Source organism: Budorcas taxicolor, chromosome 15 (assembly GCF_023091745.1).
Source record: "Budorcas taxicolor isolate Tak-1 chromosome 15, Takin1.1, whole genome shotgun sequence".
NCBI lineage: Eukaryota > Metazoa > Chordata > Mammalia > Artiodactyla > Bovidae > Budorcas > Budorcas taxicolor.
Window position 1 is genome coordinate 61,557,893 of NC_068924.1, and position 72,089 is coordinate 61,629,981.

Sequence of the window (72,089 nt, forward strand, 5' to 3'; positions counted from 1 at the left end):
TCAGTATTTTCTAGTACATTTTTCTACTCACAAATGTCTATAAAATTGAGAATATTTTACATATTCTTCTTTGTATTTGCTAGACTTCGATTCATATGTAGAGAACACTTTAAATTTAATGCAAAACTTAAACATCCTAAATATACAGGACAATTCATTGATTAAAATATGAAGCCTTCAGTAGCAGTTAGATTAAGGAAATCTGTGTTCTTGTGTGCAAGTAACTGAAATCAACTATGACTAACATAAGAAGAAGAGGAGTTAATGTTAGAAGAGTATTGGGCAGCTCACAAAACTATTGAGAACCCTGGTGGAGAAGATTCAGAAAATGGGCTGAAGCCAAGGAAGCTTGATCATCAGGAGCCACAACCCAGACAATATCAGAGGAATGGTCTGGCTTGGAGGCTGGCTGAGGTCACACCACAGGATATGATTGACATCAGATATGCAACACCATTGTAGATTCTGGCTGTCTTTGCTAGTCTGCACAAGCAATTCCTAAATTGTTTCTGCATCTGTATGTTACTCCCTCAAGATTCAAGGGCCTGACCAAAAAGCATATGAAAAGATGCTCAAGATTGCTAATTATTCAATTCAGTTCAGTCGCTCAGTCATGTCTGACTCTTTGCAACTCCACAGACTGCAGCACACCAGGCTTCCCTGTCCATCACCAACTCCTGGAGCTTGCTCAGACTCGTGTCTGTTGAGTCAGCGATGCCATCCAACCATCTCATCCCCTGTCATCCCCTTTTCCTCCCACCTTCAATCTTTCCCAGCATCAGGGTCTTTTCCAATAAGTCGGTTCTTCGCATCAAGTAGCCAAAGTATTGGACTTTCAGTTTCAGTATCAGTCCTTCCAATGAATATTCAGGATTGATTTCCTTTAGGATGGACTGGTTTGATCTCCTTGCAGCCCAAATGATTCTCAAGGGTCTTCTCCAACACCACAGTTCAAAAGTATCAATTCTTTGGTGCTCAGCTTTCTTTATGGTCCAACTCTCACATCCATACCTGATTACTGGAAAAACCATAGCTAATGCAAATTAAAACTACAATGGGGTATCACTTCATGTGAGTCAGAATGACCATCATCAAAAGTGGTTAAGACTTTGCCTTCCAATGCAGGGTGTGTGGGTTTGATCCCTAACCCGGGAGCAAAGATCCCTTCTACCTGGAGGTCAAAAAAACAAAACAGAAACATTATTGTAACAAATTCAGTAAAAGACTTTAAAAGTGATCCACATCAAAAAAAACTTTAAAAAATAGTCTACAAGCAATATTTGCTGGAGAGGGTGGGGAGAAAAGGAAATGCTTCTACACTGTTGGTGGGACTGTAAATTGGTATAGCCACTGCAGAAACCAGTGTGAAGTTTCCTTAAAAAAGTAAAAGCAGATCTACCCTATGATCCTGCAATCACACTCCTGGGCGTATATCTGGAGAAAACCATAATTTGAAAAGATGCAAGTACTCCAGTGTTCACTGCAGCACCATTTACAATAGACACAACACGGGAGCAACCTAAATGTCCTTCAACAGATGAATGGATAATGAAGGTATGGTATGGGCTTCCCTGGTGGCTCAGGGGTAAAGAATCGGCCTGCCAATGCAGGAGACACAGGTTCATTCCCTGGCCTAGTAAGATCGCACTTGCCTCAGAGCAAATAAGCCCAAGTGCCACAACTGTTGAGCCTGTGCTGTAGAGCCCAGGAAGGGCAACTATTGAGACCACATGCTGGAATGAACAGAAGTTTGAGCACTCTAGAGCCCATGCTCCACAACAAGAGAACCCACCACAAGGAGAAGCCTGTGCACAGCAACAAAGAATACCCTCCACTCTCTGCAGCTAGAGAAAAGCCTGTGCAGCAGCAAAAACTCAGCACAACCAAAAATAATTAAAAAATAAAAGCAAAAGAACAGCTGAATACTACTCAATCACAAAAAAGAAAGAAATTAGAAATTCCCTGGCAGTCCAGTGGTTAGGATTCTGCACTTCCACTGCAGGAGGCAGGGGTTCAATTCCTGGTTGGGGAACTAAGTTCCTGCATGCCTGTGGTGCAGTCAGTACAAAGAAAGAATCAATACCACTTGCAGCAACCCGGATGGACCTAGAGATGGTCATACTAACTGAAGTAAGCCAGAAAGAGAAAGGCAAATGTCATATGGTGTCACTTATATGCAGAATCTAAAAATTTGATACAAATTAACTTATTTACATGGAGAAGGCAATGGCAACCCACTCAAGTCCTCTTGCCTAGAAAATCCCATGGATGGAGGAGGCTGGTGGGCTGCAGTCCATGGGGTCACAAGGAGTCGGTTACAACTGAGCGACTTCACTTTCAATTTTCACTTTCATGCACTGGAGAAGGAAATGGCAACCCACTCCAGTGTTCTTGCCTGGAGAATCCCAGGGATGGGGGAGCCTGGCGGGCTGCCGTCCATGGGGTCGTACAGAGTCGGACACGACTGAAGTGACTTAGCAGTGAATCACAATTTGCTATACACCTGAAAAGAGCACATTGTTCAATCAACTATTTGTTGTTGTTGTCATTCAGTCGCTAAGTTGTGTCTGACTCTTTGTGACCCCATGGACTACAGCACACCAGGCTCCTCTGTCCTTCACTACCTCCCAGAGTTTGCTCAAATTTATATCCATTGAGCCGGTGATGCTATCTATCTAACTCATCCTCTGTTGTCTCCTTTTCCTATTGCCAGTAGTAAATGCCTGCCAATGCAAAAGTCACAAGAGACACAAATTCAATCCCAGTGTCGGAAGATCCCCTGGAGTAGGAAATGGCAACCCACTCCAGTATACTTGCCTGGAAAATTCCATGGACACAGGAGTCTGGCGGGCTACAGTCTACAGGATCACACAAGAGTCGGACACAACTGAGCACTGAGAAAGATCTGTACCACAAAATCAACTGTACTCCAATATTTAAAAAAAAAAAAAAAAAGATTCTAGGCCCTGAGCTGGAGTCCCCAAATCCTGGATCTTAGAAAAGATGCCCTTACTCACTAGAGAGAGGGAATATCACTGGTCTTTGGTTTCTTTTGCTGCTGCTGCTAAGTCACTTCAGTCGTGTCCAACTCTGTGCGACCTCATTCATAGATGACAGCCTACCAGGCTCCCCCATCCCTGGGATTCTCCAGGCAAAAACACTGGAGTGGGTTGCCATTTCCTTTTCCAATGCATGAAAGTGAAAAGTGAAAGGGAAGTTGCTCAGTCATGTCCGACTCTTGGCAACCCCATGAACTGCAGCCCACCAGGCTCCTCTGTCCATGTGATTTTCCAGGCAAGAGTGCCGGAGTTCTTTTCCTAGTGGAAGGCAGATCCCTGCATCCAACTAGGATGGACGTGATAGGGAATTCCCCCTAAATACTAAGTGGATGGGGGAGGAAAATACATAGAGAGAGAAAGAGAGAGATCTAATCTTAATATTCATGACAGAAATTACTATGTGATTATGACCTATGATTATTGGCTTTTAATACTCTCCTAAAAATTATGAGAACAGTCCTTCTCCTATTAGCTTCACTGATACGTTGGAAAGATAAATGATTTAATATATGCTAACTACATTGAACACCTTAGGAAAGCAAGGCATTATAGATACAAGTTACTTTAATTAGGAAAATTATAATCAGTAAAGATCATAATATCTGCTGTGCTTTAGACACATAAAATGCTCAATAAATGTTCCAAGATCAAAGATACCAGAAACTGTCTGCAGGTCACTACAATACCATGTATAAACTTAAGTTTTAAAATAGCATTCATTTTTAGTTAACTTTTTCAACTTTGTTAATATAAAATACAGTTTCTGGGCTCAGAACTGGAGAGGGGAAAAAAGATGCATGGGCTGTTCAGTTGGTTGGATCTGTTACATTAATTTACACTCTGTGAAGGAGTGGATTGCCCCTTGAATAGTAATGGAAAATTAGTTTCTTTATTTCTTCATTAAGACTGTGGGAGGAAAATTAATACTCTCTTCTGCTTTTCCAAATTAATAGAATATATCTTTATTAAAATGATGAATATACATGCCTACTTTCTTTTTGGTTGAGAGGCTCTCTAACTTGCAGAACAACTGAACTTAAAGCTAAACCTTAGAAGTAATCTTGTTAAGGAAACAGATGCAGTGAGACTAAATTAGTTACCCAAGCTCACACAATTAACTAAGGACAGAGCAAAACTAGAAACTTGGGTTTCTGACTCTTAATCCAGTGCTCTTTTAAATTTATTATGCTATTTAAAGGAGGGGGAAGGGAAATTCTTTTATTGTATGTTTCATAGTTAGTGTTTTTCATGTTTGCAGTTCCTATACCCTGAGGGGTAGTCATCTCTTATGCAAAATAATAAACAAAATACCTACATTTCCCCAATTTTTTTGACATTAAGATGTAAAGAAATAGAACCCCTATCTTGAGGATGGCCAAGATGATACTAACAATAATCAGCCTAAAATTTATTTTAATATATTGTATGTATGAAGAGCAAACTCTTTTCCCATATGGATTACAAATGGTTTCAGTACCCTTTATTGCAGAGTCCTTTCATCCTTTTGATTTGTAATGCCACACTTCTTCTAAGTCATGTGGAAATCTGGTAGAATAACTTTCCCATCACCATGTTCTTCTCAGGAGTGTCTTGGTTTTTCTTGGCCTTTTGCTTTTCTAAATCAACTTTTCTTTCAGTAAAGTTTTATAATCTTCCCTATAAAGTTTATGCACCTTCTTAATTAGATTTGTTTCAAAATCCATTTCTATGTGAAGAACATTATACTTTGCTCTGCGAGTCAATATTCACAATGAACTTATGCCAAATGGCTTTAACCAGGACTTGAAAACTCAATTATCTGTGGAGCCAAGTAAGAACAATGTGAAAAGCAGCCCAAGTATAAGACAGGAGAAGATGATGAAGGTTGGAGGGGCTCTACTGAGCTCCAGTCAATCGATACCAAATGTTACTATAACTTCTAAATATTCTAGACTTTCTGGAAATTTCCTGATTTTTTTAAACACTGTGTAGGCTGCCAATTTTGATCATCCTCAGATGATTTAAAATGAAGAATAATAAGTGAAATGTCAGCTTTCAGCCCACAAGTGAAATAAGACGTCAAAGAGAGAAAACATACATCCACAAAAAGCCTTGTAAACAGAGGGTTAGTGGACTTGAAAAGGAGCAAAGACAGCGGAGTGAGGTGTGTTGAGACTCGCTGGCCTTTCAGCCAGCAGGCCGCCTGGCCCAGATGCTGGAGTCCTGGACCATGTGAAGGTTTGAATCACAACTGTCTTGTTTTCAACCAGAAGAGGTTATTTAAGTTCAGTTTGGAATTGAGATTCAACACAGAGAAGCTCCTGGGTTGCAGTCATCCCTGGCAGTTTCTGTAGGAAGTAAGAAGCAACTTACATGCATCTTCTGCTGCTATTTGCTGAATCACAATGAAATTATTTTACAAGCTGAAGGCTGATATCTGATTTGAAACAGGTGTTTGGATGGTGGTATTTGTGAATTCTTTACCTTTTGTTCCAAACAAGAACACTAAACATAAATAGCAACTATGGGGGCTTCCCTGGTGGCTCATGGTAAACAATCCACCTGCCAATGGTAAACATGGCCAACAATCTCCTGCCAATGCAGGAGAATCAGATTTGATTTCTGGATCAGGAACATCCTCTAGAGAAGGAAAATGGCAACCCATACCAGTATTCTTGCCTGGGAAATCCTACGGACAGAGGAGCCTGGCAGGCTATAGTCCATGGGGTAACAAACAGTCAGACACAACTTAGAGATTAAACAACAACAACAAATGAGTGACATCACGGTTTTGTTTTTTTTTAATGCCTTCAGTTTTAGCCAGTATCATGACGAGCACAGCTGAGACTTGAAGCAGTAAGTTCCAAATATATGTTCTAAGTTGAAATGAGAGATGCTTAAAGAATTACATATATATCTAAATTCTGACTCATCCTTTACCATAGATTTACTGGATAAGAAAAAAGGTCCAATTTTGCAATAAAACTGTCGATGTGATAAAAAAGCCTAAAGATAAGATATCACAAAGTTACTTTCATATGTGAATAAATCATCACAACTCTATAAATATATATTTTCCCATATTTGAGTTCACAGTATGGGATGGTAAGAGGGATTTTTCTCCTGGAGAAGGAAGCTGTGGTTGACTTCTTTCTCAGAAGCCTTTGGATATTCGAGTTTTTTTTTTTTTTTTTAAATGTTTTTCATTCATCTAAGGAATGACTACACCATGCACGTGATTACCCTATGAATGCATTCTTGGGTTTAGTGAAAGGTTGGTAAAAGGAAACAAAACAGTTTTTGAGTCCAGTGATGAAACCTCTCTTCACCTCTCTAGGGTGGGATATTGCATGAGTGCGTGCTAAGTTGCTTCAGTCTGGTCTGTCCCTTTGTGACCCCACGGACTGTAGCCCTCCAGGCTTTTCTGTCCATGGGATTCTCCAGGCAAGAATACTGGAGTAGGTTGCATGCCCTCCTGCAGGGCATCTTCCTGACCCAGGGATCAAACAGGACTCTCTCTGTCTCCTGCACTGCAGACAGGTTCTTTACAACTAGCGCCACCTGGGAAGCCCAGGATGGGAGACTACTGCAGTACAAAGTACACATTCTTTTTTGTGGAGTCATATAGCTCTTGGGGCTTCCCTGGTAGTTCTCCTGGTAAAAAAATCCACCTGTAATGCAGGAGACCCCAGTTCAATTCCTGGGTCAGGAAGATCCCCTGGAGCAGAGCATGGCCATCCATTCCAGTATTCTTGCCTGGAAAATCCCCATGAACAGAGGAGCCTGATGGGCTACAGTTCATGGGGTTGCAAAGAATCGGACACGACGGAGCACAAGCACGTGTAGCGCTTGAGACTTGGTTTTACTTGCTGCTAGGGCTGGAAGAAAAGTGGCATACATGGTTTTTCATTCAGAAGATGTGATGGACACTACAGTGTCAACTGCCTTCCATTTTGGACATAGAGGAGTGAAGAAAAAAATGAAGAAAGTTTCCACATTTCTCCTTTCTCCTAAAAAAAAGTGAAAACGCTTTATGCAGCTCATTTGACTTTACGGCATTTCACATCATATGAAAAACAATATAAAAACATAAATAACTTTTTTGTTATAAGCATAAATAACTTTTTTCCTTTGACCCAAGATGAGTTCTTGGGTATTTGACTTATTTTTCTAGGCAATAGGTATAATGTTCAGCTGAAAAGGCAGAGACTCAGGTAACTTTCCCCAGTTGGAACTGATCTTTTTCATCAGAGAATGGACCTCAGAAGAAATGTTCTGAAACATGTGGTTTGATCAATGTAGATTTCAAAGAAATTCTGGGGGAAAAAACCCTCATTGTGAAAAACAGTTCCAGTAAGAAAAAAAAATCATAAACAAATGTTCATTGCAACATTATTCATAATAGTCGAAAAGTGGAAATACCCCAAATGCCCGTCAAGTGATGAATGGATATATAAAATGTGGTATATCCACACAATGAAATATTATTTGGCCATATAAAGGGATGAAGTACTGATTCATGCTGCAACATGGATGAACTTTGAAAGCATTATGCTAAGTGAAAAGAACCTAGTCACAGAAGGGCTGTATATGGTATGATTTCATGTATATGAACTATCTTGAATAGGACTATCCATAGGGATAGAAAGCAGATTCTCAAGGAGTATAAAGAGAGAATCAGAAGTCAGTGCTAATGGATGTAGGGTTTATTTTGGAGGTGATAAAATGTTCAGGAATTTGATCATTGTGATCATTTCACAACTTTGTGAAAATACTAAAAACATTGAATTGTACAAGTTAAAAAGGTGAATTTTACTGTATATTTCAAATTTTTAACATAGAGAGAGAAGAAAACAAGTATATGTATTGGATATACATATAAAAACCTGCCAGTGCAAAACTAGTTCTGACTTTGAGATTAAATCCATTCACTCATGACTCAGAAGGAATATTTATGCTTATATTATTTTTACTTTTCAAATAACTGCTTTTAATAGTAATTCCTTTGATATTGTACATTTAGAAATATCTACCCTTCCAGATGAAACGGAAACAGTTCTGTAACATCTGTTTATTAAAAATACTGTGGCTTATGTTGCCTTGTTCAGGTATGATTTTTTTTTTTTTTCTTTACTAGTATTTCTAAAAAGAGGTGACCTGAGTATTTATTCCAGTTCCCTGCTGAGGTCCTCATGCAAACCTGCCTGCTGCCTTTGCTGTGAATCCCATCCTCTCCTGCTTCCCCAGGGACCTCCTTTCCAGCCTCATCTCCTTAAAACCACATGGACTTACCAGCCTGATGCACTTGTGGTTTCCTCAGATAATCCAGTCCTCCTAGGTCTCTGTGCCTTTACACATCATGTGCTCTCTGCTTGGAAACTTCTGGTGTGGGGGTAGCAATCATCAAAAAGCTGTTGATGCCAGGACTTCCCTTGTGGTCCAGTAGTTGAGTCCGCATTCCTGGTGCAGGAAGCCTGGGTTTGATTCCCAGTCAGGGAACTAGATCCTGTATACCGCAACTGAAGTGCAGTCGCTCAGTCGTGTCCGACTCTTTGCGACCCCATGGAATGTATAGCCTACCAGGCTCCTCTGTCCATGGGATTGTCCAGGCAATAGTCCTGGAGTGGATTGCCATTTCCTTCTCCAGGGGATCTTCCCAACCCAGGGATCAAACCCGGGTCTCCCTCATTGTAGACAGACGCTTTACCATCTGAGCCACTGCAACTGAGACCTGGGGCAAATAAAAAGAGAGAGAGATTGATAGGGTAGGAAAGAATCAGGAACTAAGATTGCCTGACTTAAGTCAGAATTTAAGTTTCTGACCTAAATAACTTTTCAGGTGGTACTACCACTTTCCATGTTTACAAAGACCAGGATCAGGGAGCACCAGGTTTAACATGGTAACTCTAAGCTGTCCATGAGACATCAAGTAGAGATACAAAAGATAGATATATTAGTTTGGAGTGAGATAATATGTGTTTGGAATAACAAAGGGAATATTTGTGCTAGAGGTATAAATCTGGGAGTTGTCAGCACAAAAGTAATGTTTAAAACCATAAAAATAAATACAGTCACCTAGGGAGAAAATGTTTCCAAAGAGTGCTCAATAAGTGGTTTTTTGTGTTTTTTCTTTTTCTTTTTGCTCAGTCATGTCGGACTCTTTGCGACCCTATGGACTGTAGCCCGCCAGGCTCCTCTGTCCATGGGATTTTCCAGGCAAGAATACTGGAGTGGGTTGCCATTTCCTTCTCCTGAATTTACAGAGTATATACTTGTAAAAACTGTGAAACAGCCACCCAAAACAGAAAACTATGTAACAACTCTGCCTTCAAAAGAATGAAAAGGAATCAACCCAAACCCCTGTAAACACTAACACAATGAAAATCTATAATCCATCACTTTCCAAATATACTCTTAGCTATAAACTTCTGTAAAAGGATAGCGGAGAGAAAATTTTGTATTTTGTTAAGTAGTAACAAATTGTGCCATAATTTATTCAGCAAGTCCCTTTTATTTTTTAAACATTTATTTCCCCAAAGTTTTGTGTAATCCATAATAAATTTTTATATCCTCCACAAATATTCAACACTTTTTTCTTCTCTTTTTTTAAAGTTTTAATTTTACATTGGAGCATAGCCAATTAACAATTTGTGATAATTTCAGGTGGACAACAAAGGGACTCAGCCATACATGTACATGCATTCATTCTCCTCCACACTGCCCTCCCATCCAGGCTGTCACATAGCATTGAGCAGAGTTCCCTGTGCTATACAGTAGGACCTTGTTGGTTATCCATTTTAAATATAGCAGTGTATTCCAGGGAAGAATGGAGGGAAGAAATAGTTAGGGACACTTTTTTTTCTAATAGAAACCAGCTTTCCAGAGAAGAGGCCTGCTCAGAATAGACTTTGATTCCCAAAGTCAAACAGAAAAAGTAACTCAGAACAGTAAAAGTGAGAAGAAGAGAAGCAGCTGGTCTAAGTGCTAGGGGGGGAAGGGGCAGAGACATGAGGACCCCTGCTCAGCACTGTGCAGAAAGCTAAGGAGCATTTATCAAGTTTACTGGATGTTTGTCAATCTATTTTTAGTCTTTTTTCCATCTCCCCTACATAACCTTTGTGGGTAAAGCGTCTGCCTACAATGCGGGAGACCCGGGTTCGATCCCTGGGTCGGGAAGATCCCCTGGAGAAGGAAATGGCAACCCACTCCAGTACTCTTGCCTGGAAAATCCCATGGACTGAGAAGCCTGGTAGGCTTCACAGTCCATGGGGCTGCAAAGAGTCGGACACGACTGAGCGACTTTCCCTTCCCTTCCCTTCCTACATAATCTTTAGCAAACTCACCATTACTAACTAAATGATTTTCATGCAGGGAGCTCTCCACAGTAAATTAAATGCCAAGTCATGACTCAGGTGGGCTGGTGACATGAAGAGAAACTACACAGCCAGTTTCTGGGCTACATTTTTTTTTTTAATGGCGATGCAATGAACACTTTTGGAGTTACATCTCTGCCTATGTTCAGAATTACTTCCTTGGCACAAATTTCTAGATACTGCATTAAAAAGAATAAACCATTTTTAAGGTTTTTTATACACACTGCCAAAATGTCCTCCAGAAAAACTGAACTAATGTATCACTAGCAGAATATTAGAGTGTTCGTTTCCTCACAGCTACATTCTAATCTTCAAGGAGTTAGTGAGAAAGGATGGTAATTCCCTGTTTTAACATGACTTTGTCACCATCTACTAAATGTTTTTAACATCACCCTAACTTGTCTCCTTGTTTCTGATCTTTCTCTGTGTCAGTTCCTTCTGTATGTCACTGTATGATTAATCTTTTTATAGTAGGATTCCTATGCCAGTATTCCCCTGTTCAAAAATCTTCAATGACTCCTCACTATCTACTTAATTAAGAACAAACTCATCAGTCTGTCATCTAAAATGCTGCTCAATCTGGCCTCATCACAAATTTCCAATCTTATTTCAGCCTCAACTTTCCCACACATACCTTATGATCTCGTCAAAATCATATAGTCATTGCTTTTCAGAACATGACCCATAATTTCTCACCTCCAGAGTGTAATAGTCCAGCGATGAAAATTCGTATCACAAGGTCTTCAAATCTCCCCTCCCCTGCCCGTGGCAGAGTTTGCTAATTACTCATCATTCTCTTTCCCACTGAGCTGGCATATAGTATCTCCACACAGTGCTACAGATGGTCACTACCAATGAACAGGAATTGGCACTTGATATAAAACTAGCTTGCCATCCCTGTAATAGTCCTTTCACCTAGTTGGCTTTCACCCCAGCTCCTCTCTTGAACTTGTTCCCATATATTAAGTCTCATTTCTAATGAGCCTTTCCCAAATCTACTCTCCACCTCCAATCCTCTTACCCCATTATATGGCACTTAGACTTCTTACTTCATTTCATCTTGTTGTATTACTTGTGAGCTATCTTCTGCCCTTTTTGAATCATATGTGTCAAGGCAATAGTAGTAAAGAGTTCAGAGTCTATAACCAGACTGCCATGATTCAGATCCTGGATCTGTCTCAACTAGCTCTGGATATCTGAGCAAACTTTTTAGCGTCTTTGGGTTGTAGTGCCCTCATCTGTAAAATGGACATAATAACTGGACCAACCACAGATAGTTGTGAGGATTCAATGAGAAAATGCAAGTCAACTGCTTAGCTAAGTGCCACACACATATTAAGCCTTCAGTAATGTTATATATTTTTCAAAAATTGAAATGTAGGGTTACCATATGACTCAGCAATTCCGTTTCTAGGCGTAAATCCAAGAGAAATTTGTTCACATATGTTCATACAAAAACTTATACAGTAAATGAATGTTTCTAGTAGCATTATTTTTTGAGTCAAAATTGGAAGTAGCCCAAATTCCATCAATTGATGGATAAATAGTATGTGGTATATTCACACAATGGAATATTCAGCCATAAAAGTGAATGCAGCATTGACGCAAACTACAACATAGATGAACCTTGCAAACATGCTAAATGAAAGAAGTCAGTCACAAACGGCCACATAATATTGTATGGTTCCATTTATATGAAATATCCAGAATAAGCAAACCCATAGAGACAGAAGTAGATTAGTGGATGCCAGCAGAGGATAAGGGGGAAAGGAGAGGGATTGACTAAGTTGAGGTATGAGGCTTCTTTTTTGAGTGATGAAAATGTTCTAGAATTAGATGGTGGTGATGGCTGCACAGTATTGTAAAATATACTAAAACCCAAGGAATTGTGCATTTTAACATGGTTAAATGATAAATGTTATGTTATGTGAATATCTCATTATTGAAAAATGTTGTTTATATTACTATTCATCTTTGTATCCCCTCGAGTGTCTCAGTTAAGTTCAGTTGTTCAGTCGTGTCCAACTCTTTGTGACCCCATGAACCACAGCACGCCAGGCCTCTCTGTCCATCACCAACTCCTGGAGTCCACCCAAACCCACGTCCATCAAATCAGTGATGCCATCCAACCATCTCATCCTCTGTCGCCCCTTCTCCTCCTGCCCTCAATCTTTCCCAGCGTCAGGGTCTTTTCCAATGAGTCAGCTCCTCGCATGAGGTGGCCAAAGTATTGGAGTTGCAGCTTCAACATCAGTCCTTCCAATGAACACCCAGGACTGATCTCCTTTAGGATGGACTGGTTGGATCTCCTTGCAGTCCAAAGGACTCTTAAGAGTCTTTTCCAACACCACAGTTCAAAAGCATCAATTTTTCGGCTCTCAGCTTTCTTTATAGTCCAACTCTCACATCCATACTTGAGTGTCTAAAGAGATATTATTAAGGAAGTATGTTTTTTTAAGGGAAAGATATTTAATATGACCTTAAATGCTAAGATGAAATGATTTGAGCAACTTCTATAAATTATATTATTATAATTTGCATGCATAAAAAATCATAGATAAATGATCATTTATTGCTTTGTAGAAATTCCAAGAATAGACTAGGCCCAACTAAAACAAGACAGTTCCAACAATCCTGGGATTACACTCAGCTAAAATACAAGCCAGCAAAAAATATTAATGGGGAACTAAAGAAGATCTATAAATATTCACTGATTATTTTTTAAAAACCTAATTAAAACAAAAAGGCTATTTTTTAAACCACTTACAATCATTTTTTACATATTAATATACACATTGACAAGGGGAAATGATGATCCTATTTGTCATTTCCCACTATATGTAGGTGGGCATACACATTTATAAGTTTTCCAAAGGTTAACCTGACAATATGTTATACCATATACATGGGCCTCCCTGGTGGCTCAGTGTAAAAGAATCCTGCAAGGCAAGAGAAGCAGGTTTGAAGAAGATCCCCTGGGTTGTGAAGATACCCCGGAGAAGGAAATGGCAACCCACTCCAATATTCTTGCCTTGGAAATCTCATAGACAGTGGAGTCTGGCGGGCTGCAGTCCATGGGGTCAAAAGAGTTGGAGATGACTTGGCAACTAAACCACCACCATCATACTACATACATATATTTATGGCTAGAAAAAAGTCTAGAATGATATCCTCCAAGTGGTACACTTGGATGTATAATGAGGCAACTTTGTCCCCTGTCCTCATCAACTAAAATTTTCTACCATAAACATAAAAGTTGCTTTTGTAATAGAAAATAGTAAAAGTTTTTGAACTTTTACTTAAGTTTTTTGAAAAGTGGAGGCAGGAGGAACCAGTTCACTTTGTTGCAGTCAACTTGTTGATTTTTTTACTTTTATGAGTAAACCAGGACACTATTAAGCTTGTTAGTGGTATATCTAGAAAATGATAAATAGATAAAATATAGAAGTAATTGAGGAGATATTAGATCTACAATTAGATGGATGATCCATGAGATATTACCTTTACAAACCAGTAATGCAAACGTGCAATGGTTAGGTTCATAAAAATAGCCAAGGCAATAATCTCTCATGATGTTTAAGAATAGAATCTCCATGATGTTTAAGAGTAGAAATAAGATGGAATTAAGAATTCAATCTTAATGAAGCAGATAACTAAATTGCTGTCTAAAATGATTATTCCAATAGTGAACAGAGACTGCCTTTTTATACCCTTCTCAGTACTGAATGTAACTAACAAAAATTTACTTTTCATCTCTTACATTATTAGTAAAACTGAACATTTTCTAAGATTCATTTATTGCGATTTAGATTTCTTCTTTTAACTTTAATGGTGTCTTATAAGGTCTAAAAATGTTAACTTTTATGAGGTCAAATGTATCAATCTTGTTCTTTATCATTTTCCCTTTGCTTTTATTATTAGAGAGTTCTTCACTCTAGGAGAAGATATTCTCCACCTGCCTTGTCTTCTAACTCTTTTGTGGGGTCATTTTTTTTTTATTCTTAAAGCCATCTGGAGTTTATTTTGGAAATAGATGTGAGAGAAACAACTCTTAAACACATTTTTAAGACATTACACATTATAACAGAGTCTATACAAAGAAAATAATTGCAATATTAAATGTGTCCAAGGAGTCATCACAAAATTTCCTATGACATAAGCTTTTAAACAGTTTCTTCAGAGTTCACTCAAAAAGGATTGGGCTATGTGGAAACTAACTTTTAACAGTTTTCTTTCGGAACAGTTGTCTTTTTACTAATTGTCTTTTATATTGTTCAGATGTTTTACAAAGAGGGCTTCCCAGGTGGTGCTAGTGGTAAAGAACCCACTTGCCAATGCAGGAGACATAAGAGACACAGGTTTGATCCCTGGGTCGGGAAGATGCCCTGGAGGAGAGCATGGCAACCCACTCCAGTATTCTTGCCTGGAGAATCCTATGGACAGAAGAGCCTAGAGGGCTATGATCCATGGGGTCACAAAGAGTCAAATATGACAAGCAACTCAGCAGCAGCACATATTGCTTTGCTATTAAATGGAAATTTATTTTAAAAGAAAAAAGAAAGAAAAACTATGTTCTGCATTGAATGAGACGCTGATATCACATGTCAGAGACATCTTGAATTTCACCTTTTCATGACTAAAAGAAAATAAAAGAAACTTCATGATTCATAGGGTGTGAATCATAAACAAATTACTGAATGATGAAGTGAATTCTAATGACAATGGAGTGAAGTGGAAATCCTATTGGGTAAAAACCAGAAATCCTAGTTTCAGTGCTCCCCCTGATTCACTTGGTAAATTTCCTTAGATAAATTTCTTAAAATATCTGCACCTGTTTGCCAGTGCATGAAACAAGGATCTTAGAAAAGATGGGCTTACGAGTTAACATGTTAAATATTAAAAGCATCTTGAACTAAAAATCTTCATGAACAAGGTCAGCCATTCTAGTCATCACAGCTTTAGCTTAGGAAACCTAAAATATTTCCTTATTTAAAGTCTACTCTTCAAGCCTCAGCAGTTATTTCAGTGTGCATAAATTCTCAAAGGCTCACTGAGGGTTGTAGAACATCAGAGGTGAATGTTTTGGGAATAACAGACATTTCATGTTACTGCTAACGAGACTGAAACAGTATTTTAAGAAATCTAAGACTTCCCTGATCAGAGAAGGCAATGGCACCCCACTCCAGTACTCTTGCCTGGAGAATCCCATGGACGGAGGAGCCTGGAAGGCTGCAGTCCATGGGGTCGCAAAGAGTCAGACACAACTGAGCGACTTCACTTTCACTTTTCACTTTCATGCACTGGAGAAGGAAATGGCAACCCACTCCAGTGTTCTTGCCTGGAGAATCCCAGGGACAGGGGAGCCTGGTGGGCTGCCGTCTCTGGGGTCGCACAGAGTCGGACACGGCTGAAGTGACTTAGCAGCAGCAGCAGCAAGACTTCCCTGATAGCTCACTGGTAAAGAATCCACCGGCCAGTGTAGGAGACATGGGTACAATCTCTGGTCTGGGAAGATTCCACATGCTATGGAGCAACTAAACCCGTGGGCCACAACAAGTGAGCCTGTGCTTTAGAACCTGTGAGCCATAATTACTGAGCCCACATGCCACAACTATTGAAGGCCACTCTCCCTGGAGCCTGAGCTCACAACAAAAGAAGCTACTACAATAAGAAGCCCTAGAGAGTAGCTCCCATTTACTGCCACCAGAGAAAAACCCTCATAGCAATGAAGACCCAGCACAACCAAAATAAATAAGTAAATAAAATCACATATATGTATAAAAGAAATCTAACCTTCCTCTCAATTTCTGCTACTTCTCTTTTAAGATATTTCAGCTCTTTGAGTTGCTAATCACATTGTCGTTGTTCAGTTGCCAAGTCATGTCCAACTCTTCGTGACCCCATGGACGGCAGCACCCCAGGCTTCCCTGTCCTTCACTCTCTCCCAGAGTTTACCTAAGTTCATATTCATTGCATCAGTGATGCCATCCTACCATTTCATCCTCTGTTGCCCTCTTCTCCTTCTGCCTTAAATCTTTCCCATCATCGGGGTCTTTTCCAAGACCCTAATCACATAGATGTCCAAAAAAGCTCACAAAAAGACATGCTCCAGAAATTTATGTTTACTAACACTCATGCAAATATGTGTATAATAACATTATGTATGTAACCACATGCTTGCTCACAAGCATGTCCTCAGATTTATCTTTCATACATTAATGAAAAGAACTAATAAAACCAGGTAGTGAGCAAATCAGTAAGATAATTGACGACTAAAAACTTCTGAATCCACACTCGTAAAACATTCTCTGCTTAATGTTATCCAGGCCCCCAGAAAAACCAGTGAAAAGGAAAATGTATTTCTTAATTAATTCAGCAGATTAATGAATTAATTATGAATTATTAATTAATAATGAATTAATTATGAATAATTAATGAATTAATGAATTAATTCAGATGAATTGGGCATCTGCCAACCAGTGTGCTAGACACGGAGGAAAACTATTAGGTTCAACCACATGAAATGTATGATGGTCAAACTTTTTTTTTTTTTTTTACAACAGTGGCAATTTCATGTAGTTCAACCCAAGAAAATCACAGAGATTCCTTAGGTAGGGAAAGATGATAAGAGAGTTGAAAATCATAAGAAAAACAAAAATTTACAAAATAACAGAAGAAATAAGAGGGAATGAAAGGAAAGGGAAAAAACATTGAATCAGGAAATGGGAAAAAGGGAATATATAAACAAAAACAGAACAATAAAACCATATGGCAATAAAAACTTAAAAATTATTTAAAAAAATTTTTTAAATTGAAGTATAATTGACATGCAACATTATATTAGTTTCCTAGCGCCACCTAGGAAGCACATAATTGACATGCAATATTATATTAGTTTCACATATACAACATAATGATTCAATATTTGTATATACTATAGTGAAATGATTACCATTATAAATTTCGTTAGCATCCATCACCATACATATTTACAAAAAAATTTTCTTATGATGAGGAATTTTAAGATCTACTCAGCAACTTTCAAATATGCAATACAGTATTATTAACTATAGTCACCATGCTGTACATTACATCCCCGTTACTTATTTATTTTAGAACTGGAACTTTGCACCTTTTGACCCCCTTCACCCACTTCACCCACTCCACATCCCCCACTTCTAGCAACCTACTCTGTTCCCTGCGTCTATGAACTTGAGTTTCTGTTTGTCTGTTGAAAAACTAATAAATTCTTAATAATTTAATTCACTCAATAAATATTGAGTGTCTAACACTATATAGATAATTTCAGAGTAGGTACAAAAGAAAGAGAAAACATTATTCTCCTTAGAGAAGAAAGATCAATGTGCCCTCCTGCTTTTAAATTCTAAATTCAGAGGACAAAAGAGAAAACGAAAAAAAAAATATATTGAGGCACTGGGAGAGCTAAAACAGGGAAAACGTAGTAGAATTAAAAAAAAAAAAGGAATAAATTCAATCAATACAAATCCAAGAAAAAGACAGCAAAGTTGGAAAGAAATAAAATAGGAGTCCTGATAATAGGGAAAAGATTCTGTATCAGTGTCACCTGTTGGCACAAGAATGAAAAGTATAAATCAAATTATCAGAGAAGCCAAAGAAAGTAAATTTTAAAACATTTTAAAATCTCTTTCGCCACATAGAAAGTTATATTTACTTCCAATTTTGTATAATTAAAGGCAAACAAATAATAAAATAGATAATTTGTGTATATAGGTAAATTCCAAATATATATAAATATTATTATTTTTGGCTCCACTACAAGGCATGGGGGAATCTTATTTCCCCAACCAAAGATGGAACCTGTACCTCCTGCATTGGAAATGCAGAGTCTTAACCACTGGACCGCCAGTGAGTTCCTCTCAAATTTTATATTTTGATGTAATGATTTCCTTTTAATAAATTACATGAAAACAAATAATCCAAGACTATCCAGATAGAAAATAAAATTAGAAAATTACTTAAATAGAGCCCTCTATAGGTGACTTAGATGGTAAAGAATCTGCCCGCAATGCAGGAGACACAAGAAACGCAGGTTCGATCCCTGGCGCAGGAAGATCCCCTGGAGTAGGAAATGACAACTCACTCCCATATCCTTGCCTGGAGAATCCCCATGGGCAGAGGAGCCTGGCAGGCTACAGTCCATGGGGTCACAGAGTCAGACACAACTGAGCGACCAAAACTTTCACTTTACAGTTTTACCATTAAGAAAAACCAAAGACACATAAAATGTTAGCACAGAAAGGAGTCAGAATTCATTCAGACTAAACCCTCAATGTCTCAGGGCTTCCTTGGTGGCTCACTTGGTAAAGAATACATGTGCGACGCAGGAGACCACCTGCCACGCAGGAGACCACCTGCCACGCAGGAGACCTGGGTTCGATCCCAGGACTGAGTCGGTCCCCTGGAGAAGTAAATGACAATCCACTCCAGTATGTTTGCCTGGTAAATCCCATGGACAAAGGAGCCTGGCAGGTTATAGTCCATGGAGTTGCAAGAGTCGGACATGACTTAGCAACTAAGCCACCACCACCTCAGTGTCTCAAGAGGTAGAGAGAGTGATGAGAAGTGATCTGTTCAAAGCTAGAGAAAAACAGACCTAGGAATAGAACTTACCCTTCTTTTATGCACTTCACAGTCAGGAGATCCTGCCATGTGCCTTACAAAGTACAAAAACTGGTAAACTTTGCTTCTGGCTCTCAAGCTGATATCAGAATTGCAATGTCAAGGGTGGGTAAAGGAGAACTATTTTTGTTATTGTTATTGTTTAGTAACCAAGTTGTGTCCAACTCTTTGCGATCCCATGGACTGTAGCCTGTCAGGCCCTTCTGTCCATGGGATTTCCCAGGCAAGAATACTGGAGTAGGTTGCCATCTCCTCTACCAGGAGGTCTTCCCAACTCAGGGACCGAACCTGCACCTCCTGCATTAGCAGGTGGATTCTTTACTGCTAAGCCACCAAGGAAGCAAAGGAGACCCATAAACTCTACTAAAGCTATTAGTGTGCATCAGTAAAATAAACAGTGCTTTAAAACCCCCAATGTATATGTCAAAACTTAGTCATTGAGATCATCTCATTTTGAGAGCTTGAAGCCAGGGTGGTACATAAAATAACAAAGGAGAATTCTACACCAAGGAAGGATAAACAGGATCCTAAGTTGTGGATTTCCTAACAGGTCTTCTGTACAATGTTGTGCCTTTAATCAGTACCAGCAACACCAATACTTCATTATTATCCTTCTTTGATGCAGAATAAATGAATGATTCTTAAACACTGTCAGTTGCATAGCTAAAAGTATGTGATTTGTCTAAACTCTCTCTTCAGACATTGTGCATGAAAGTATGGTTTTGCAACTGATGCCAAATAAACTTGTGTTTGAAAAAAATCTGTTTAGTTAGAACACTATGATTACCTGAACATGGATTTACAAAAAAAAGGTCAAAAAAATTGTGCAGCAATCAGAGAATATGATTATGATGATAAAATGAGTCCAATGAGTGAAAGAAATTGTTATAGCTGTAAAAATGCCAAGGTGTGGCAAAGAGTGAGAGTTTTCTGATCATGTCACAGGCTCCAGAGAGCATCTCAGAACCATACCGATTCAAGTTTCCTATGTGCTCCGTACGGACTCTAAGGATTGCTGGTTTTTCACCATGATGTGGTTCCTGTTACCACCCACAGCATGACACAAAATCAAGTGATCAGGAAGCCAGATAACCTCTCATACTGTTTTTTATCTTGTAATTAACAGTCATTATTCTTAAATGATAAAATTAAATGGGAGCTCTAGTCAAAAGTTCCTTTAGAGAGCTTTAAGTAAATGTTTAAAACAAAATCTTTAACTCTTCTGCTAATCTGTTGAATCTGAAAATATTTGCATACAGATATGTAATCAGCCTTGAAGCATAGGAGTCTTTTATCTTCCACCTACTGATTTTACTGGGATAAATTAAAACGGCAAAAATCCGACGATGAAATACCAAGGCTAAAATGTCACCAACACCAGCAGAAGGTAAAAGTCACATCTTCTACTCCAAATAGTCCAGTGACACAGTTATCATTGTGCCTTTAAGGATGTGGATGTGACCTTAACATTGCAGAGCTTAGAGGCTGCAGCCTTAACCCTTCCTGTCACAGTCTTTGAGTCAATCCTCATGCCCACACAATACAGCGAGTTTCCATTTCATTCTTGAGTTGACACAGGTAAGCGGGTGGGTATGTGCTCAAACTCAGAGATGTATTATCACATTAATCCAAGTCCATTAATCTCATTGCTCTAATTTTTTTTTCTTTCTTTTGAAATTAAACAATTCTTACTTCTTGCCCTTCACTGCTTGATAATAAAAGGCACTGGGAAGAGTCAAGAGCTGAGCTACCACTTGGCCAGTGACTCTCTAAGACCCTTTACACTTTGTGCTTCAGTATTCTTCTCTGTAAAGAGAGAATCATAATATGTAGCCCAGTTCTGCAAATGACCAGAATAAAAACACTTAAAATGTTATGGGAGAAAAAGCATAAGAATACTGTGACTTTACAAAAGCAAGTGGCACAAAATAAATAAATAGAGCAAATAAATAGCAGAAGAAATCAACAATCTTAAACAATGTTGTTACTATTTTCTTTCTTTGCTACCTAATTTCAAAATACCTTGCAGCTCCACAGTGGTTGAAGTCGGTGTTCATACTGCCAAGTGCTGTAATATTCTCCGGAAGCCAATATGATCACAGGGAAATGTGCAGGGCTGTCATTCACCCCTGAGAAACAGAATTTTATTTCTGTATCTGACTCCCCTCTTAGACTATAAACTCTGCTATTTGATGTGAACACAAAGCCACATTTGTTTTGGTCCAGATACCCAGATATGTGGGTGGACAAATTCGACCAAGGAATGTCGTCAAAGTTCATGTCTGTTTATTCCACAACATGAAGCACCTGACTATTCGCATCTCCAAATACAGTGTAACACACTTTTTCTACCTGAAAACAAATTGCTTTCATCCCTCCAAAAAAGTGTATTGAAGGAATTCCCTGGCAGTCCAGTGTTTAGGGCGCCATGCTTTCACAGCTGAGGGCCTGGGTTCGACTCTTGGTCGGAAAACTAAGACCACAAGCCACAGGGCACAGCCAAAACATAAAATAAAATAGAAAATGAAATAGTATTGTAAAAATTCAAAATTCAAAATAAAAATGTACTGAGCATGAACAACATAAAAGAACTCTATCGGGTTCTGGAGGCTAAAGATGAGTAAGTCTGTTCTTTCCTTTGATAAGAACTTTACTCAGCCCACATTCTTAGATATAGCTCTTAGACTAAATTCTCCTCCAGAACAGAGACTGTGGTGGTTCTGTCTGTATCCTCAGGGCTAAATGAATGAGTAAATAGAAGAATGAGTGTTCTAGTAGACATGTTCCCTGTTTAAGATGTAGACTATAAGAAATCATTTCAAGCCTCTTCACAATGTGATTGAAATTGGTTAAGAACAATAAAAGGACTGAGGAGGTATCTATCATAGAAACAGTTTAAAGAACAAGGTGGACAAATGGAAACTGAAGAAAGACTGGGAGAACGAAAAAGAAAAAGCACTGTCTAGAAGGAATCAGTGGAAACAGAGGCTGACTTTATTTAGGGGGTGGGGGACTCCAAAATCACTGCAGATAGTGACTGTAGCCATGAAATAAAAAGACGCTTACTCCTTGGAAGGAAAGTTGTGACCAACCTAGACAGTATATTAAAAAGCAGAGACACTACTTTTCCAACAAAGGTCCATCTAGTCAAAGCTATGGTTTTTCCAGTAGTCATGTGTGGATGTGAGAGTTGGAGTATAAAGAAAGCTGAGTGCTGAAGAACTGATGCTTTGAACTATAATGTTGGAGAAGACTCTTGAGAGTCCCTTGGACTGCAAGAAGATCCAACCAGTCCATTCTAAAGGAGATCAGTCCTGAATGTTCATTTGAAGGACTGATGTTGAAGCTCAAATTCTTTGGCCATCTGATACGAAGAGCTGACTCATTTGAAAAGACTCTGATGCTGGGAAAGATTGAAGGCAGAAGAAGGGGACACCAGAGGATGAGATGACTGAATGGCATCACCGAATCAATGGACATGAGTTTGCGTAAACTCTGGGAGTTGGTGATGGACAGAGAGGCCTGGCGTGCTGCAGTCCATGAGGTCACAAAGAGTCGGACACAACTGAGTGGCTGATCTGAATTGAACTGAGAAGGAATCAGTGAAGACAAAATTTCTGCAGAAAACAGAAAGAATTCAGTTGATTCTAAATATTCAGAATAAAGTAGGCAATTACCTTTGCAGGGAAAAAATAAAATTTGGTGGAAATTGAATTAATCAACATTTAGAAAGGGGGAAAAACATTTCTTCTGGCTTCTACCAAGTGTTGAGCCATTTTGGCCAAAGCATGGGACCGTAAATAATGTTCCAAAGAGTTGTTACCAGTGTTGTTTGGACAAGACCCACTATGTGCTCTGTCCACCTGCTGCCTTCATCACTTGAGGTGGTTATTCTCAAACTCTTTGGTCTCAGGACCTCTTCACATTTTTTAACATTATTAAGGATCTCCAAAGAGCTCTTAATTACATGAATTCTATCTAATGATATATACTATGCTGTGCTGTGCTTAGTCAGTCAGTGGTGTCCCACTCTTTGGGATCCCATGGTCTGTAGCCTGCCAGGCTCCTCTGTCCATGGGATTCTCCAGGCAAGAATACTGGAGTGGGTTGCCATGCCCTCCTCCAGGGGATCTTCCCAACCCAGGGATCGAATCCAGGTCTCCCCCATTGCAGGTGGATTACTTACTGTTTGAGCCACCAGAGAAGCCCAAGAATACTGGAGAGGGTAGCCTATCCCTTCTCCAGGGAATCTTCCTGACCCAGGAATCGAACCGAGGTCTCCTGAATTGTAGGTGGATTCTTTATCAGCTGAGCTACCAGGGAAGCCCTGATATTTATCATATTATCTGTTAAACGGAGAAATTTTCATATTATTTCAAATCAAGACAACAAATTGTACTTACTTTTGGCTATATTTCTGTATAGGCTCAAAGAAAAGCTCAAGATTTCAGACGACTATTTATAAAAAAAAAAAAAAAAAAGAGGTTATAGCTATCCTGCCAAGTATGACTAAAGCTAGCTAACAAAAGTACAGGAAAAAACAAAAAACTACGAACAGGCAAATTTTATTAATCTCTATGAAAAACGTACATGCTGATACTTAAATCTACTACCATAGAAAATAATGTAAAACACAAAACACATACAAGCACGCTATTAGCTGGGTGATGACGTCGTTACACGCCAAATGGCCTCTGGAAATTTCCGCTGTACATTCAGGAGACAATGACAGCGAAAAGGGCAAATTATGTCTTTGTACCATAAAGGAAATAGTTTTGACCGCGGAGACCCCTTGAAAGGATCTTGGAGACGGCCCAGACCTGGCGGACCGCGATTTGAAAACCAATGTAATCAATTGATTTTTAAGGTCACTTCCCATTTCATATGCTCTGATAAAGATTTTGTTCTCCTTCGCGGACCACCCTTTGAGACCTAAGGTCTTAAGATAGAGCTTGTCGCCTGCTGCTACTGCTAAGTCGCTTCAGTCGTGTCCGACTCTGTGCGACCCCAGAGACAGCAGCCCACCAGGCTCCCCCGTCCCTGGGATTCTCCAGGCAAGAACACTGGAGTGGGTTGCCATTTCCTTCTCCAATGCATGAAAGGGAAAAGTGAAAGTGAAGTCGCTCAGTCGTGTCCGACTCTTCATGACCCCATGGACTGCAGCCCACCAGGCTCCTCCGTCCATGGGATTTTCCAGGCACGAGTACTGGAGTGGGATGCCATTGCCTTCTCCAAGGTCTTAAGATAGAGCTCGTCTCCTGGTGAAACCCAAATCGAAAATCCCCAGGCGAGCCAGAGGGAGGGTTCAGCAGGCGGTTTCTGTTTAGCGCTGGGAGGTGAACTCACGCCGCCCTGAGTCGGCAGAGGACGCGGGGTCTAGAAACCAGTCCCAAACCCGCCACCTGCGCGCCAAGGCGGGGCCAGAACTGGCTGCAGGCGGCCGGACTCGCCCAGGGCTTAGCGCAGAAAGAGGTGGTGGCGGCTGCGAGGCGCGGCTCCTGGAGACGCCAGTCAACCGCCAGCCCGCCCGCCACAGGTGCGCCGGCCCCCGCGGGGAGGAGCGCGGCCGGTGCTCCCAGGTAGCTCCCTACTCTGGTTCTCACCGCTCTACTCCGCGGCCTCCCGGGATCCAGGCAGGACTCGCACCGCGCGTCCCGGAGCCGGCCAGGGCGCCCCCTCCGCGGATCCCAAGCTCTTCCTCGGCCTGAGCGAGGGGGCCCTTCCCGCCCTACGAAGAGCAAGGCGCGGATTCGGCGAGGGCCGAGACCGAGGGTCTGGCGGCCGCAGGGGCGACCGAAGTACGGGGCTCCGGCCCGGCTGCTGCTGGAACATGCGCCCGGAGCTGCAGGTGCGGGAGCCCGGAGGCTCGGCCCCGGCAGGGAATGGGTGGCTGGGAGGGGGCCTCCTCGGCGGACCAGGTCCGATTGCAACGCAGAGGGTCGATAGGCGCCCGCTCAGCCGGCCTCAGAGTCCGGAGGGCGGGGGTTAGGGAGGTGGGGACTGGGATAGTGGGCGGGTGGGTGGAGGGGAGGCGGCATTTGTCCCCCGGAGCTTTCGGGGCCGCTTTCCGGGCGCCGGTCGGACCCTGGCGACCGAAACCGCGCGCGGGGCGCAGTCACGCGATGACTTTGAGCACAACAGGTCGGTGACTCGTTCCCATAGGAATTTAACCTGCTAAGCTGGGGGCACTTCTGACCTGTGTTTTTGGTTGGTTGGTTATTTTGTTTGTTTCAGTTTGTTTGACAGTTGCCAGACTATGTTTCTACTCCTGGTGCTACTCAGCCAACTGCCCGTAGTTACATTCGCGTTTCCTCATTGCACAAGAAGTCCCTCGGAGGAGTCTAGGCATGCGAGAGAAGAAGGTGAGCCTGGCTGCAGATCCCAAGAAACCGTTCTGAAAACTCGAGCCTGTATTCCAGGGCTCAAATGAGAAAGTGTAGTCTTTGAGATTAAATGCCCTCATCAAGCGTAGAAGCGCTAAAATGCGCTTTAATTTGTAGTTTATTTGGTAATGTTGTGGTTTGTTATGTTAACTGCAGTTTTTAATTCTGAGAGTTACTTTTGTAAATATGTATTTAAGACCAGGTGGGTAGTTAGTTAACTGAATGGAAAACCTGTTTCAACTTCTGAAAATCAGTGAGTGCCGTTTTTCTAGATGAGGCTGTGTGGTAATTCTGATGGGCATAATTGTTCTTCCTGGAAAGATGGACAAGGAGTCCAGGACCTAGTCTGGATTTGTTAGCAGACTCTGGGCAAGTACTTAACCCCCTTTCAGCTTTTAAAATGATGAGGGAGTGAGGAGTGGAGTGACCTCTGAGGTCCTTTTTTACTTTTAAATGTCTGGTTATGTGGGTAAAGTTAGATGGTGTGAGAAGATTAGGTTTGGGGCTTGCTAACCTAGAATTGCACACCTTGTGGTCTCCAGGTCATAAACAGATTCCTGCCCACATTCTGAAAGCCTAACCTAGAAAACACAGGAAAGAAAAAAACTTGGCTTTCTCCCTGCCAAATCACTGTGCTTCCCTACCTGGTGCCAATGCTTTGGATCCGCCTCCCCACACATATCTGTCCCACATTCATTCTCATCAGGTCCTACTCTCATTCTCTTTGGAGAAGGATCTGTTACACTAAAACTCCTAATCATAACACTAATAATGGTTAAAACAGTTCAGTGTCTCAAGCCTTCTAGGAGACTGTGTGTATGTTAAAATAGGGCAATATCTTAACCTTAAGGAATCAAACACTGACCACAGAATCCTAAGCAACTGGATAAAGTAGTTAGTGGAACAGGATTTGCAAGGAGATCCTTCCTGGTGCCTTCCACGTTGCACCGTATATTTAAGTCCATTCATATATAAGGTTGATGATCCATACTCAGCAGGACCAGATGCTGGGTCCAGAGTGTTTATGAGTACATTCATTCATTCACAAGATATAGGCATAAAAGACATTCTCCAGGACTTCATAAACTGTGGAAGGAATTTAGAGATCACACTTGAATGCAGAAGGCTGGAGATATCTGTGGGAAATGTAAACGAGGAAGTGTGTGTATTTAAAAGGCTTCTCTGATGGTTCAGTTGATAAAGAATTTGCCTGCAGGAACTCAAACAGGGGGTCTGTATCAACCTAGAAAGGTGGGATTGGGAGGAAGCTGGGAGGGAAGTTCAAGACGGAGGGGGCATATGTATAGCCATGGCTGATTTATCTTGAGGTTTGACAGAAACAAAATTCTGTAAAGAAATTATCCTTCAATTAAAAAATAAATAAAAAAATTTTTAATTAAAAAAAAAAGTCTGCCTGCAGTGCAGGAGACCTGAGTTTTTTCTCCAAGTCAGGAAGATCTCCTGGGGAAGGAAATGGCAACCTACTTCAGTATTCTTGCCTGGATATCCGAATAGACTGCTTCACCTAATAGGCGAGGCAGGGTGTAAACTGATAATCCCCATAAACTCTATGACAGAAGTAGAAACAGAGAGTTCAAGAGCAGAGGTATTGGTTAGCAGTAGCTAGTTAGCATTAGTATTAGTTAGGTATTAGTTAGCATAGTAGCTATGTCTCTGGAGAGTTGTATAGCGCAGAAGCCAGTGCTCTCTGCATATGAGATATAACAAATGGAGATATGAAAAGTAACTAGGAAAATAAAAGACCTTCAGTTGTGTTCTGATAAAGCCGAGAGGTGAGATTTAAATGACTCAAAGGGAACATATTTAGAAAGCATGGAGAGACAGGAGAGAGGAGAATAGAATATCTCAGTTGGTAGGTTTAAAACAGGGAAATAGACAGCCTCTTAGGATAGTCTAAATCAGGAGAAATAAAGATGAGAAGATAATCTGAGGCAGCAGATACAAAAGTGCAAAGGCCAGTGTATCCTCTGGCAATGGCCAGAGGGGAAACAGGAAACATTGCTGCAAGTTCAGGATGCTCCAGGGGCATGGAAGTTTGCTTCTTTTAATTAAAAGCAAGTCCAGGCTACTTAGAACCCAGATAACAAAGGACCGTATTTCTCCCGAGATCATAAGGGAGGCAAAAAGTTTGATAAGGCATTGACGGTCTAAGATGAACCATGGACTGAATTAGAACTTTCAACCTCAGGAAGTTGTGGACAGCAGTCCCTCCCAGAAGGCATGTTTTATACAGCAGTCGAGACTTTCATTGGCATAAATATCATTTAAGGAACAATAAAAGTGTTTGTGACTCACTTCTTTATTTTCCTTTTAAGTTGAAGGTCCCATTTAGAAGTCAGGGGTGTTTTGTAACTCAGATAACTGGAGGCCAACAATGAGAAATTTGGCACTGCTTTTCTAGCCAGTAAAATGTAAAGATCTGGGCATATCTGAGAAGCAGCAATACAAAGGCAGATTTCTAATTCTCTGTTCTGAAATCAGATTTTGTAAGTAAGTACAGTACAACTAAGTTAAGCAGACTCAAAGTTACTTCATCCCTGGTTTAGTATTATAAACCTGTGCCAAGATTACAAACAGGCCATACCTCTGTATTGCCTCAACTCCGAGAATTTAGGTCCAAGAGGAAAGTCAAGTTCAGTCATTTATTATTGTAAGTAATTTGGGGGGCACCTCTGTGTGTCAACATCCCTGCTTTAATGGAATTTTCCTTCTAGCCAGGGGAACAGAGTGGTAACAGATAAGTAAATAAAGCATATAGAACACTAGATGGAAAGTGCCATGAAAAAAACACGGTGTGGGATGGGGATTGGCAGAAGTGAGTGGTGATGGGGTTCAAGGTAACACTGAACAAAATGTGGAAGTGAGAATACAGACTGAGAGAGGAAAGTTCTATTCAGTGGAAAGCAAGTTCAAAGGCAGGAGAGATCTGGGCACATTGGAAATGTGCTGTCACTGTTGTGGACAGGGAGATGACTTAGAGGGCCATTATAAGAATCCCAATGAGAAATGATGGCGACTTGGAAAGTTTCTCAGTCTGTTCCGTGGTTGCGTAAAATCCACAAGAATAAAGAAGAGGAAAGAACCAACATTTTGTCACAGGACAGAATGGTCTACCTTTTTAGAATATTTCTCAAAACAACTAGCACTAATGAACTGATTCTGGCTCCCGTCCTTGGTTCAAGTAGCTCATAAATCTTATTTATAACTTAGAAATGAAGATGCTAGAATAGCACTGGCCAGTAGAAATAGAATGTGCACCACATGAATCATTTAAAATTTTCTAGCAGCCACATTTTAAAAAGTAAAAAGAAATAGGTGCAAATTATTTTGATAAAGTATTTAATTGAACCCAATATATTCCAAATATTTAACCTAATATTACAAATATAAGCAAAAGAAAACACTGAGATACTTTACATTTTTCTTAACCATGTCTTTGAAGTCCCTTTCTACACTTAGTGTTCAGTTCAGTCACTCAGTCGTGTCTGACTCTTTGTGACCCCGTGGACCACAGCATGCCTCCCTGTTGACCACCAACTCCCGGAGTCTACTCAAACTCTTCTCCATTGAGTCTGAGATGCCAACCAACCATCTCATCCTCTGTTGTCCCCTTCTCCTCCTGCCTTCAATCTTTCCCAGCATCAGGGTCTTTTCAAGTGAGTCAGCTTTTCACATCAGGTGGCCAAAGTATTGGAGTTTGAGCTTCAACATCAGTCCTTCCAATGAACACCCGGGACTGATCTCCTTTAGGATGGACTGGTTGGATCTCCTTGCAGTCCAAGGGACTCTCAAGAGTCTTCTCCAACACCACAGTTCAAAAGCATCAATTCTTCAGCACTCAGCTTTCTTTATTGTCCAGTTCTCACATCCATACATGACTACAGGAAAAACCATAGCCTTAACTAGACGGACCTTAGTCGGCAAAGTAATGTCTCTGCTTTCTAATATCCTGTCTAGGTTGGTCATAACTTTCCTTCCAGGGAGCAAGCATCTTTTAATTTCATGGCTGCAATCACCATCTGCAGTGATTTTGGAGCCCAAAAAAATAAAGTCTGACACTGTTTCCTCATCTATTTCCCATGAACTGATGGGACCGGATGCTATGATCTTAGTTTTCTGAATGTTGAGCTTTAAGCCAACTTTTTCACTCTCCTCTTTCACTTTCATCAAGAGGCTCTTTAGTTCTTCACTTTCTTCCATAAGGGTGGTATCATCTGCTTATCTGAGGTTATTGATATTTCTCCCGGCAATCTTGATTCCAGCTTGTGCTTCTTCCAGCCGAGTGTTTCTCATGATGTACTCTGCATAGAAGTTAAATAAGCATGGTGACAATATACAGCCTTGACGTACTCCTTTTCCTATTTGCAACCAGTCTGTTGTTCCATGTCCAGTTCTAACTGTTGCTTCCTGACCTGCATACAGATTTTTCAAGAGGTAGGTCAGGTGGTCTGGTATTCCCATCTCTTTCAGAATTGTCCACAGTTTATTGTGATCCACACAGTCAAAGGCTTTGGCATAGTCAGTAAAGCAGAAATAGATGTTTTTCTGGAACTCTGTTGCTTTTTCCATGATCCAGAGGATGTTGGCAATTTGATCCCTGGTTCCTCTGCCTTTTCTAAAACCAGCTTGAACATCTGGAAGTTCACAGTTCACGTGTTGCTGAAGCCTGGCTTGGAGAATTTTAAGCATTAGTTTACTAGTGTGTGAGATGAGTGCAATTGTGCAGTAGTTTGAGCATTTTTTGGCATTGCCTTTCTTTGGGATTGGAATGAAAACTGACCTTTTCCAGTCCTGTGGCCACTGCTGAGTTTTCCAAATTTGCTGGCATATTGAGTGCAGCCCTTTCACAGCATCATCTTTCAGGATTCGAAATAGCTCAACTGGAATTCCATCACCTCCACTAGCTTTGCTCTTAGTGATGCTTTCTAAGGCCCACTTGACTTCACATTCCAGGATGTCTGGCTCTAGGTGAGTGATCACATCATCATGATTATCTGGGTCATGAAGATCCTTTTTGTACAGTTCTTCTGTGTATTCTTGCCACGTCTTCTTAATATTTTTTGCTTCTGTTAGGTCCATACCATTTCTGTCCTTTATTGAGCCCATCTTTGCATGAAATGTTTCCTTGATATCTCTAATTTTCTTGAAGAGATCTCTAGTCTTTCCCATTCTGTTCTTTTCCTCTATTTCTTTGCACTGATCACTGAGGAAGGCTTTCTTACATCTCCTTGCTATTCTTTGGAACTCTGCATTCAGATGGGTATATCTTTCCTTTTCTCCTTTACTTTTCACTTCTCTTCTTTTCACAGCTATTTGTAAGGCCTCCCTAGACAGCCATTTTGCTTTTTTGCATTTCTTTTTTAGGGGGATGGTCTTGATCCCTGTCTCCTATACAATGTTAATGATCCTCTGTCCATCATTCATCAGGCCCTCTGTCTATCAGATCTAGTCCCTTAAATCTATTTCTCACTTCCACTGTATTATCATAAGGGATTTGATTTAGGTCATACCTGAATGGTCTAGTGGTTTTCTCCACTATCTTCAATTTAAGTCTGAATTCTACACTTAGAGCACATTCAAGTCACACTAGCCACGTTTCAGGTTTTCGATACCATATGTGACTAGTGGCTGCTATATTGGACAAAACAGCTCTGTTAAGACTCACACCTGGGACTTCCTTGGTGGTCCAGCATTCTTGGTCAGGACTCTGTGCTACTAATGCAGGGGCATGGGTTCGGTCCTGGTTGGGAACTAAGATCTTGCATGCCACACAGCGCTGCCAAAAAAAAAAGTGATTTAGGAAATGGCAACCCAGAGGTGTAAGTGACTTCCCAGGAGATACAGCTGATAGCTAAGCCAAATCAGTAAAGAAAAATCTGTGTCTTCTGTGTCTAACACTCTGCCACTACACCAGACTAATTTTTCTCAGTCAAAATAATAGGAAACCAGTGCTTTAGAGATAGCGTAGTCTGGCCTGTCATTTATTGGAAAAATAATTGTCTAGAGGAAAAAAATGAAACTCAATTTTTTTTCACTTATGCTGAGAACTTTGGACATAATCTACTCAAGTATGTCCTGGAATTTGATTAATAGCTGTATTTCATCTTTAGCAGGAATTATTTTTACTGATGATATTTCTTTTTGTCAGATTTAAAAACCACAGAAGAAAGTTGGGCATAATTTAACCACATCAAAGGAACTATGTGCTCTTCCCATAATTAAAACAGAAATTTTCTGCCTTATTTTTATCAATGTTTGAAATCTTTCTATTTCTTTGTTAGTATTTACATCAAAAGAAGAAGCAAACCTGTTCATACATAGACACCTCCTATATAATAGATTTGATTTGGAGCTCTTCACTCCCGGTGACCTAGAAAGAGAATGCATAGAAGAACTTTGTAATTATGAGGAAGCCAGAGAGATATTTGTGGATGAAGATAAAACGGTAATTTTGTTGATGATGTTAATTGGCTAGACATTTATTAAATTGTACTTTAAAAAGTGGTACTTTTCAGGCGTTAGAAATTATATGCCTTAAATAAAATTAGGGTTGTATACCTGTTATCTCTTTCTACTTTCTTAAAATGCTAATTAACCCATTTAGATTTTACTTTATACTTTCCTAGGTTTACAGTAATTAGCAAATTATCAATTGTGTTATAATTTTGTGTTTAACATGTATGATATTCAAAGACAGTCTTGAAGCACAGTGAATTAAACTTTAGGATATTGAGTTAGTTCTCTGATTCAGGCTTCAATCAGTCAAAACTCAAGAGAAATTTTTCCTATCAAGACTTAGCTTTTTGATGACTTTATTTATATTTCTAGTACTTATTGACAATCTACTATGTGTCATATGCTCTCCTAGAAACTGAGGATAAAATATATATTCCCTGCATTCAGGAGTTAATTGCTTGGCAATAAACTTTTAGAATGTCTCCCTTAAAATATAATTAACTTCTGTCTGTTAATCCTGAAAAATACAAAACAAATAGCCAGCACTGTCCCTGTTATAATCTGGCATATTCTTTAAGCATATCAAGTGACCCAGATTCTTTGCTTTTGTAAATAACCCCAAGCTTAAATAACCCCAGCTCTTTTTCCCCTTCCTCAAGAATCCCGTTTTACTCTTTAGTCACTAAGAACCTCTCTAGGTATTCTTCAAATGAAGGTGTTACTGAAACTCAGCTCTTTTTCTTCTCAAATTTTCCCCAGCCTCCCATTCCCTGCTATTACCTGCTGCATCTATTAGAGAAAGGAAGCAAAAACTGCTCCGCCTTGTAGTTGTGTCTGTTGAAATTCTATACTGTTTCTTACAAAACCATTTTCTAGTTTTATCACAGTTCCTTAAAAACAGCTTCGAGTCTCTCAAGTAACACTGAACTTAAAAAGTCTCAGGGATGTCTTTCCAAATCAATAAACACCTTTTAATAAAATCTCTGAGCAAGGGCTTCCCTGGTGGTCCAGTGGTTGAAAGCCTGCCTCCAATGCAGAGGACATGGGTTAGATCTCTGACCCCAGAAGATCACACGTGCCTCAGGGCAAGTCAATTGAGTCCATGCCCCACACCAAGAGAAGACACCACAATGGAAAGCCCTTGCCCTCCAACCAGAGAGCAGCTGCCGATTGCCACAACTGGAGAAAACCTGCCCGCAAACAACACAGACCCAGCACAACCAAAAATAAATTGATTGTTTCAAAAACCTATAAAAACCTCCTAGCGAACTGAAGGCTCACCTACTGTAGAAAAAAGTCAGACTCCTTTTCAAACACGATCATGAGTCCTCTGCTTCAACTTCCACCTCTGCTGTTTTCATCAACTCTCTAATTCGGTAGTGTCCCTGGACACCTGAGTGAGGGCCCTGGGCCAATGAAGGAAGAATATCAGGGTCCAGTGGTAAAGAGCTGGCACTAGCAATAAAGCCCCGGCCAATTTCAGTTGGAAGAAACGGTAGTGGGTGGCAATGCTTTAATTATTTAATAGAGTGAGTCACTTGCTCCAGCATGAATGAACTGCTGTCCTATATGTGGCACGTGCCAAGTGTTTACACCCCTAGTCGAGGTCCTGGAGACCAAAGGAAATGATGTTAAAGAAATTAAATAAACTTGGAAAATTTTACCTTTCTCTTAGATGAAATTTTGGCAAGAATATTCAGTTAGAGGACCAACCACAAAATCAGGTAAGGCAAGAATGGATCAATTTTAATGTTTTTTTTTTTCCCATCCTCCATCATAGTACATTTTTAGTTTCATTGTTTGAGTTTGGTTGTTGCACAACGTACATATCTTGTAAATCTGGGAAAGATTTCTCAATTATACACAGGGCTATCTAAGACAGAGAAGGCCGCATTCATCTATTTACACACTGAAAATCAAGTTTGGTGAGATACTAGGGAAATGAGATAATAGGCTTAATTCGCTCTTTTAAACAGCTCAGCTAAGTCAGGACTTGCACAGAATAAAAGTCAGACTGTTACTTTCGAGTAGTAAGCTATTTTAATTTTTTTTTCTTTGTTACCATTACAAGTGAATGGAATACTTGGGCTACTAAGTAAATTAAGATTTTTAGATAGAATTAAGTAACTTCTAGAGAGGGGAGATCCTTTGTCTTATCTGCATTGATCATCTCTAGCTGCTTTTAGTCAGGTTCGTTTTGTTTTTACCAGCGATTTATTCATTCCCCCTAGGCAGGGCTCCAGCTGTAGGGAGACTATATTACATAGCTACTCTAGAGTGGCTTAGTAAATTTCTGTCAGTAGTTAATATCAAAATGTGTATAGTTGAACAAAGAATATGTTTATCCTGCTTAGACTTTTATTCATTTAAGAAGACATTTAAAATAAATCAGGGACTTCCCCTGGTCAGGGATCTAGAACCCACATGCCACGACTAAGACCCAGCACAGCCAAAATGAATAAATAATTTTAATTAAAATAATAAAAATAAATGAAGCCACACCTAGGGCTTTTAGGAAGTATATGTTTCCCCACCCCCCACCCCAGGTCATGTCTCTGGCACAGACTTTTAAAAATAACCAATATTAATTATTAGATGCTTAATAATGTGCTTACACTCAATGTTAAATTTATTGAAATCATAGGTGGTGCTTTTCAGTTGTTATATTTATGTTAGTTTAATGATTTCTCTTAAGATACTAACAGAGAGAAAATCGACGTTATGGGCCTTCTGACTGGATTAATTGCTGCTGGAGTATTTTTGGTTATTTTGGGATTAGCTGGTTACTATCTTTGTATCACCAAGTGTCACAGGCAACAATATCCAGGGTAAGTATTGAGTGAAAATATTTAATTTATGATTATACTTTCTATACTATTATTTTTAAATGGCTAAAAAAATGACTGCCTATATTTTGAAGTATATTTTTTATTTTGGAATAATTTCAGATATACAGGGAAGTTACAAAGATAGCCCAGAGAGTTCCTATATATCCTTCGCCAGTTCCCTCATTGTTAAATTCTTATGTTACCATATTACATTTGTAAAACTAACAAGCCAACTTTGGGCTTCCCTGGTGGCTCAGATGGTAAAGAATGTCTGCAATGCAGGAAACCTGGGTTCAGTCCCTAGTTTAGGAAGATTCCCCTGGAGAAGGGAATGGGTAGCCACTTCCAGTATTCTTGCCTGGAGGATTCAATGGACAGAGAAGCCTGGCGGGCTCCCATCCATGGGGTCACAAAGAGTCGGACATGACTGAGCAACTAACATGAGCCAATGTTAATACATTGCTATTATTAACTGAATTCCAGCATATTAGTAAAGCTTCCTAAAGGCCATAATTGTTTGCATAATAAATCTCAACATCATTAGAATAAAAAGTTATTCTCATTCATATTCTTATCTGCAAGTATAGATAAAAGTGTAGAACTACCTTATTTAAAAAAAAAAAGCAACAGATGCGAAACAGGCAATCAGGATTATTTCTTGTATATCCTTATTTACCCTATTTACGGTTCCAAATTCTATAAAGACGCTCATTATTGACCAGGTGATAAAACGATTATGGAAATAGATAGTGGTGATGGCTGTACAACATTGTGAATATAATAAATACCATTAATTGTACACCTGAAAATGGTTATGATGACAAATTTTATGTTATGCATATTTTACCATAATAAAATTTTTTTCTTTATTGTTAAGGTAAGAGTTTAGGGGAATAGAGGTGGAATTAGGATAAATCCGTTGGAAGATAAAAGCTGAAGCCAAGTTTTCTGAGTGTGATGAAAGGACAGAGGCAAGGGCAGAGGCAAGTCTGAAAGGATGCCCATAGTAAGAGTGCAGAGGAAGTTGGTTGTTGCTGTTGTTTTAGTCTCTTAGTTGTATCCAGCTCTTTTGTGATCCCATGGACTGTAGCCCACCAGGCTCCGTTCGTTGTCCATGGAATTTCTCTAGCAGGCATAGTGGAGTGAGTTGCCATTTCCTTCTCCAGGGAATCCTTCCAACCCAGGGATTGAACTTGTGTCCTCTGCATTGCATGCAAATTCTTTACCACTGCTTCCTGGGAAGCCCCTGCAGAGGAGGAGGACATGCCCGCAAAGGGGGCAGAGGACAGGGGCAAAGTGAAGTCGTTCAGTCGTGTCCGACTCTTTGCTACCCCATGGACTGTAACCTGTCAGGCTCCTCCGTCCATGGGATTTTCCAGGCAAGAATGCTGGAGTGGATTGCCATTTCCTTCTCCAGGGGATCTTCCCAACACAGGGATCGAACCCAGGTCTCCCGCATTGCAGGCAGACACTTTACCATCTGAGCCACCAGAGAAGCCCCAAGTAAAGTGTAATTCTATCCCCCAGCTGGAATTCCTAAACAGTCCCCTGAGGCATTATGTGATCACGGGCAGGAACTAAGGAGATTGTCTGAGAGTTCTATAAATCCTCTAAAAGTTTGAAAAGTGAAAGAAAGTAAGGAATATTTTGTGTAATTTTTCTTAAGCCACTATCTTTAAGCTGAGGTTTTTATTAATTTCACCTACTTAACAGACGGGGAATCAGGGAATCACCTACTTAACAGACAGGGAATCAGGGAATCAGCAAGTTCTCCCCATTTTCAAGGGCTTATTTAATATGGCTTTCTCCACAAGCTGCAGGATACCTGGAAATTCATGGATTAATGAAGAAATTGGGATATTTATCTTTAAAGACTCTCCTTGTCTTTTATCTTCCCTTCTTTTCTATCCCATTTACAATATTTTCCCCCAAAGGCCATGTGTGTGCCCTCAGTATTTAATAATTTCCCTGAAGATCTGTGAACAGAGCTATTATTCAGTGTCATGCTCAACATCCTTCTCTTCTCTTTCCTGTTTTCTTCCATTTCTCTGCTTTTCCACACCACTACACCTTCTTACCTTATGCCTTTTTTTCTCTAAAGCCTTCTAGCTTCTTTCCTGCATGAGTTTAGAAGCAGAATTCAAAGACACATGGAGTAAAGAGGTGCCATTTTTATGCATGTTTTCTGTGTATGTTATTATTAAATTTTGAAAACCCAGATATCTCTTATTTTAAAAGTAAGATTAGTTATCCTTAGTACAGTAGAATGCTGTACCATTTACAGGTCATTTTTACATCTACTGTCTCACTTTGATTCTCAGAGCAACCCTTTATAGGGCACATTTCAAACTAGGTTAACCAGACATTCCTTTGTGTTAAGACTAACTTTTAAATACTTACTAACTGACTAAAGTACTTTTTATCAATTGTCCCAAGAAATTCTTCCAACAGAGTTACATGTTCTCTTTCTACATTTTGCAAGTCTGAAAGTGGGGGAAGGGTGAGGAATATTTTGAAAAAGAGTGAAAAATGAGATCATTGTTAGAATAGTTTGTCTCATTCTTTTGTAAAAACATGCCAAGAAATGGGCAACAAGATCTTTTCATTTCTTAGTCCCTATATTTTATGGAGGAAAATAGGCATAATATAATGTTGTCAGCTTATCTGAGATGTTCTTGGTGTGTACTTTCTGATTTCAGTCATGTAAGATGTATGTAAGAAATCACTGTGAAAACACTTAATGATTTTAGTATCATTATACTGTTCCTGTAACAGATTTTGAAGGTCAACGTGGAAAAATTTATTTGTTCAAGTATAACATGTCTCTCCTGTTTCCTATAAGCAAACTAGTAGTACTTTTCATCACAAGCTAATGAATGGGGCAGGTGACAGGCCTACCATGCGTACATTCCAGATTTCCAACAGAGGAGGAATTGTATTGAGCCCTCTAAGTAAACTTCTGAGGCTCTCGACAGTCACCTGTCAACTATTGAAGAGCAGATTATCCAATTCCTCGATTTATATAGACCTTTTTCTTTTCTTCTCTCTCTGCTATTTTCCTCTCTCTTTCCTTTCAATTTCAGATCTCATTGTAACTTCCAACAGAAAAGGTATTCTAAAAGTTGATATTAATTTAGTTTGCAAAAGTGTACAGTATTTTGGGTCTGCTAAACTCTCTTATTAGGAAGAATACTATTATAAATATTGATTATAGGTTCAGCATTATCTATATATTTTCATTATCTTATTAACCATACTATAAGAGGTTAATTTCTGCATAGATGCTTCATAGACAGCCAACTTCACAGTCTAAGTGGATCAATTTACTTATGTTTAAGTTATAATTTGTAATTCACAAGTGAGAAGGGGAAATGTGGTTTCGGAACACCAGACCAGTATTGCATTTCAGCTTTCATTGGCTGGTGTAGGTGACAAAGTTTTGTGAAAAATGGTGGAACTTGAACTAAGCCATTTTTTTTTAAATTAAAAAATGTTTTTTTCTAATTGTTAGGCTTCCATCTGTGGAGATCAAAGGGGAGTAAAGACGCTACCTTGGCAAGGGAAGAGAGCCATAAAATAAAGCAAGGCTAGATTAAGGGAGGCTTTGGAAAGTAGGCACAGGAGTTGGAAGTTGATTCAGTAGAAAGCAGACTTCAAGTTAGACTTTTGTGGAGAAGAATGATGGGATGGAAGTCCTGCTGAGGAGAGATGGACCAGGCAGAAAGGCTGCTGGGGTAACAGAGGAGAGAGATGGGCATCCACTGATGTTATTACCTCTGTGGCATCAATTTCCTTAGCTTTGAGTTGTAGCGCCTTTCAACAAAGCCTGGATTTGGTTTAACACCATACTTTGAGAAAATTTTAATTCAGGAATAGGAGAAAAAAAGAATTCACGTGTTTTGAGTCCTCGTTACAGTATTCCAGACTCTGCTTAGATGCCTTACATAATCTTTCTCAATCGACAAAAAACATCTCTGTTGACGTAGCTATTATTATTCCCATTTTACAGAGGAAGAAACCTGAGTTAGGTTACCTTGCCTTTGGTCACATTGCTATGAAATGATAGGATCCTGTTTCATACCAATGACTGACTTCAAAGCTCTTGGTCTTCCCACTAAACCAAGACTCATTCAGAGTTTATGGGTAAAATAAAACTTGTTATATTAATAAAGAAGGTTCAGCTTTGATCTAAATAGTTGGATTTCTTAATATTGCTGTTTTAACCTAAAATATTGCCTTTCCTAGACCTCAATGCTCTCTCTATTTAGTTCTTCAGACATCTACGTAAGAAGGGGCAGGCACACTCCTTCCATCATCTTCAGAAGACCAGAGGAGGCTGTCTTGTCTCCATCGCCACCTTCATTGGAAGATACAGGATTACCTTCTTATGAACAGGCAGTGGCATTGACCAGAAAACAGAGTGTTTCACCACCACCACCTTATCCCGGGCTGGCAAATGATTTTAGGGTATTTAAAAAGTCTATGTCACTCCCATCTCACTAAGCCCTCATTGTCTTGGTGATGTAGGACATTCACATTATTTAAGTGGTTCTTTTCCCTGAACCAAAAAAGACAGGTCAATTCAGACGTTTATGACAAACTGTAGAGAATAAAGGAGAAATAAGCATGTGTTCTCTGCTACTGGAGTTCTGTCAGCATCTTTAACCTGAACTTTATCATTATCAGCTGGATAAGGAATTTTGTATCCTTGCAGTTAAGAGAGCACTGTTCTGTTCAAAAGAATCTGTTATGGATGTCACAGCTAGAACTGGTGAACTGTCTGTATTCTTCGTACAGAAATGGTTGTAGATTTGTTGTTGTTGTGTTAGTCGCTCAGTTATGTCCGATTCTTTGAGACCCTATGGATTGTAGTCTGCCAGGCTTCTCTGTCCATGGAATTCTCCAGGCAAGAATACTGGAGTGAAAAAAAAAAAAAGAATACTGGAGTGCGTAACCATTCCCTTCTCTAGGGGATCTTCCAGATCCAGGGATTGACCCAGGATCTCCAGCATTGCAGTCAGATTCTTTACTGTCTGAGCCACCAGGGAAACCCCATAGATTTTTTGTATTGAATACTAAAAAAAAAGAAAAAGAATTTCTAATTATTAGATTATTCCAAGTTATAATATTGGACCTACTCTTTTTTAGGATTTCTTTTTGTTGCAAATACTTCACAGAATCTGACATGTAAATATAAATCAATAACCTTAATAAAATCAGTTTTTTATCTTAAATTATTGCATAGCATTCACTATATTTTGCACAGTTTAGTCATGAACTGTTGCTATCAGTCATACTTTATTATGGGGGGGGCAGTCAATAGTTTTCTTTAAAAAATAAACACTAGGGAGTTACTTCTTCAGAAGGAACATGGTTGCAATGGAAAGGATTTGCAAGGGTTGTTAGACCATGAAGTAGATTATAGGCCTCAAATCTAAAGGAGTGGAGCTTGATAAATTTGTGCATATTACCGACGAGTAGACAAACCCATTTTCATTGCTAAATTATCTGTATCTGACTATGCATAACTATTAATCTGGAAATTTTTTCAAAGTTTATAAATAATAGTTTGAGAACCTAGAAGTAACTTACTTTTCTGCTATCAAAATAATATTGGTTAAAGTTACCAGCAATCTTTTAACATCTGGACACAGAACATCATAGGCAATAATTTTGACCTATGGTTTGTATCTTCTTCTAATTCTGTATGTGTCCAATCTCCCCTTATAGACATAATAGAGTATAAGCTATAAACTTCTGGAATGAATGTGTGAGCACAAATTTATTTGAGTGTATGTGTATGTGAATTTGTTTCCTCTTTACAGGAACTCAAAAAATAACATACTCCTGAGAAATAGAAAATTCTGTTCTTTATGTTTTTGCCAGGCATTGCTTTTTTTCTATGTAATACCATTTATAAAACCGTATTTTGTTTTATAATTTTAGAGGGATGAGATTAAAACTCACATGCGTTTGGTAGTTCCTTCCAAATTAAATGTTTAAAAAGTATAAATCATATTACAGTGTGTTTGAGTGTATGCCTCTCTTTTAAGGCAGTGTGATCTTAATGCAGATGAAAGAAAGATCTTAATCATTATAGACTGCTAAAGACTTTACGTTTGATATTTTCAGAGTCTCTTTGGTTACTTGTTGCAAAGAAATCATCTAGCAAAAATTTTTGTTGTTTGATATTTCATTTTGTTTTAAATTAATTTTTATTGGAGTGTAGTTGCTTTACATTGTTCTTTCAGTTTCCACTGTGCAGCAGAATGAATCAGCCATACATACATATATATCCCTTCCCTTTTGAACTTCTTTCCCATTCAGGTCACCACAGTACATTAAGTAGCGTTCTCTTACCGTGTTCTCATTAGTTATCTATTTTATACATAGTAACATTTGGATATAATTAGGAAAAGTGGTCTTTTTAATGCCACCTACATAACCTACAAAAATTTTACTATTAGTCATATATTTGCTTTACATAAGCACTTTTCCTCATATAACTTTGCCCTTATTTTAATCCTGTTTAAAAGATCAGAGGCAGGACTTCCCTGGTGATCTAGTGGTTAAGACTCTGCACTTGCAATGCAAGGGGCATGGGTTTGATTCCTGGGCAGGGAACTAAGATTCCACGTGTCACACAGCCAATATATAAATAAAGCAAGCAAGCACCTAATGCTGGTTCTGAGGCTAATTAGGAAACATTAAAAAAAAAAAAAGATTGGAAGCAAACTCCATCATTTTAGCAATCACTCTAAAGCATGCAAGGATAACTTGCCCCAAATCTAACATGTTGGTAAGAGCTAGGTTTAGAATGAGCAAGCACATTTTTTTCAACCCCATCTTATACCTATAGAATTACACTGTCTCAAATTATAAAGTATTGACAGTTCTAAGTCTGTATGAGAAATGTATAGACATTTGTCATTTATACATAAATGTATATAAGAGCATATATTGCATATCTGTGTTTTTTCACACATGTGTTTCTTAGGATGGATAAAAATATAAGATACGATTTATCTTTTATTGAATCACAATCTAAAATATTCCATGAACTTGTTTACTCCAGTTGACTCACAGAAATCTTACTGTAAATCCAGCTTCAGGGCCTGTGACAACCCATCACCCAGCAGCAGCAGAAATTTGTCATATGCCATCACTTACTGTAAAACCATTCCTCTAACCTGAACAAATCTGGAATTCATCAAGATTATGAAATATCTAGTGTTTGTAGAGAATCCAATGTTGAGAATCCAATCCATAATACTTTAAATATAAAACAGAAAATATGATAGAATCATAACCAACAAATACTTACGATAATTAAAAGGAAAATATTAATAAAAAATTATTGAGATGTATTTCTGTCCCATTCTTCCTTTTCTATTCCTGTTGTATTTTTGGTAGTGGGTTTTTTGGTTTGGTTAATTTGTTTTTGTTTGTGCTTATTCCCTGAGTAACTGATTAGTGTTAACCATTAAATCTCTCTTGACACAAGCTTTATAGTTAATTAGACAGTTTTCCCCTCTATTACAATCAGGACATGAATGTAATATGGGTATGAAAAGGGAAAAGAAAAGGGAAAGTTACACAGTCGTGTCCGACTCTTTGCGACCCCGATTGCAGCCTGCCAGGCTCCTTGTTCATGGGATTTTCCAAACAAGAATACTGGAGTGAATTGCCATTTCCTTCTCCAAGGGATCTTCCCAACCCAGGGATCAAACCAGGTCTTGTGCATTGCAGGCAGATTCTTTATCATCTGAGCCACCAGGAATAAGACTAGAGAAAGACAAATACACATTTATAGGGTTCTGCCTTCAATAGGATAGATAATCCTACACAAAAGATTCTCTTTTTAAGATGAAAAAAATCAAAAAGAGCACAAACTATGTGTCAGAGTTTTGCATCTATTAATATTATGCCCTCTGAGTAAATACACAGAGGTCAGTGAAAATTCTCAGAACAATTAAAAACTAGAGCAATGGTGTTCTCTGTAACTGGTTTCCTGTTTGCCTATAAAATTCTACAATTTTTTTTCTATTTCTCAGATAAGTTATGTGTATTTGTACTTTTCCTATACGTACAAGTGAATTTTTTAATAAGAAGTTTGTCAGTGCTGTTTGAAAGCTTAATTTCATATTATTCGTACTGTTTTTATTCTAACTGAATGTGAAATAAGTTTGCATTAGTTACTGGTTGATTTGAAATATTGTATGTGGCATTTATACTACTAGAAGAATGTCTAGAATTTCTGTAATTTTTTAAAAACTAGATTCTTTTGTAAATCCTGCCTGTGTAGCATTTTGGAACATGTATGACATATATTGGTACCTTTAACCTCCTGTATTGTGTTTCCTTCAGCATTTTTTTGTTGTTTAAAAATGTTTCCCTAACAGGTAAAAGTTTAAGGCAATTCAGTACTTATCAGCATTTTCATTATCTGGAAAAAGCAACTTGCTTTTGAATGCATTTTTTCTGATATGCTTGATTATAATTTGGGTTTAATGGATTTCCTATTGCAGACATTTTTTATATATGTGAATAAACTTTATGCTAAGTAAATATTTGTTGCTTGTTTCACTGTTTATTTGAAGAGTGTTTAATTCTTATTCTTCATATAATGGCATATAATTATGTGAACAATGCATTGCATGTTTTCAAAACAGTGTTTACAGCATGATATTGCTATATCTATCTTTCACCTGGGGGTAGTAACTTTCTATTTAAACTGTTTAATTGTAATTGTGAAAGTGCTATTTTCCTTAACACAGTTTTAATATTTAATGTATTGTTTGAGACAAATTTATAATATATTACTGCTTAAAATTGAATTTACTTGTGTGACCTTTATCTATACATAAATTTAAAAAAAATTTTAATATAGTAAGGTTATACTAAATTATAGGAGTAACAGTACCTCCAACATAAGAGAAACACAGTAAGTAATACTATGTATCATACAGATAAATGAACTCTGTTTTATTAAATATTACATTATGTTCAACATTTAGTCCTCCTTAAATTTTTTATCCAGTTGATTAATACATAAATGTTAATACTTTTACTCCTTAAAATTACTTTAGTCAAAGGAATGAAAAGCCAAGCTAGTGACTAGGAGAAACCATTTGCAAAAGATACATCTGATAAAGGACTGTTATCCAAACTATACAAAGAACCCTTAGAATTCAACAATAAGAAAAGGAACAATCTGATTAAAAGTATGGGCAGAAGACTTGAACAGATACCTCACCAAAAAAGATGATTAGGTAAGAAGCATATGAAAACATGTCCAACAGCATATCATTAAAGAATTGCAAGTCAAAACAACAAAGAGATACACACCTATTAAAATGGCCAAAATCCAGAACTCTGACCACATTAAATGTTGGTTAGGATGTGGAGCAAAATGAACTCTCATTTACTGCTCATTGGAACACAAAATGGTGCAGCCACTTTGGAAGACAGTTTGGCAGTTCCTCATAAAACTAAACATATTTTTACCATTTGATCCAGCAGTCATGCTCCCTAGTACTTACCCAAATGGGCTGGAAACTTAGGTCCACACAGAAACCTGCATATGGATGTTTATAACAGCCTTACTTATAATTGCCAAAACTTGAAAGCAACCAAGTTGTCCTTCAGAAAGCAAATAGATAAATAGTGGTAAATTTAGATAATGGAATATTATTCACCACTAAAAAGAAATGAGCTATCAAACCATAAAAAGACATAATGGAAATTTAAATGAACACTACTAAGCCAAAAGAGCCAATCTCAAAAGGCTACAAACTGTATGATTACAACAATATGACTTTCTGGAAATGGCAAAACCAGGAAGATGTAAGATCAGTGGTGTCAGGGATTGGGTGAGTGAATGGGTGTGGAGGAGGAATAGGTGGAGAATAGAAAATTTTTAGAGCAGTGAAACTACTCTGTATGACATGGTAGTGGTGAATACATATCATTATACATTTGTTAAAATGCATAGACAACTCCAAGAGTGAACTATAATATAATAGACTATGGACTTCAGGTAATAAAGATGTATCAATGTCAGTTTATCAGTTATAATGACCGTGTACCTCTACGACATGGGACATTGTTAGTGGGTGAGGTGGTTCATTTGTGAGGATGGGTTATATATGAGCTTTCTATATTTCCCATTCAATTTTGCTCCAGACTGCTCTAAAAAGTAAAGATTATTAATTTAAAAAATACTTTTAAGACTAAAAGTTTCCTTAGGACTGCTTGAAAGTTTTTTTTAAAACACTTCCTTATATTCTGTTGAAGAGTAGCAGGAAAAAGTGAATTCTTTTACTTAATGCTTTTATGTTATAATTAACTAGGTGAAATCTGTAAGTAAAATTTCAAGGAATTCAAAAATATACCCTAGATTTTGACTGCTGTGACAAGATAGTGAAACAGACACAAACTCTAAAAAACGAGGTGAAATAGCCACATTTCATCTAAAGATAGAAACTTTCCTAACAGCTTAAGAAAGAGGACTTTGAGGGCTAAGATCATAGAGATTTGGAAGGTAAGGGTGATTAGAAATGCCCTTACAAAGTTAATGCAGGATTGTCAAGTCCATTACTGACTCAGCATATTTTTCTCACTCGTGGGCAAACTCCGGTAGACAGTGAGGGACAGGGAGGCTTGGAGTGCTGCAGTCCATGGGGTTGCAAAGAGTCAGACATGACTTGGCAAGTGAACAACAACAACAACAACAAAAAAAAATGAGCTGGAGGTTAGAGGCCAACCTCAGCAACAGGAGTCACTTGCAGTTCCTAGAAGCTGCCTGCAGTTCCTGGCTACATGGGATTGTTGCTTACTTCATCAAGCTAACAGATCTATAGAGGGTGTCTGCTGGCAAAATAAAGCCTTATATAATGTAACATAAACACAAGAGAGACGTCTCATTATCTTTGCTACATTCTGTTGGTTAGAACAAAGTCACAGTTTACACCTGCATTCAAAGGAAAGAGATTCTACAAAGATGTGAATACCAGAAGAGAGAGGTCATTGCGGATCACTTTAGGGTCTTTCCACCATAAGCACCTATCACACGCCAATTCCTAGGCCAAACGCTTTCTCTACAATCTTTCATTTTGTACAACCATGTTAACAGTCTCTCAGTTATAAAGTGTTAGGTTAACATGAGTTAACATCTAACCGGCTTCCCTGATAGCTCAGTTGGTAAAGAATACTCCTGCAATGCAGGAGACCCTGGTTTGATTCCTGCAGAAGGGAGGGCTACCCACTCCAGTATTCCTGGGTTTCCCTTGTGGCTCAGCCGGTAAAGAATTTGCCTGCAATGAGGGAGACCTGGGTTTGATCCCCTGAGATCCTCTGGAAAAGGGAACAGCTACCTTCTCCAGTATTGTGGCCTGGAGAATTCCATGGACAGTGTGTATAGTCCATGGGGTCGCAGAGTCAGACACGACTGAGCGATTTCCACTTTCACTTCCACTGATTTTATTCTTGCCTTTGAAAACTTTGTAACATCTTATTATTTACCATTTTCATTGATCTTGTTCATTTTCCAACAATTCCTAGCATTATATAGTTTTAAACAAATTATCAAAGGTAATAAGAATGAGAACAATTTGAGAAATTGGTCCTATTCCCCTTAGCAAGTTAAGATACAGCCAAAGGAAAAGTACCTGGAAAGGGTGGACCAAAAAAAAGAGTGGATCAAAACCCTCGTCCTTACATGCCCTTGAATGTTTACTCTCACATGATTTATAATTTAGCTAATTATGGGTCAAAAAAATCATTTTCCTTGGCATATTGTGGATATTGCTCCAACATCTTCTGGCATCTAATTGCTGTTAAGAATTATAATAACGCTCTGATTCCATTCCTTGACATATGATCACTCATTTCTTTTTTTCCCCCCTTAAATATTGGAAATATATTTTCTTACAATTCTGGAGGCTAGAAGTCTGAGATTAAAGTGTCAGCAGAATTTATTTCTTTGGCAGCCTCTCCAGCTGGCTTGTGGATTAGACATCTCTGCTTTTACTGATACATGGTCTTTCTCCTCTTTACTTCTGTGTCCTAATCTCCTCTTCTTGTAAGGATACCAGTTATATTGGAGTAGGGCCCATCCTAAAGACATTGTTTTAACTCAGTTACCTCTTTGAAGACCCTATTTCCAAATTCTACCCCATTCTGAGATATAATACAAAGGGTTAGCATTAAAAGCATAAAATTTTAACACCTGAAATTTTAGGAGGACACAGTTCAGCTCCTAACACTGCTCTCCCTGCTTTTGTCCTCGTTTCCTAAAGTCTAGTTTCCATCCTCTGGAAACTTTCAAATTTTCTTTTTATCCCTGGTGATCTCAAATTCACAGTTCTGGGTCTTTTCATTTATTGTTCATGGCATCCAATGCCTTCTTTTAATTTGAAGATCTATGCCCCCGAATTCTAGAGAATTTTCTTGTGCAATTTTTTGCTTTCTTCTCATTTGTTTTCTCCACTTTTTTGTGTGATTCCTAATGGTTGAATATTGGACTCTCTGGACTGATTCACTATTTTCAATTTCTTTCTCCAAGCTATTCTTTCTGCATAAGTTCTTTAACTTTTAATTCTATTAAATTTAATTTTAAATTTTAGATTGTCATGTTTTTAATCTCCAAGAGCATTGTTGGGGTTTTTTACAATTTTTTTTTTACAATTATAACAACTTCAATAGTGTATAATTTACATGCCATAAAATGGTGCCCTCTTCAACTGAGCAGTTCCACGAATTTTAACAAATGAAGACATCCATGTAACCATCATCCCAACTGCAGAAAGTGTCCATGCACCCCTTTACTGTCAATTTCTTGACTTTTCAGCCACCAGTCTACTTTATAGATTAATTTTGCCTAATACTATAATTTTATATACTAAATCAAATAATATGATATGTATTCCTTAGTGTCTGGTTTCTTCTACTCAACAGAATATTGTTGCATAAGCCAGTAGGTTATTCCTTCTTATTGCTGAATAATATTTCATTGTACTGGTATATCACAATTTCTTTATTCACCTGTTGATAAGTATTTGTGAATAAAGCTACTGTGAACATTCACCTGCAAGTCTTTGTATGGACATATAATTTCAGTTCTTTTGGGTAAATACCTTGGAATAATACTGCTGGTAATAGGTGGGTGTATGTTTAACTTTATAAGAAACAACCAAATTGCTTTTCAAAGTGATTGAACCATTTCACATTCCCAACAGGAATATATAGAAGTTCTGATGGCTCCACATCCTTGCCAACACTGGCTCTTCACAGTCTTAATTTTACCCATTCTGGTGGGTACACCGTGTTCTCTCATAGTGGGTTTTTTTTTAATGTTCTTTTTTTTTTTTAATTGGAGGATAATTGCTTTACAATGTTGTGTGCTCATTGTGTTTTTAATTTGCAGTTCCCTGATGACTGATGATATTGGGTATCTTTTGAAATTTGTGTGTGTGTGTGTGTGAGAGAGATTATCTTTTTATATGCTTATTAGCCATTCATATGGGCTTCCCAGGTGGCTCAGTAAAGAATCCACCTGCCAATGCAGAGGTGAGTTCAGTCCCTGGGTGGGGAAGATATCGTGGAAAAGGAAACGGCAACCAACTCCAGTATTTTTTTTTAAATTTTTGAATTGGAGGATAATTGCTTTACAATATTGTGCTGGTTTTTGCCATACATCAACATAGTCAGCCATAGGTACACATATGTCCCCTCCCTCCTACACCGTTTGACTCCTCTAGGTTGTCACAGAGCACCTGATTCGAGCTCCCTGCATACAGCAAATTTCCACTGGCTATCCATTTTACATATGGCAATTTATATGCTTCCATGCTACTTTCTCCATTCATCCCACCCTCTCCTTCTGCCACCTGGGTCCACAAGTCTGTTCTCTCTGGGGTCTCCATTGCTGCCCTGCAAATAGGCTCATCAGTACCATCCTTCTAGATTCCATATATAGCATTCTCTAGGATCATCAATTCTCTAGAATCAAGAGCTTCAGCACATAAAGTATGAAATGCTATTCACCACACATACAATACTTGTCCTGGAAAGCAGCCTCCCATGTGCCTGTGCTGTGGCATGTTGTGTCCGACTCTTTTGCAACTCCATGGACTGTAACCCGCCAGGCTCCACTGTCCGTGGAATTTTCTGGGCAAGAATACTGGGGTGGCTTGTCATTTCCTACTCCAGGGGATCTTCCTGACCCAGGGATCGAACCCACATCTCTTGCGTCTCCTGCATTGGCAGACAGATTCTTTACCATTGGCGCCACCTGGGAAACTCTAGTGTTAACAAGCAATATTTGTTTTTCTCTTTCTGACTTCACTCTGTATAACAGGCTCTAGGTTCATCCACCTGTTTAGGACTGACTGAAATGTATCCTTTTTAAGGCTGGGTAATACTCCATTGTGGGCTTCCTGGTGGCTCAGTGGTAAAGAATCTGCCTGCAATGCAGGAGATAATGCAAGAGATGCAGGTTCAATCCCTGGGTTGGGAAAATCCCCTGGAGGAGGGCATGGCAACCCACGCCAGTAATCTTGCCTGGAGAATCCCATGGACAGAGGAGCCTGCCAGGCTACATCCATAGGGTCACAAAGAGGCGGACACAACTGAAGTGACTTAGCGCACATGCAATATTCCATTGTATATATGTACCACAACTTCTTTATCGATTCATCTGCTGATGGACATCTAGGTAGCTTCCATGTCCTAACTATTGTAAATAGTGCTGACATTAGGGTATATGTGTCTTTTTCAATTATGGTTTTCTCAGGGTATATGCTCAGTAGTGGGATTGTGGGGTCATATGGTAGTTTTATTCCTGGTTTTTTAAAGGAATTTCCATACTATTTTCCATAGTTGCTCTATCAATTTACATTCCCACCAACAGCGCAAGAGGGTTCCCTTTACTCCACACCCTGTCTGGAATTTATTGTTTGTAGATTTTTTTATGATGGCCATTTTGATCGGTATAAGGTAATTTTGATTTGCATTTCTCTAATAAAGAGTGATGTTATGCATCTTTGCATGTGTTTATTAGCCATCTGTGTATCCCACTCCAGTATTCTTACCTGGGAAATCCCATGGACAGAGAAGCCTGGTGGGCTATAGTCCATGGGGTCGCAAAGAGTCGGCCATGACTTAGCAACTAAACACAACAAGCCGTTCATGTCTTCTTCTATCAAGTATTCATTCGAATCTGCATCCATTTTTCAATTAGTTTGTTTTCTTCTTCCTTGTGAATTACAAGGATTCTTTCTATAGTCTTAATGCAAATCCTCTATCAGATATGTATTTGGCAAATATTTTGTCCTGGTCATGGCTTGTCTTTTCATTTTCTTAGGGGTGTCTTTCAAAAAGAAGTTTAAAATTTTGATGCAGTCCTATTTATCTGTTTTTCTTTTATGTTCATTATTTTTTATGTCCTGTCAATAAATCATTGTCTGTGCCAAAACTATAAAGATTTCCCTGTTTTCTTCTAGACATTTTATAGTTTCAACTTTTACAGGTAAGTCTAATTTTTATGTAGGTATGAAGTTAGGATTGACATTCATTTTCCTCCATTCAACTATGCAATTGTTTTAGCAATTGTTTATTTAAAAGGCTGTCCTTTCCCCACCTAATTATCTGAATTATCTTGGAATCTTTGTTGAAATCAATTGATATATTTGGGGCCCTCTATTAGGTTTCACTCATCTCTGTCTATCCTTGTGCCAATACTGTACTGTTTTTGCTCACTATAGCTTTGTAGTAAGTCTTAAAAAGAAGTCGTATAAATCCTCCAACTTTATTCTTTCCCCAGATTATTTTGGCATTTTCGTGTATATTTTCTTTATTTACTTACTGGCTATGCTGGGTCTTTGTTGCTGCGCTGGCTGTTCTCTAGTTGCCAGGAGAGGGGGCTTCTCTCTAGTTGCGGTGCATGGGCATCTCATTGCAGTGGCTTCTCTCTTTGCAGAGCACAGCTTCTAGTGCATGCAGGTTTCAGCAGCTGTAGCACTCAGGCTCGGTAGTCATGGTTCCCAGGCTCTAGAGCATAGGCTCAATAGTTGCGGCACACGGGCTTAGTAGCTCTGAGGCATGTGGTATCTTTTCGGACCAGGGATCAAACCCGTATCTCCTGCGTTGGCAGGTGGATTCTTTACCACTGAGCCACCAGGGAAGCCCTGCCATGTATATTTTAGAACTAGCTTGTCAACTTCTGAATCAAAGTACTTCTGGGAATTTAGAATTGCACTAAACATATAGAAAATTTTGAAAAGAATCACCCTCAATGATTATGAGTACTCCGATCCATAATATATATTTTCAAGCTATTGGAAATATCTCTCAGCAACACTCATAGATTTCAGTATGCAAGGCTTGCATATATTTTGTTAAATTCATCCTTAAGCAGTTCATGTCTTTTTATGCGATTCAAAATGCTATTTCTAAAATTTAATCTTTCAATTTCTAGGTATGAATCCAACAGAATTAAAAGCATATTCACATAAAAGCTTGTATACAAATATTCATTGCAGCACTTTTCATAATAACCAAAAAGTGGAAACACTCAAATGTCTACCGAACTATGAAAGATATGCAAAATGTGGCATATCCATATAATCCACTATTCAACTCTAAAAAGGAATGAAATACTGATAGATGCTACAACATGGGTGAGCCTTGAAAACATTATGCTAAGTGAAAGAAGTCAGACACAGAAGACCACACATATTACACGATTCCACTTATATGAAAAGCCCAGAACAGGCTAATTCATAGACAAAAAGTAGATGAATGGTTGTCAAAGGCTAGGGGGAGGAGGGAATGAGAAGAGTTTGCTATTATACATGAGATATCTTTTTGAGGTGATACAAATGTTCTAGAATTAGATAGTGGCATTGGTTGTACAACTCATGAATATACTAAAACCCATTGAATTGAATACTTTGAAATAATGAATTTGTGAATTATACCTCAATTTTTAGAAACTGCATTTTCCAACTGTTAATTGTTACTGTATAAAAATACGATTATGTTTCATTTATTGACCTTGTATCCTGTAATCTTGTTAAAGTCAATTATTCTACTATTCCTTAGAATTTTCTATGACATAATCATGACATTCGCAAATAAAGAGAGTTTTACTTTCTTTTTTTCCCCTCACCTTACTGTGTTTGGCTGAACCACCAGTATGCTGTTGAGAATGATGTGTTTGAGAGTTTGAAATTAAATATAATAAACGTTAGCATGATATAGGGTATTCGTTGTACGATTCTTTAATCTACTTTATGTCAAAAAAGCTAAAACAAAACAAAACTGAAAACTATGTTCCCAACACTGTTCTAGGCATATATTGTTATTTAATTCTCTCATTACCTCTATGAGGCAGGCATTATTACCTAAGTAATAATTTACAGGCAAATATTTTACAAAAGAGGAGACTGAGGCACAGAAAGGTTAAGTAGCCTACTCAAGTTCTCACAGTAAGCAGCAGAAGCAGTTACTGAAGGCAGCCTGGCTTCAGTCTATGCTCTTTGCTGCTGCTGCTGCTAAGTCGCTTCAGTCGTGTCCGACTCTGTGCGACCCCAGAGACGGCAGCCCACCACGCTCCCCCGTCCCTGGGATTCTCCAGGCAAGAACACTGGAGTGGGTTGCCATTTCCTTCTCCAATGCATGAAAGTGAAAAGTGAAAGTGAAGTCACTCAGTCGTGTCTGACTCTTAGTGACCCCATGGACTGCACCCTACCAGGCTCCTCCGTCCATGGGATTTTCCAGGCAAGAGTACTGGAGTGGGGCGCCATTGCCTTGCTATTCTGTCTCTTCATAGAGTGTATTTTTAGCTTTTGTTTCAAGGTTGGAGAGTGGGGGAGAGCATGTAAGCTTTTGTTTGGAAAGATCACAGTTGTTTTTTCTTTTTTTTTTTCTTAAGCCCCTGCCCTTGTTTTACCCTTGTATTGGTAACTTTGGGATTGTCCCAGTTCTGACCTCTTGAACGTGTTTTCAAGATGTAGCTTCTAGCACTTTTAGCGACATTCCTTCACCCTGCCTTGTCCCCTTAACCAATTCATAGTTAATGAGAAGACTGAATAACTAAGACTTGGGGACAGTCACTTAGCAAAGGACATACAGTCATGTATGGATGTGAGAGATGGACCATAAAGAAAGGTCAGGGCAGAAAAATTGTTGCTTTTGGACTGTGGTGTTGGAGAAGACTCTTGAGAGTCCCTTGGACAGCAAGGAGATCAAACTAGTCAATCCTAAAGGAAATCAACCCTGAATATTCATTGGAAGGACTGATGTTGAAGCTGAAGCTCCAATACTTTGGCCACCTGATGCAAAGAGTCAACTCATTGGAAAAGACCCTGATACTGGGAAAGACTGAAACCAGGAGGAGAAGGGGGCAATAGAGGGTGAGATGGTTGAATGGCATCACCAGCTCAATGGACACGAGTTTGAGCAAGCTCCAAGAGATGGTGAAGGACAGGAAAGCATGGCATGCTGCAGTCCATGGGGTCAAAAGAGTTGGACACAACAGTGATTGAACTGAACTGAACTGATAAAAACTCAAATTACAGCACTAAAATTAAGTAGTTATATCAAACAATAGTAAACAAATGTTCCCCAAAAGTGGAACGATTTGGGTGTAGGTAGTTTAATTGGGAGGCAGCAAGAAAGACAGAAAAGGGAGAAAGGTAGGACAGGACAAACCAATGGCATATCATCAACAGGAAACAGGGGTCACTCGTGTAAAGGCCACTCTCAGAAGGATGCAAAATACCTCTCATAACAGTCCTCATGGAAGCTGGAAGGCTGGAGTATTTACCAGTGACTTCCATTCTTCACTGATTGAAGGTTTCTCCTGATGGGGAAATGCAAATTTCTCTACATTCTAGGGAGCTCCAAGGAGGCCTAAGAAAGCCGTGTGCAGAAAGACACGTGTCAGTGTCCTGGGTTAGGCTGCTCTGCGCACAATGCAAGTCAGCACTGTCTCAGAGGTGAGCCAGGGGATTGCGATGTGGGCACCAGAGGAGTCTGCTACAACTTGTCATGACCCATGGTTTCCCTATGAGTTTCTGAAGTTGTGAGCAAGCAGCCATGTTACATGACTAGTGAAAAAAAAAAAGGAAATGAGTATGCATAAATACAATAAAACAAGTATATTGAATACAATAAAACAAGAATATTGAATAGTATATTGTGCTGACTTTTTAAATTACAAAGATGTTCTCTGAGTAGAGAGTGTGTGTGTGTCTCTGTATATAAACCTATGAAGGTACTGTGTTTGTTCTTTTTTTATTCTTATTCTTTTTCCTTTTAATTCTTTTTTTTTTTTTTGCCAGTCCATGGAGTTTGTGGGATCTTAGCTCCCTGACTAGGGATTGAACCTGCGCCACTACAATGGAATCCAAGATCCTAACCACTAGGCCATCAGGGAACTCCCAGGACTGTACGTCTCATGTTCTTTGTTTGTTTGCTTGTTTTTTAATTAATTTTTCTTGAAGTATTTTACAACACTGTGTTAGTTTCCACTGTATAGCAAAGTGAATCAGCTATATGTACACATATATCCCATCCTTTTTGGATTTCTTTCCCATTTAGTTCACCACACAGCACTCGGTTCCCTTAGCTCTACAGTAGGGTCTCGTTACTTATCTATTTTATGCACAGTATTAATGGTATATATATGTCAATCCCAATCCCTCAGTTCATCCAGATGTTCTTATTTGCACAACAGATATAGAGACACAGATGTACTTCTTGTGTTGATACATTGATGTCCCGTTCTGGCAGATGTGGGTGGAATGGGGTAGGACATTACGAAGAACAAGGGAATGTTTTCTGTGACTTTGGTCATTTACTCCCTGGTTCAGATTTTTGTGGCTCCTTATTGTGAGGAAGCGGAGAAGGCAATGGCACCCCACTCCACTACTCTTGCCTGGAAAATCCCATGGACAGAGGAGCTTAGTAGGCTGCAGTCCATGGGGTCGCTAAGAGTCAGACACGACTGAGCGACTTCACTTTCCCTTTTCACTTTCATGCACTGGAGAAGGAAATAGCAACCCACTCCAGTATTCTTGCCTGGAGAATCCCAGGGACGAGGGAGCGTGGTGGGCTGCCGTCTCTGGGGTCGCACAGAGTCGGACACGACTGAAGCGACTTAGCAGCAGCAGCAGCAGCATTGTGAGGAAGTATACTAAAGTAATTAAATGTTTGGGTATTGGGTCAATTTTGGGACTATTTGAAGATCAAAATAGATAAATATGGTAATGGACTATAATGTTGTGTTCTAGGACTCCCAAGATCATCCTCATATTCAATGATTTGCTGCAAGAACTCACAAGGCAGTGAAGTTGCTACACTGATGGATACAGTCAGTTAAGATGAAAGGAGATAGATTAAGATCAGCAATGGCAAAAGGCACATAGAACAGAGTATAAGTGACGGAGACAAGGTAGAGCTTGAGGTTGTGCTCTCCCAATGGGGTCCTGCGGACATTTGTCACATGAAGTACTGCCAATCACGGAAGCTTGAGTCTTGATGTCCTGGGTTTTTGGGGGGAGGTTTTTCACATAGGTGTGGCTGACTCCCTGGTGACTGATCTTAATTCCCTAAACCTTCGGGAGGTCAAGCTGATACTGTGTGGTCCAAAGCCCCCACCATAAATCACATTGTTAGCATTACTCACTGGTGTGGTCCAAGGCCTAGGGTAAATAAAACCACTCATAACAGGCAGGATATTCCATATGCTTAGAATTTGTGGCTCTGGAGCCTGGATGCTAAGTTGCTTCAATCGTGTTCCATTCTTTGTGATCCTATGGACTGTAGCCTGTCAGGGTCCACTGTCCATGGGATTGTCCAGGCAAGAATACTGGAGTGGGTGGCAATGTCCTCCTCCAGGGGATCTTCCCAACTCAGGGATGAATCAAACCTGCATCTCTTACATCTCTTGCATTGCAGACAGATTCTTTATTGCTGAGCCACCAGGGAAGCCCCTGGAGCCTGGCGAGGGCTAAACCTTTCTTTGGAATATACAACATTTGGACAACCTGAACCTGCTGAGTTCATTCTGCACAATGCAAATCCACTGAATAAAAAATAATTCATGAATTTATACTGAAATGGATAAACAGATAGATGGGCTGATAAACAGATTAGGAAAAGTTCCATATAGAAGAATGATAACTAATGATTATGAAAGAAAAAATGGATTTAGAAAAATCGCTATTCAGTAACCATAATAATAATTGCTTCAATTAAGAATCATCAGGTGGATTTCCCTGGTGGTCCAGTAGTTAAGACTGCATGCTTCCAAAGCAGGGGGCACAGGTTCGATCCCTGGTTGGGACTCTTTTCCAATGAGTCAACTCTTCGCATGAGGTGGCCAAAGTACTGGAATTTCAGCTTTAGCATCATTCCTTCCAAAGAAATCCCAGGGCTAATCTCCTTCAGAATGGACTGGTTGGATCTCTTTGCAGTCCAAGGGACTCTCAAGAGTCTTCTCCAACACCACAGGTCAAAAGCATCAATTCTTCGGCACTCAGCTTTCTTCACAGTCCAACTCTCACATCCATACATGATCACTGGAAAAACCATAGCCTTGACTAGACGGACCTTTGCTGGCAAAGTAATGTCTCTGCTTTTCAACATGCTATCTAGGTTGGTCATAACTTTCCTTCCAAGGAGTAAGCGTCTTTTAATTTCATGGCTGCAATCACCATCTGCAGTGAGTTTGGAGCCCAGAAAAATAAAGTCTGCCACTGTTTCCACTGTTTCCCCATCTATTTCCCATGAAGTGATGGGACAAGATGCCATGATCTTCGTTTTTGAATGTTGAGTTTTAAGCCAACTTGGTCACTCTCCACTTTCACTTTCATCAAGAGGCTTTTTAGCTCCTCTTCATTTTCTGCCATAAGGGTGGTGTCATCTGCATATCTGAGGTTATTGATATTTCTCCCTGCAATCTTGATTCCAGCTTGTGCTTCTTCAGGCCGAGTGTTTCTCATGATGTACTCTGCATAGAAGTTAAATAAGCATGGTGACAATATACAGCCTTGACGTACTCCTTTTCCTATTTGGAACCAGTCTGTTGTTCCATGTCCAGGTCTAACTGTTGCTTCCTGACCTGCATAAAAGTTTCTCAAAAGGCAGGTCAGGTGGTCTGGTATTCCCATCTCTTTCAGAATTTTCCACAGTTTATTGTGATCCACATAGTCAAAAGCTTTGGCATAGTCAATAAAGCAGAAATAGATGTTTTTCTGGAACTCTCTTGCTTTTTCCATGATCCAGCAAATGTTGGAAATTTGATCTCTGGTTCCTTTGCCTTTTCTAAAGCCAGCTTGAACCTCTGGAACTTCACGGTTCACATATTGCTGAAGCTTGGCTTGGAGAATTTTAAGCATTACTTTACTAGCATGTGAGATGAGTGCAATTGTGTGGTAGTTTGAACATTCTTTGGCATTGCCTTTCTTTGGGATTGGAATGAAAACTGACATTTTCCAGTCCTGTGGCCATTGCTGAGTTTTCCAAATTTGCTGGCATATTGAGTGCATTACTTTCACAGCATCATCTTTCAGGATTTGAAACAGCTCAACTGGAATTCCATCACCTCCACTAGCTTTGTTCATAGTGATGCTTTCTAAGGCCCACTTGATTTCACATTGCAGGATGTCTGGCTCTAGGTGAGTGATCACACCATCGTGATTATCTGGGTCATGAAGATCTCTTTTGTACAGTTCTTCTGTGTATTCTTGCCACCTTTTCTTAATATTTTCTGCTTGTTAGGTCCATACCATTTCTGTCCTTTATCGAGCCCATCTTTGCATGAAATGTTCCCTTGGTATCTCTAATTTTCTTGAAGAGATCTCTAGTCTTTCCCATTCTGTTCTCTTCCTCTGTTTCTTTGCATTGATCACTGAGGAAGGCTTTCTTATCTCTTTTTGCTATTCTTTGGAACTCTGCATTCAGATGCTTATATGTTTCCTTTTCTCCTTTGCTTTTCGCTTCTCTTCTTTTCACAGCTATTTGTAAGGCCTCCCCAGACAGCCATTTTGTTTTTTTGCATTTCTTTTCCATGGGGATGATCTTGATCCCTGTCTCCTATGCAATGTCACGAACCTCCGTCCATAGTTCCTCAGGCACTCTATCAGATCTAGTTCCTTAAATTTATTTCTCACTTCCATTGAATAATCATAAGGGATTTGATTTAGGTCATACCTGAATGGTCTAGTGGTTTTCCCTACTTTCTTCAATTTAAGTCTGAATTTGGCAATAAGGAGTTCATGATCTCAGCCACAGTCAGCTCCTGGTCTTGTTTTTGTTGACTGTATAGAGCTTCTCCACCTTTGTCTGCAAAGAATATAATCAATCTGATTTCAGTGTTGACCATCTGGTGATGTCCATGTGTAGAGTCTTCTCTTGTATTGTTGGAAGAGGGTGTTTGCTGTGACCAGTGCATTTTCTTGGCAAAACTCTACTAGTCTTTGCCCTGCTTCATTCCGTATTCCAAGGCCAAATTTGCCTGTTACTCCAGGTGTTTCTTGACTTCCTACTTTTGCATTCCAGTCCCCTATAATGAAAATGATATTTTTTTGGGGTGTTAGTTCTAAAAGGTCTTGTAGGTCTTCATAGAACTGTTCAACTTCAGTTTCTTCAGCATTACTGGTTGGGGCATAGACTTGGATTACTGTGATATTGAATGGTTTGCCTTGGAAACGAACAGAGATCATTCTGTTGTTTTTGAGATTGCATCCAAGTACTGCATTTCAGACTCTTTTGTTGACCATGATGGCTACTCCACTTCTTCTAAGGGATTCTTGCCCACAGTAGTAGATATAATGGTCATCTGAGTTTTATTTACCCATTCCAGTCTATCCATTTTAGTTCGCTGATTCCTAGAATGTCAATGTTCACTTTTGCCATCCCCTTTTGACCACTTCCAATTTGCCTTGATTCATGGACCTGACATTCCAGGTTCCTTTGCAATATTGCTCTTTACAGCATCGGACCTTGCAGATTAACCAGGTGGGCCCTAAATCCAAAAACAAGTGTTCTTATAAAGGATGGAAGAGCAGACAGATATACAGAATGTGAAGACAGAGGCAGAAATTAGAATGAGGGAGCCAACTTAAGGAATGCCCTAGGAGCTGAAAGAGGCAAGGAAGAATCCTCTCCAAGAGCCTCCAGGGGAAGCACACAGCCCTGTAGACAGCATGATTTCGGGCTTCTGTCCTCCAGAATTGTGACACATAAATTTCTATGGCTTCAAGCCACCCAGCTTGTGATAATATACTGCAGGTCTCATAGGAAACTAATAGAGATACTAAAATCAGCGGTGAAGGAATGATGCTTTGAGAGTTTACAGTCTTAAAGTACCAACAAAATATTACTATAAAAGAAAATATAGCCACTCTTTGGTGGAGATAGGAGCCCCTCGTGGCTCAGACAGTAAAGAGTCTGCCTGCAGTGTGGGAGACCTGGGTTCGATCCTTGTGTTGGGAAGATACCCTGGAGAAGGAAATGGCAACCCACTCCAGTATTCTTGCCTGGAGAATCCCATGGACGGAGGAGCCTAGCAGGCTACAGTCCATGAGGTCGCAAAGAGTGACTTCACTTTCCCTTCACTTTCACTTTAGTGGAGATACCTGGCAGTAGCACTTTAACCAAGCTTATTGGGTTCAGAAGTCAAATATAGCTGGTTTGAAGCTCCACTTCTATTAGCATCAATTTATATTAGTTTACATGATTTGGGCAGTTAACTTCATTAAGCTTCCATTTCCTGTAAAATGGAAATAATAATAACCAATATCCACAGTGTAAGAATATTTTGAGGATTAAATATAGTTATAGATATACTATAGTTTATAGATAAACTATAAAAAGCCCATAGCACAGGACCCAGCACATTCATATTCAATACATATTGGCTACACTTTTTTTTTTCTTTCCCAGCAAAAGCAGCTGGACTTTATTGCAGAAGAGCAGGGTAAGTGAGGGTCTCTGCAGAACTCCATTGGCTGAGCAGGACTGACAGGTCTTAGATCTGTCTGGAAGATGGGAGAGGATCTATTCTGCAGGTTGGACACCCTCTCTACTTGGGGCCAAGGTAGGAAACAGCCTTTCCTGTTTTCCCCAGGGTCTCCAGCAGAGTGTCCACACTATGCTCAGAGGTGATGCAAACCTTCTTGTTGGGCAGGTCAGTGTCAAACTGAACTCCTCCTAGCTTGTTGAGGATATGAGTGACAGTATTAGCACAGGCTTCACAGGTCATGTCCACGGAGAACTCATGCTTTGTTGGAACTGAAGAGGTGGTGGCAGTGGCATTGGCTTTCTGGCTCTCCATATTGGTTATTCTGATGAAAGTAAAAGTGCAAGTGTTAGTTTCGAAGTCTTGTCTGATTCTTTGAGACCCCATGGGCTGTAGCCTGCGAGGCTCCTCTGTCCATGGAATTCTCCAGGCAAGGATACTGGAGTAGGTTGCCATTCTCTTCTCCAGGAGATCTTCTGCTATGATTTACAGAATGAGGTTTAAATTTCCTGTAACCTACTCAGGGAGATAAAAGATATCATTCAATGATCGACTTGATCATACCACACCCCTATCTTTCCAGCCCATACTTTAAGTGGGCTCTAACCCCCTACCTCTTGGCCTCCAATTATTCAACCTGGCTTCTTTCAGACCCCTATCAGCTAAACTATGGTCACAGAGCTCAAGAGATCATTTAATTCATAGTTCAGACCACTTCCTCTACCTGTAAAACTGATGATCAACTAGGCTTTCTGAAACTACTCACTGGAAGGAATGTGAGTCGTCATCGCTGTCTTTGAATGACACCTGTGGCTTCCAAAGAAGCAGGTATAAATGCAGCTTTTCTGATCCCATTGCGGTTTCCCTGGAGGGTAAGACAAGCAACAGAGATAGCAGCCAAAGATGGTTGATAGGATCTAAGCCTCAGAGAAAATGATAGTGGGGCTTACTTCATTTCTGATTGTTGTTTTTCCTTTTTTTTCTGCGGGATCTTAGTTCCTTGACGGGGGCTGTGGTCATGAAAGTACCAAGTCCAAACCACTGGACTATCAGGGAACTCCCTCATTTCTGATGTTGTAATTTAATTTCTGATGTTGACCTAAGAGAGTGAAATCAGTTCTCCCCCAGCAAAAACAGGATTATATGCCAGAAGAGAAAGGAAAAATGGAAGATTAAGACCCCTCCCCTAATCAACCCAATTGCTATAAAACTTGACCTCCTTGCATCTTTCTAAATAACGGTTAGTCTTTTCGTAACATTAGAATATATGGAGTTACTGACTACATTTCAAATCTGTCAACCCCCAACACTGCATTTCCCCACAAGCTAAAAAAACAAGGCTGCCTCAGTGGAGATACAGTTTCATTACTTCCTCCCTCAACTGAATGCCTCTATTAACCTAAAACAATCTGAACCCTGGGCTTCAGTTTCCTCAATAGCAGAATGAAAGTGATGAACTACGCTAAGCTTCCTACCAGTTTAAATACATGGTGATTTTCTAATGGGATGGGAAGAAGGTGGGAAATGTGAGGAGAGTGTCCATGGACACTCTTTTCTTTGGTCATGCCTTGTAGCATGTGGGATCTTAGTTCCCCGACTAGGGATTGAACCTTCGTGCCCTGCATTGGGAGCACAAAGTCTTAACCACTGGACCACCAGTAAGTCCATCATGGACAGTTTCGGAGACATCACTAACTTATAGACAATAAAACTCAGAAGGAATTGAAGACATGGGTGGGAGAGGAGGAAAGACTTTTAAGTGTAGGATCTTAATTCATCTTGCAACCAAGTTGCCTTTGTTTCCAGAAGAGTATGTAAATGATTAAATGGAATTTCTGAATGGGTACTTAAAAAATTGTATTTGGATTTATTCATTCAATAAATATGTATTTAGAGCCCAGCACTAAGTACTGAGAATAGAAGGATGAATTAAACCCAACTCCTTCCTTTAAGGAACTCATGATCTGTGAGAGAAAGGGGCAGATATACAACTAATCATAATGCAACAAGATAGTGTTAAATACAATAGATGCAATAGGCACCACAGAGCAACTGAAAAGGAAGCAATTGGTTTTGCCTTGGAATGATGAGGAAATGTCATGAAAGACACAACAGTTGATCTGGATCTTAAATTCCACAGGCAAAAAAATGGAATGAATATTTTTATTTAAAACAAGAACAACAAGGCTCATTGGTGACTTTTGGTGCTGTTTAAATCAGACTTAAAGGGCTTCCCCGCTGGCTCAGTGGTAAAGCATCCGCCTTCAATGCGAGAGACACAGGTTTGATCTCTGGATCAAGAAAATCCCGTGCAGAAGGAAATGGCTACCCACTCCAGTATTCTTGCCTGGGAAACCCCATGGACTGAAGAGCCTAGTGAGCTACAGTTCATGGGGGTGCAAAAGAGTTGGACAAGACTTACAGACTAAACAATAAGAACAACAGATCAGATTCAAACAGCTGGGTTGGGAATTATCTGGAAGATAACATGAAAAGTTTGCAGTGTTGGGAGTATGTCGTAGGGAAGACGACATTCTTCAGGTAACATCATTCAGTTCAGTTCAGTCGCTCAGTCATGTCCGACTCTTTGCGAGCCCGTGAATTGCAGCACGCCAAGACTCCCTGTCCATCACCAACTCCTGGAGCTTACCCAAACCCATGTCCATCGAGTTGGTGATGCCATCCAGCCATCTCATCCTCTGTCATCCCCTTCTCCTCCTGCCCCCAATCCCTCCCACCATCAGGGTCTTTTCCAATGAGTCAACTGTTCGCATGAGGTGGCCAAAGTATCATCAATTTTACCAAAAAGACTGTGATGTTTTATGATGTTATTTGTAGACATTTTGTAACATCGGAAATATACTTGCATTGACTTAAGGTAAACTAAATTTCACTTAATGGGCAAAGGACCATCACATATGGTGACAGACTAATATTATTTTTAAAACACTAAAATTTTCCTTTAATATTTTTTCTCTGATTTATGTGACATAAACAAACTACATAATGGTGTGAGGGACTATAAAGGTTTTATTGCCACTTGTTTGGTATTGCCTGCATAAGTTCTGAGTACCAGTTGAGAGTATCAAACTGCCATAAAACATTTATAACATGCCACTCCATTTTTCATACAGGCAAAACTTTAGTGCTCACAAAAATACTTATAACTTTGCTTTATTTATATAGATTACAGATCTCCAGTCAGAAGTAAGAAAAATAAATGTTGTATGGAATATTTGTTACTTCTCTGCAGGGTCTTAGATTATCTGGCAAATTCCTTCTCCAAAGAAAACCACTTTTCAAAGATGTCCTCAGAAAATGCATACTGGGATTAACATAAAATCGGCAAAGTCACTTGTGTCCACACATTTGAATTCATTTGTAAATAACGACTACTCACTTCCTTGCTTCCCCACCCCGGGACAGGACTCCAAGCAGCACAGGTGACGAAAGACTTACAAAAAAAGGAATGAATAGGAACAAAAGGATGTAGGCGCCAGGAGGAAAACAGAATCTTCTAGGACAAAATTAATCTCAGAAGCAACAGCAGGTCCAAAACCAGGGATTAGTGAAGTTTAAGTTGCTTTTTGCATGGTGATCAGAGTTAATGTATTAGATTTATTGTCTTCTACGATGCCTGATTTAACCTTCATGTTAAGCTTATCTTGAGGGACAGATTTCTGTACTAAGCACATAAATAGGTGTTAAACCTGTATTGATTTTTAAAAAGGGTGATGGTCAATCAACTTCACCGTTATTAACTTTTACTTTATGCCTTAAGGACCAAATAGTAGTTTCTATGATTCTTGTTTCACTACTCATAAGTTACTAGAAGAAACAACAACTCTCATATACAATAGGGAACCGCAAATAATCTTTAATTCCCCTCCTCCCCCAAACAACCTGGACGCCGGACAGGAAACGTTTGGATAGAGTCCTGCTGAAGTTCCAAGCCTCAAACAAAAAACTCCAACACAGTGTGTGCACAGTAAGTTTAAATTTATGGTAATTAAAGTCATCCAGATGGTGGCTGTATTAATCAATGAAGAGGCAGTATTCATCCTGGGACAGAAGATTCTGAAACCCAGAATGAGAAAAATCCCTAAGGTGGGGGTGGGGACAGTTAATAAGAGCCCTCCAGGGAAAGGTCCTTTCAACGAGGGTTGGAAAAGAATACGTTTGAATTTGAATCTCTTTGAATATAAATCTCCCCTAACAGCAGGAAAAGGGTCCTCTAGCCCAGCAAGCTTTGGGCAGGAAGGGAGTAAACGGAACTGTAAAACAGTCTGCTCAGCTGTTTCTGGTTTGGGACGAGGCGCAGAGAAAGGAGTCGCGATGTGGGAACTGAGTATTTGAGTCACTCAAAATAACTCGAAGGGTCAAATAACGAACTCCAGGCAAAGCGTTGACAAGCCTCCCCCGCCGCAGCACCCCGCGCCGGGTTTCCGCTCAGTTTCCCCCTCCCTCGCGGAGGAGCCCGGCAGGCGCGGCCCCTTCCCACGCGGGGCGCGGCGAGCGCCGACGGCTTTCCCTGGAGCAGCCGAGGGCGGGAAGTCCGCGGCTCGCGGGCTAGGGCTGGCGGCCGCCCCTACGATTCCCGGAGCCGGCCTGGGCCGGGCAGGCCTCAAGCCTTCTCCGCCCGGGCTGGCCTTTCAGAGGCGGCGGCGGCGGCGGCGGCGGCGGCGGCGGCGGCAGCAGCGGAGGAGGAGGCCGTCTCTTCCCGCGAGCCGCGAGCGCGGGGCGCCGAGGGGAGGCGGGGCGAGGCCGCGGGGCGGAGGGGGGGGCGGGAGGTGCATCCTGGGAAATCCACCAACATGGGGCGCAGCCACCGCCGCCGCCGCCGCCGCGAGTCCCGGCCACGGATGCCGCCGCTCCCCTGACGCCCAGCTGGGGCCTCGCGGCGCACCGCGGCCCGGCTGCCCCCGGCACAGACCGGCCAGCGCGCCCTCCGCCCGCTCGCCCGCGGCCATGTGAGGGGGCAGCTCCCTCCGCCGCCGCCGCCTCCTCTTCCTCCCCCCGCCCCCTCCCTCCCCTCCCGCCCCCCTCTCTCTGGGCCCTAGAGGAGCCCCCACGGCAGCCCGCCCGCCCTCCGCCGCCCCCACGATGGACAGGAACTACGCGACCTCCGGCTTCGCCGACCCGCCGCCGCCGCCGCCGCCGCCGCCCGCGCCCCCCGCCGCCCCCTCCAGCGCCGCCGCCGCACCACCCCCCGCCCCCGCCTGGGCCTACGAACCCCGAGCCGCGGCCGCCGCCTCCAGCAGCAGCGGCAGCGGCGGTAGCAGCCCTAGCCTCAAGGCCAGGTAGGGAGAGTGGGCGGCGGGGGGTCCTGGCGGGCCGGGAAAGGCCGGGGATGCGTTTGGGGCCTTCGCCCCCCGTGCAGCCCCGCCCGAGGGTTCGGGTCGGCGGGGAGCCCCCCCCGCTCGTCTCCTCGCCCTCACCCTGCCGGTAGAGGCTGCTGGTAACTCCTGTGGGGAGGCTTCAGGGTGGGTGGGGGCGCCCGATGCGGGATTCGCAGCTGGGGAGCGTGGGTAAAAGGGAGGCTTGGGCGGGAGTCGTGGGTCCCCGTCACCTCCGCGTCCTGGGCTTCCACATGGTGAAGTTTGGGTTCCTGGCTGAACTCGACGATCAGGGGCACTCGGGACTCGTGCCGGGGGGCCAAGCGGGGCACCGAGGAGTTCGGGGCAGTGACATTCCATTGTATTGTGATGGACAATGTGGTCTGGGGGGCCCCGGCGGTGAGCGTGAGGGTGGGGGGCGAGAGCGCAAGAGGCGCGGAGCCAAGTCTCTGACATTGGGGGACCTGGGGCGGGGGGGTGGTGTGTGCTGCGGGAGAACCCCGGGGACGTGGGTGCCTGGGAGGGGGCCCCGGGGATGCGAACGCTGCGCCTGGGCTGGGTGACATATGTTCGCAGTGGTGGCCAAGATGAAGCTGTTTCTCTTCCATGCGTTCAAACTTACTCTTGGGTGTCCTCTTAACAACAGCAGGAAGTAAGGACTCTCTCTTTGCCTTATGTGTTTTGGGGTGACTAAGAGTTGGGAAGAAACCGGAGGAGGGGGGCGGTCAGTGAAGGCCGTAAAGGTTGAAGAACCGAAGCATGCTTCTCCATCTCGTTTCTGAAGCCCCGGCTCATTATGTAGCGTGGGGTTCAAGAGTTCATCTTTGCTCCAGCATGACCGAGGGAATCTAAAATGTTGACTCTTACTAGACGTTTAAGCTCGCGGGAAATGTGTAGTAGTGCTACGCTGTGAAACGGTCCATTTGAATGATAACTGGAAGGCGTGGTTTGGTTTGGACGATTTGGGAGCGGGGTGTTTTAAAGCCACCTCTGCCGAACAATGCAGAAATCTGGTAGGTGCAGCTTCTGATTACAAGGACCAGGGAATCCTGGGTTGCTAATGACTTCATCCTCAGCTGCCAACAGGAAGCTTCGTGGCTTTATGATCTCATCAGATTTTTTTTATTATTGTCACAACAGAAGTGAACTTTTTTTTTTTAAAACTTTATATGTATTACAGTATTCTAGGTTTTCTTCTTTGTAGAAGTTGCACTTTCATGATTTGGAAAGTATGTGCGAAGAGTAACTGGTCTTTGTCTTAGATAGTACCTTGGGATGATTGTTGAGAGAATGAGAAAAAATTCGTTCAAGAAAAGGAAAATATGCTTTCATAGAAAATTTAAGGTCCTTTGTTTAAAAGATATGGGGTTAAGAAAATAATAATGTGATGTGCTGATGTGGAGGTAAATAATTAAATGCTGAGACCTCTCAGAAATAGTCATAACTTTGGATTATATACAGTTTAAGGAGTTCATGAAAAATGTTTGGCACTTTTCCCTTTTATTTATTTATTTTTGGTGGTAATTTGACTATCATTTTACAAGTAGCTTTTGCATATATACCATAATTTACAAATTAAAGTTACTTTCTCTTCAGTGAACAATGATAGGTGTTTATGCACCATAGTTTATGTTTTAAATGACAAATGTTTTATTAGGTACATGAAACAAATGCTATCTAGTTATTTCTGTTGTTTCTTTTAGCAGAATACTTCTGAGGCAAGAAACTAAAATCTACTTGTCATATTTTCCAAATGTTATTTATCAAAGTAACAAAGAATGACTTCCCAAACACATTTGAAAACAGTAAGTAGATTTATTTGGAACACATAATCTAAAAGGGATTTATTTTGTTTATTGAAAACCATTGATTCTTAAATGCTCAGCCCCTCCCCTCTTAAAATATATTTTGGGGGTGGAGTTAGCTAAATTATAGCATAGAAAATGCAGGCTTTCCCCCTCCCCCATGAACTTGCTTTGTTAACATCTTGTGTTAGGATCAGGCCATCTGTACAGGGCTACACACACTTCTTAATTGTACCTCATTTTATTCTGTGCGAGTGCTCTCTTCAGTTATATAAAAAATACTGAATCTGAAATATGCCCTGTAAGTCTTTAAGTATTTTGTGTTTTCAGAAGACTGTTCATATTTTTCTATAACATTTTGAAAAGCTGTTTCATAGTTCGTGTATCAGTTGAATGTTTTTGTTCCCCCTTGTGGCAGTTTTTCTTGAAGGTGCAAATGAATACTGGTTGTGATGATGTGATGTGGATACTTATCCACAAGGAGTTAGCCTGTCTGTCACCTTGTTTCCAATAACCTATTCAGAAGCTAACAGATGGTAGTGATGTTCCGTTGTTACTGATATGGGATCTAACATTCTACTTTATGTCTTTACTTGGTCCTGAAATGAAACATTTTCATCAGTTCATAGGAAATAGCATGGTAAACATTTTTTCATGAGTTCCGATATAATACTTTCTTGATATAACGGCTCCACAAGATACCAGATATTTCCATTGGTTTAACAATTGAAAAATAAAGAGCGAATGAGAAAAGTCTAGCATTTCACTTTAAATAGAGTGTATAGAGATTTCTGAATGTTTCTGAAATATTTCTTGCTGTGTACATGGAAATTTCAGGGATAAGACCTGATTGTATATACATTTCCATTTATTTGTCCTCTTAGTTTTAGGGAGCAAATGAGCATATATCTTTATCTGTCACCATGCAGTTAGAAATATTCTTTGTGGGGCTATTTTAGGTACTCTAAATACCTTTGCATGTTTTTGGATATAAGATGATCATCAGGAAGCTACAGACATGCACCTTTTCTCTCCCTGACATTTGTGTCTTTGAACAGAATAGGAAGAGACAGGCCATTTCATCATAGTTATGATAGATGTTGTGTTGGTATTTGAGTATACACCAGAAGATGACTAAACGGAAATAATTTTGTTTTAAAATAAAATTGTATTTGTTTTGCCTTTTTGACTCGAAACAGTCTTTTTTGCCACCAGTTTTTAGAATTTCCTAAGTAAATTATAAATTCATCCTGATTTTAGTATGAATGTAATGAGTGTGATAGGTCATCCTTCCAAAAAACAAAACAATGATTAGCTTCTCCAGAAGTGGTCAGCTACTATATTAAGGACATTTTGTGTGCATGCTCACTTGCTTCAATCCTGTCCGACTCTTTGCCACCCTATGGATGATAGCCTGCCAGACTCCTCTGTCCATGGGATTCTCCAGGCAAGAGTACTGGAGTGGGTTGCCATGCCCTCCTCCAGGGGATCTTCCGGACCCAGGGATAGAACCCAGGTTCTCCGCATTGCAGGCAGATTCTTTACCACTGAGCCACAGGGGAAGCCCAAGGACATTTTGAGTAAGTTTTAAATCTATCATTTTCCTTAAGGCTTTTGGGATAAGACCTGAAAGATCACAATTTGTAAGGAGTTGAGACAATCGCAAAGTAGTGAAAGGTTATTTGGAACAAACTTATGTTGTTCGTAATGTCCCATAGAAACAATGTTGTAAGTAATTTGTAATGTTGTAAGTAATGTCAGTTACTGACAACTTATTTGTGCTAGCTGCTGTTTTAAGTGATAAATGCAAACACTATTTAATCCTCAAAGTAATCTTTTGAGGTAGGTATTGTTTATACCTTCTTTTTTAAGAATTGGAAACTGAGACGTAGTGACATTAATAAACTTACAGCCACATAGCAAGTAAGTAGTGGGGCAGGGATTTAAACCTGGGCATGTTTCATTACTGAAGTGGACTACTTAGATAGTCTGATACTGTAATCTGCCTATGTAGTGGGTTAATGATCATTTATGACTGGCCTGGAATCCTGACCATCATTAATATCGTTATTTCAGTGTTCTTTATCATTGTTGTCCATCTTTTTTCCTAATTGAAACATACTTCCTTTCATTTCCATAGCACTGTGCTTTCTGACTTTGCTCTTTCCTCTCTGGGCTGCTGCTTTTTCCTGTTCTTCACTAGTTCTTAACTCTTCTAATCTCCACATATTGTTTCCTTAGGGTTTGGGGTTGATAGGATTTCTTGTCCATTCTGTGCTTTGTCCTAGGATATCACATCCATGCCCATGACTTAAAATACCATCTCTAGAGATGCCCATATATACATCTAAAGCCCAAACCTCTTCTGAGCACCTAGTTTCGTATCCATCTACCTCTTTGAGCTTTTATTGGCTCCGTAGCAGGAATCATTAGTGATGAGCTCATACTTTCCCCATCCACCCCACCTCTGCTTCTCAAGTGAAGCTTTTCTCAGTCACGCCTCTGTCCATCTAGTTGCTCAGGCCAGAACCCGGGAGTTGTGCGTGCTCTGTCACCAAACCTTGCTGACTTTTATTTCATCTCTTAAATAATGTCTTGAAATTGTCTACTTTGTGTTTCTGCTGCTCCAGCCTGATCCAAGCCACCATTATTTTTCTCTTGGATAACTAAATAATCTTAAATCTTTCCTTTCCTTCCTTCAGTTCATTCCTTTATTTTTTTTAAACAGAAGTATAGTTGATTTGGGGTTCCCTGGTGGCTCAGATGGTAGAGAATCCGCCTGCAATGTGGAAGACCTGGGTTTGATCCCTGGGTTGGGAAGATCCCCTGGAGGAGGGCATGGCAACCCACTCCAGTACTCTTGCCTGGAGAATCCCCATGGACAGAGGAGCCTGGCTGGCTCCATGAGGTTGAAAAAAGTCAGATGCAACTGAGCAACTAAGCACAAGGACATGGTTGATTACAATGTTGTGCCAATTTCTGCTGAACAGCAAAGTGACTCAGTTTTACACATATATATATTCCATTCTTTTTAAAATATTCTTTTCCATTATGGTGTATCCCAGGAGATTGGATATAGTTCCCTGTGCTATACAGTAGGACCTTGTTATTTATCCATTCTAAATGTAATTGTTTGCATTTCCCAACCCCAAATTCCCAGTCCATTCCTCTGCCTCTCTCACTTCAATTTGTTCTGTTCATAGAATTCAGGGTGATTTTAATTTGATTTAATTTTTGGCTATGCCGGGTCTTAGTTGTGGCGCTTGGGATCTTTCTTGCAGTATTCGGGATCAGTTCCCTCACCAGGTGTCAAACCTGACCCCTTGCATTGTGAGCGTGGAGTCTTAACCACTGGACCACCAGGGAAGTCCCAGAGTGGTTTTTAAAAACACAAATCTACCAGTTTGATCATGTTGTTCCTTTGCTTAGTACCTTTCCATTGCGACTCCTACACCTTAAGGTCAAGGTTTTAAAAATCTGAAATGTGTTGAATATAGTCCTGCATTTACTGGTCCATTTAAAATTCCTGGGGTCATCCTAAATTGCTTTCTACCTTAAAGCTCTCCTACACCCTGTCCCTTCCACCTATCTCTCACCCTTTCTCTATCTCCCAACCTGACTTCTTAAGGTATTTCATGTTAGAAACCTGCTGCCTTTCAACCTCTGCTCCCTGTTGTTCTGTGCAATGGTATATACATACTGTGTTTCAACAAAATTCTTAGAAATGTAATCACATACCTATATGCTGTTTAGGTGGGGCTTCCCAGGTGGCTCAGTGCTAAAGAATCCACCTGCAACGTAGGAGACAGAAAGGACGCTAGTTTGATCCCTGGGTTGGGAAGATCCCCTGGAGGAGGAAATGGCAACCCACTCCAGTATTCTTGCCTGGAGAATCCCATGGACAGAGGAGCCTGTTGGGCTGCAGTTCATAGGGTCAAAGTGTTGGACACAGCGGAAGCCACTGAGCACGCATGTATACTGTTTATGTAATTGATGCCTTCCTCTTTAGAATGGAAGTTCTTTGAGGAGCACTGTGTTTTGCCTACTGCTCTATACCTGGTACTTACTTTTTTGTTGCTTAGTCACAAAGTCAGTCTGACTCGTCGTGACCCCATGGGCTGTAGCCCATCAGGGATTTCTGTCCATGGGATTTCCCAGGCAGAAATACTGGAGTGGGTTGCCTTTTCCTTCTCCAGAGGATCTTCCGAACCTAGGGAACCTGTGTGTCCTGCCTCTCCTGCACTGCAGATGGATTCTTTACCACTGAGCCGCCAGGGAAGATGGTACTCTAGTGCCTGGCATAAGAAAGTTAAAGTGGAATCGCTCAGTTGTGTCTGACTCTGTGACCCCATGGGCTGTAGCCCACCAGGCTCCTCCGTCCATGGGATTTTCCAGGCAAGAGTACTGGGGTGGGCTGCCATTTCCTTCTCCAGGGGATCTTCCCAACCCAGAGATCGAACCCAGGTCTCCTGCATTGCAGACAGGTGCTTTACCATCTAAGCTTGGTATATAATTGTTGTTTAATATTAATACTTACTTACGGCATGAAAACCAGAACTCTGTTTTAGCATGGGCATTGGAAGCCCTTTGTTCTTTGCTGCCGTCTCTAGTGCCATTCCCCACCTTCCCTGTCTACTCTGTAGTCGGGACCAGAATGAAGGGTTTAGGGCATTTGTGATTGTCATTGGTAGGAAGCGTGGAGGTGTAAGCCGCTGCTTGCTTTCCTCCTTTCCTTGTTATACTCTCTGGAACAGTGTGAGCACTAAAACACAGGATTTTTCTTTCTTTCATTGAACAAATATTTGCATGCCCACTATATGCAAGGCACTGTTGCCTTTATCAAGTATATTTCTGCAGTGAAAGCTTGAGAAGTCCAATGTCAAATTCATTCAGTCATTAAAATGTACTGAGCATCTCTGAGTTTCTGTTACTAAGCTAAGTTCTACAGGGTACTGCAAAAATGAAGGAGACACTGTCCTGCCTCAAAGAACTTGCGATCCAGTAAATGGAGTGTAACCTTTAAAAACTGAATCACTGTATTACGATCCAATAAATGGAGTGTTACCTTTAAAAACTGTGAATCAGTGTATTGTGCACCTGTAACTTACATTATACATCAACTATACTTCATTTAAAAAAAACCACAAACTTGTATTTG

At 40.2% G+C, this 72,089-nt stretch overlaps 1 protein-coding gene across 1 annotated transcript; it reads left to right on the plus strand.

Annotated features, from left to right (window-relative positions):
* Positions 1 to 25,328: 25,328 nt before the first annotated feature.
* PRRG4 (proline rich and Gla domain 4) lies at positions 25,329 to 39,263 on the plus strand. Its single transcript, XM_052653334.1, has 5 exons — positions 25,329 to 25,434; positions 31,758 to 31,921; positions 33,608 to 33,656; positions 34,628 to 34,760; positions 39,029 to 39,263. Exons 1-5 carry the CDS (start codon positions 25,329 to 25,331, stop codon positions 39,261 to 39,263), a joined length of 687 nt encoding a protein of 228 aa, XP_052509294.1.
* The last annotated feature ends 32,826 nt before the right edge of the window (positions 39,264 to 72,089 follow it).

Excerpts from the sequence above, each read along its gene's own strand:
- PRRG4 (XM_052653334.1), top strand. The coding sequence starts at position 25,329 with ATGTTTCTACTCCTGGTGCTACTCAGCCAACTGCCCGTAGTTACATTC. Across the intron at positions 25,435-31,757 it reads TAGGCATGCGAGAGAAGAAG|TATTTACATCAAAAGAAGAA; the intron begins GTGAGCCTGGCT and ends TTTCTTTGTTAG. Across the intron at positions 33,657-34,627 it reads AGGACCAACCACAAAATCAG|ATACTAACAGAGAGAAAATC; the intron begins GTAAGGCAAGAA and ends ATTTCTCTTAAG.